Here is a 72,089-nt window from a genome sequence, read left to right as displayed (position 1 = left end):
TCCCACCATCTTGACTTTCCAAGTAATTTTCATGGTCAATGGACTTTGTCTGTCCTCTCAATATTCTGGAAATCTAAGGTCAAGCAAAAGTGAAGCATATGTATTTCAGTGCATTTCTACAGATTTTAATGTGACCTTTCGTTTTGCTTTTGGGTTTTTTCTACCCAAAAGAGCTACAGAGCTGAGTTTGTTTTTCCTTTCTATAATAACTAGAAATTGTGCTTATTTTCACATATTGTAAGTTAAACCCCAGAAATTACTTTTCAAAGGCTCCTTAGGAAATTCCTTGCCTAACTGGATATATATATCCTTATATATGCAATAACCATACGCGAATCCATTTACTGTTGTTTTCTCAGAGTGACAAATGTTGAATATATTCCTCTAGATATAAAGCTGAAAGACTGATTTGATATTAAACAAATTAATGCATATGAGAATCAAGGGAGGAAGGAATGAGGACCAGCAGAAAAGGAGGAAGTAGAGGGTAAATTTCTTTGGTCATTATCAACCCATTTAAAATATGTAAATTCAGAGAATTACCTCTAGCATATTAAAAGTTGATTAATTCTCTACTTTAACCATCACTATTTAACCATCACTATTCCCTCCTCATCTCTGAGCAGAAGCAAAAAGTAATATGCGATCCTTACTGTTTTTCTATTTTGTTTTGTTTTGAATGAGGTGTCTGAGGCTTGAGGAACTGAAAGGAAGGAGTTATCATCAACTGAAAGAGTAGAAACTTCCAGTGGAGCAAGCTGGAGTGAAAGTTTAGAACTCAGTTTTGGGCACGTTAAAATGTTCATTAGTCATTTAAGTAAAGATTTCAGGTAGTCTGTGGATTTCGGAGTCTGAGCAAAGTCTAGAAAAGAGATGTTTGTACTTAGAGGACAGAAATGCACTCAGCACAGAGTCCTGTGGCACTCCTACATTGAGTCAGAGCCGTAAAACAAACCCGAAAAAGAGGCTGAGAAAGAGCTGCCTCACAGCATAACCCCAGGGAAGACCATTTGTATGTTTGTCTAATTAAACTGCACATCTTGGAATTGTGCAATTGGTGGCCCATCTGAGAAAGCATGACCAGTGAGGTAGAATAAACAAGAGAGTATGATATTCCAGAAGCCAACTGGAAGAAGCTTCAAAAAGTAGAAAATTATCAAGCATGTAAAGAAGTATCATGAAGGCGGAGATTAGACCATCGAAGTTTGCTTTGTAGAGGGCATTGATGCCTTTGATAGGAGCAGTTTCCATTGATCAGTTGGGGGCGGGGGGGCAAAAGCCTGGTTAGAATATAGTAAAGAGAAACCAAAAGGAGAGGAATTGGAGATGGGAATTATAGATCATTTTTAAAGTAGATTTTTTTTTTTCCAAAAGAGAACAGAGAAATAGGGCAGTAGCTGGTGAATTGGGCCAAAAAAGAATGATTTCAATTATAGGATGGAAGAAATAACAGAAATAATCTATTGTTATTCCAGCAGGAGATATTATTATTATATTATTTTCTTATATATTATGTGTAATATTATTGTGATATTACTTCCAGTGAGGAAAGATTGGTGACATTAGAGGTGGGAGGGTGAACTGCTACAGTGATGTCTTTAGTAAGAAAATACAGTACACGGGGCCCCTGGGTGGCTCAGTCGGTTAAGCGTCCCACTTCTGCTCAGGTCATGATCTCGCTGTTCGTGAGTTGGAGCCCTGCATCGGGCTCTGCATTGACAGTGCAGAGCCTGCTTAGGATTCTCTCTCTCCCTCTCTCTCTCTGCCCCTCCCTGACTCATGCTTTCTCTCTCTCAAAATAAATAAACTTAAAAAAAAAATACAGTGCACAAATGACGTGGTAGCATTCAAAACAAGCACCAGCTCAAGAAGACAGTAATAGAGTACTGGAACAGATGCAGGTTGTTAGATGAACATGGTAATGGGAGTCTGAATACTTTGTGAGGTGTCACAGATCGGGTCCTCTGGTTGGCAAAACTGAGATGAAGTTTGGAATAGTGAATATGTGTTAGGGATCAAGACTGACGGAAATGAGAGGGAGGAAACAGGATTGCGTGGAAGAAAATTTCAAAGTGCAATGCGTGCCAAATAAGGCTTTAACCAACCCCAGAGAGAGCTCTGAGTTTGTCCCTCGGTGCCTTCATGCCACCCCCATTCACTTGCCCCTGAGCAGACATAGGAAGTGCGCACACATTCTCTGGAAGCGTGCCCTCTTGGGCCCTTGCTAGGTGAAGTGGCCCCTGAAGTAGCTGCTTGCTGTTTGAAGGATAGCTGCTGACAGCTCTCCCAGCAGCTGGGCTGACGGCTCTCCCCTTGAAGGGGGTTGTGGGAAATACATCTCTATGTCCGTTGCACAGAATCCTTTCTCAGAACAAAGAGGAAAGGAAACCGATACTTGGGAGTGAGGCAGGACAGTGAAATTAGGGGTGAGGGCCATGGAGGGCTTGAAGATAGAGCAGAGGTGCGACACAGTCACCCAGGTGAGTGACCAGTGAATGGACTAGGGAAATAGAGTGCATTTCCAGGCAGCTTTCAGAGTCTATTTTAGGCTTAGGTGTTACGAATTTTAAGTGATACCAGACATCCTGGCGGTTTAGTTTTCTCTAATTGCATTCAACTGTGAATGTAGAAGAGTGAGGGAGGCGAGAGAGGAAAAAATTGAGAAATCAAACAGTTAATAGGGGGCCAGATCATTCAGGAACTTGCTGGTAATTTCAGGACCTTGTCTTACTCTGAGTAAGAGGAAAAGCCATTTCAGGGTTATTTTAATCCTTTTCATTTTGAAAAATAATACATGTAGGAAATTGTATAGAATGTAAACGGACAGCCCGTGAAATTACCACAAGGTGATCACCCATATAACCCTATCCAGGTCAGGAAACTGAGCACGGTCAGCAGTGTCAAAGGCCCACTCCGCCCTCTCCCAATTATTATTCCTTTCTTCACTGTTAGTAGTATTTACTCTCTTAATATTTATGGTAATTACCTTCTTGCTTTTTTAAAAAATAGTTGTGCTATTAAACCTTATAGCTCTAAAAACTAAAGATTAGGTTAGCTAGTTTTTACTTTTCTTTTTTCATCTTTTCTTAAACGTAATCATATAATGTATGCTTTTTGTGCCTGGCATTTTTGCTCTACATTATGTTTCTGAGATTCATTCATGTTGTTGCATTTGAAAGTTCAGCCAATCACAGGATCAGACTTGGGTTTGGTTTTTAGAAATTGTAAGCCTGCAGCTACAGAAGATAGTTTGATGGAGGGAGTTGTTTTTGTTTTTGTTTCTAAGCTGGTGCTAGAAATATTCAAAATAAATTCCTAAAATTGACACAATACAGCAATAGATATCATCAGTTTTTAGTTGATATTAATAGTCAGATGTTAATAACCTGAAAAGTGTACACAAATTTTAAAAACAATCTATAATTTCTTACTGATTACATCAATTTTTAGCACAACTGATTTACAACTAATTTAAAAAGCAAGCCACATTTCCAACTAATTACTTTAATAAACGAATGTTATGAAGTATTAACCTACAAGTTGTACATGAATGAGATTCCTGGAAATATTGTAGCTTAATTATGTAACTGCTATAATATTGTTATGGAAACTTGAGAGAAATAAGTAAAATTATAAGTGGATGAACAGATAACTATATCATTGAACTAACCTTGAATTATTTTTGTTTCAAGTCTGTGTTTGTGTGTGTGTGTCTGACCTTTTTTTTTTTAATGTTCATTTATTTTGAGAGACAGAGAGAGCACAAGTGGGGGAAGGGCAGAGAGAGAGGGAGAGAGAGAATTCCAAGCAGGCTCCACAATGTCAGCATGGACTCTGACAGGGATCCTGGATCCCAGGAACCTTGAGATCATGACCTGAGCCGAAATCAAGAGTCGAAGGCTTACCCAACTGAGCCACCTAGGCACCCTGTCTTACCTTATATATGGGTATTAAATATATGCTGATAAATTTCTAGCAGAATTTCTCAGCACTAAGGTCTTTTTAAATATAAATTTAGTAGTTTTATTTTCTTCATTTTGTTGTAACCTTTCTTTTTCTGTCCCTCTAATTTTAACTTTCAAAAATCTTGTGGTTTATCATTGCCTTGTGAGGTAGCCTAGAATGGTGATTATAAGCTCAGATCCTAGAATCAGACACTTGTGTCCAATATGATTTCATTTCTACCTATAAGAAACTGGATTAAGTCTTTAATCTCTACCTCTTTTTCCTTCTTCACAAAATTATAATAGTATTTCTTATCTCACAAAATTGTGAAGATTAAAGTGTATAAACCATGCAAAATAGTATCCTTTTTCTCAGAGACTAACACCTTAGTCACTCAAACTATAACCTGAGTTATCACAGATGCCCTTCTCAAGCCCACTTCCTAACATTGCAAGTTCTCTCAATTCACATTCCTGACATTTCTATCATCCAAAATCAAATCCCCATTTCAACCAGTAATAAGTCTTCATCATCACTCTCCCACACTGCTTTCATCAATAATTTCCTCATCTGCCTCCTTCCATTTTGTCCCTGTAACTTGTTCTCCCAGATATTTCCAAGATATGAAAGAAAAAATGTCACTAACTTGGGTGAAACCATGGGGTGAGGGCTGTCTATTGAAGCCCCCAAAGTTCTCTGGCTTTTCCAGTTTCTGCAATTGGTTTCCTCCATTTCAGCTATTCCTTCTACATCCATCACACCCATCTGCCTGGTAGATTCTAGTTGAGCTGTTTTACAGTTCCATAGCTTTTCTCAAGCTATCCTTTATTTTTCCTTTCCACATCCCTACCTAAGGTAGAATTGACCTCTCTCACCTCTATGTTCCCACCATATTCTGTACAAACATATACTTGTATGATATCACTTAGTACCCTTGTTTGTGTGTTTCCTACAGTTGCACTCTAGGGATTGTATCCCCAGAATCAAATGGATGACTAATAACAAGCACAAAAGAAATGTTTATTTTTTAAATTTTTGTTGTTGTTGTTTATTCTTGAGAGAGAGAGAGAGAGAGAGAGCGAGCATGAGCAGGAGAGGGGCAGAGACAGAGGGAGACGCAGAATGCCAAGCAGGCTCCAGGCTCTGAGCTGTCAGCACAGAGCCCGACGCAGGGCTCAAACTCACAGACTGCGAGATCATGACCTGAGCCCAAGTCAGTCACTCAACCGACTGAGCCACCCAGGCGCCCCAAGAAATGTTTATTAAATAAATAAGTAGATGAACGTTCAGTGGTTTGTAACTCCAATTTTACTAGGGTGATTAACCCAAAAAACCATTAACCGCAAATTATATGTACTTCCCTATCAGTTGTTACAAGAGATTTATGGATTTGTGCTTCTGGTTTTTTTTTTTTTTTTCATATTTTCAAATAAATCTAGTACATGATCTCAAGTGGCTTTCTCCTCCTGAAGCCATTTTACAAAGTAGAGAGAACTTGGAGAGGAAAGCAGATATCTCCTAGAATACTAAGCCTTTTCTTCTTAATCTTTAGTTTTAAATTCTCTGGAAACCTTATTATGTATATGTATATCATTCATTATTCTTCACTATCTATGAGGTTAGCTCTCTGAAAGGTGTCTTTATGGATACAGCAGCATATATACAATTATATTGGATGATCAGTATAGAAATCAACCTAAAAAACCCTACAGTAAATTTATCATTCTGTTTTTTTAAATGATTATTTATTTATTTATTTTGAGAGAGCGAGAGCTCGTGAGTGGGGGGAAGGGAGGACAGAGAGAGACAGAGAGAGTCCCAAGCAGACTCTGTGCTGACAGTGGGGCTTGATCTCATGAACCGTGAGATCATGACCTGAGCTGAAATCAAGAGTTGGACGCTTGACAGACCGAGCTACCTGGGAGCCCTGAACACTTATCTTTCTTAATAAAGAATTTAAGAGTCATATTTCAGTATCATCTAAAGTCTGAATTTTAAGTGTATTTTATTATCCTGAGAAAAAGGATCATTAATTTTGCTGTCAAAATGCTGTAATTTCCGTATTTGTATTGATAGGGTATTATCAAAACCAGCTCCAAAAACAAGTGAATTCATTTTCTACTAATCACTCTGAGCTATTTTTAAATTTTTTTTTTTTTTTTTGAGAGAGAGAGAGAGAGAGAGAGAGAGAGAGAGAGACTGAGAGACAGACCATGAACAGGGGAGGGGCAGAGAGACAGGGAGACACAGAATCTGAAGCAGGCTCCAGGCCCTGAGCTGTCAGCACAGAGCACGACACGGGGCTCAAACCCACGAGCTGTGAGATCATGACCTGAGCTGAAGTCAGATGCTTAACCTACTGAGTCGTGCAGGCGCCCCCTCTCTGAGCCATTTTTGAGTCTCATCTGTCCTAAAAATCTTTGCCAAAATAGATTTTTGATATCCTGAGAAATATTTTCAAGTTATTAAATAAAAGGAATTATCACTAATGCTTGTAGCGTTCATCTGTAATCAACACATATAAACCACTGTATTCTAGAAACACAAAGGAGAGTCCTACAGGTTATGAAACTGCAGGAAGCATTTGTCAATGTTGCAATTAGCATCTCTTGAATACCTTTTGTGTGCTAAGAGTACAGACGTGATCAAATAGTGCTGGTCCTCGAGGAATTATACTCCAATCAGGGAGATTGATACAATTAGTCACAATAAAATGTCCTGATGTTATGAGATTGTAAGTAGCATACACTGTGAAAACTGAGTCTACTCTTACATTTCACATTGCAGTCACAAAAAGGAAACTTTCTAAATGAGCATTTTGAAAGGGATAATGCTTCTTGACCACACTGGGAACAGCCTTTAAGTGCCCACCGAGTGGGCAGAGAACTATATGTAAAAGTATCTGGATATATTATGACTAAAAATTTATGCAAACTAAAAAAGTGTATCAACCAGCATGACTGAATTCATTGTCGTGAGCAATCTATATTTTCCATTTCTGTAACAAAAATAAATTATACAGTTATAATAGATAATTATATACAATCTTCCACATCTGCTGTCCTTAGGAGATGGAGAGATGCCTTAGCTGTTTGTGCCTGAAAGAAGGGCCTCATCCTGGCCTAGTCACCGTATCTCATTGCAGGATTTTTTCTGGATTATTTTGTGTTCCATCCAGGTCCTTCCCTTTCCTGTTGTTCTTGTGTTTGGGCATTTCCAGTATTTATAGAATGCTCTTAGACTTCGTTAATTTGGTCAAAGTTCACCCTTTGTCACAATATGCCTGAGCTCTGTAAATGGAGATGGACAACTAAATTTGTTAAACAGAATATAGTGCCCCTTTCTATTAGTGTATGAGTGATCTCCTATCTATAGTTGAAATTATAAAGAAATTCCCCATGGGGCAGAAACATACATGCTAGACATTTTCTAGATGTCTAAGACCATTAAATATTTCCTCTACTCCTGGCTGTAATCATTTGGAAGTTTTTCCTGTACAGCCATTTGAAACCCAATATTGTTTAAGACAATTGTCTAAGTTGAAGTCCACAGATATATTCTTGCAGGTATAAAGATTCTATAAGAATCTGAAAAGAGATTTTCATAGAATGAAATTTAGTAACTCAGTTTCCAAAACTGTGATCCATGAATGTGTTCTCAGGGTACATAACACTTTTTTTTTAAATTTTTAAGTTTATTTCTTTATTTTGAGAGAGGGAGGGAGAGAGAGAGAGAGAGAGAGAGAGAGAATGAATGAGTGGGGTAGGGGCAGAGAGGGAGAGAGAATTCCAAGCAGGCTCCATGTTGACATAGCACAGAGCCTGACATGGGGCTCGAACTCACAAACTGTTGAGATCATGACCTGAGCCAAAATCAAGAGTCAGATGCTTAACTGCTGAGTCACCTAGGCGCCCCCATATTTTTTTTTATTAAAGGATTTGTGCATTATCAAATGTGAGAAACACTTAAATTATTGTACCTGCTACAAAAGGAGAAAACCTTTGAAAGATTCTCTCCATCCCTTCTTTCTACTTTAAAAAACAAGATGAAAGGCAAGGACTTTCTCTCCGAGAAAAATGTCCATCTCACAGGTTTTTAGTGGATCCTAGAACACTGGGGAACAAATCTCAAGTCAAGAACCACAAAGTCTACACTAAAGAACAGTTTTTTCCTAACTTAATATACAATATTTTAATAGTTCTTTTGTGCCCCATGATCTTCTGATAGTCTTCTTAGCAAGACTAGAAATATCTCTGAGAAATGTGCACTACCATGAATTTCTGCCAGCTGTCATTTATGACAGTATTTCCAAAAATGTGTTCTGGAAAGTAATGGTACAGAGATATGTTCTACGAAGAAAAATAAATATGAGAAATAATACACCTTATAGTCCACATATTACATTGAACCATTTGAAATTTCTCTTGTGTAGGGAATTTCATATGGTTCTAACTAACGGTATTTGAATGTGTTAATAAAGTTAATGCCTAGTACTCCCTTCTGTCCTTAAATATTTGTCTGTTCATAATCTTGCTAAACAGAATTCTTTCGAGCTCATGTTGTTGCCAATAAATATACTACCAATTACACTTGGTCAAAAACCAAACCGACACTAAAGAAAATTAATTACTTGCTTTCAATGAACCAGCTACTCCCACAGCTTGCATAACCCAGCTTGACAGTCCCAAATCCTATTTAAGATGAAACACTGCATGACGCCTAGTCAGACAGACATTTGCAAGAGCAGTGAGATGCAGGAAAGAGCAAATGCTTTCCAGCACTCCTGTATGTCATGGAAGCACACGATCAACAGTTTAAAAAGCTGCAATAACAGGTTCTGCAGTATAGTGACTATTGATACTGAGAACATTTGAGAAGTTCATCCCTATCATCTAAACATCACAGACCACCATCATCTGTTTATCACCTTATAGTAGGGATTATATGCTAATAGATTCTATTCTTTTGTATTTGTTACATTTTGTTACTATTTGGGTCATATCTCTCATTAGAAACAATGTTTATAGACCATATATCCTCAATATACATAAAAAGCTTTTACCACATAAGGTCAGTTTCTTCTTCTTTTTTTAATGTTTATTTTTGAGAGAGAGAAAGAGACCATGCGCACGCACAAGCAGGGGAGGGCAAGAGAGACGGGGACAGAGGATCTGAAGAAGGCTCTGTGCTGACAGCAGAGAGCCCAATGTGGGGCTCAAACTCATGAACTACAAGATCATGACCTGAGCCAAAGTGAGCCACCCAAGCACCCCAAGGTCAGTGTGTTCTGTTTGAGGGATGGTGTAATGCAACTAACTACAAAATAAACTAATGGACTATTTACTCCCATTTTAGCGAACCTGTAAGTAGAAACAAAAGGAACTAAACTAAAATATGCATAATGATCAGGCTTTTATGTACTAGCCTTCAAATATATGTATATATACACACAGAAGTATATATTAAAAAGTGTATATATATATGTATATATACATATATATATAATGTGCATAAGAATTTTTTATATTTTTCTTCATTGGCTATTTTCAGTATTTTACCATTTGATACACAAATTTGTCCCTTGTTTCCAGGACACTAAGTGAATGTACATGTCTAATCCATCAATGATAACAATTTAGGTAAAGAATGCACACAGAGTCAAAAATGAGATGCAGTTTCATTGTTGCAAGTAGCTCAAAACAAGTACTTATGTCTGATAGAAGATATGAAGAAGATATTTCTCAACTTTAATTTCAGGTACACTATAGTAATTGTTTCCTTGGTTTTCCAGAACATAATTGCTACATAAATTTAGGATCAGATGAAGCCTCAGAGTGAGAAGCAGAAAAAAAGCTTTTGGAATTCTGGCAATTTATCTGCAGTAAGAGATACGTGTGTGTGTGTGTGTGTGTGTGTGTGTGTGTGTGTGTGTGTGTGTGTTAAACCTAAATGCGTTAAATCATAAATAATGTAGAATGTATTAAATCATAGTGTGGCTGCAACATTACCTGACAATGAGTTCTCATAAATAATTCTATTTTTATCTGGTTTGCATTCTATTAAAAATATCTTCTTTTTATAGCGATACCTGGGAGCTTATTGTCATTGGTATCAAATATGCAATGTCAAAACAAAGGTCTTGTGAATGTACTACAACGTGAACACGCAAATTAATTGATCTTACAAAAATAATCCAGTTTAAATTTGTAAATTTTCTTTTTTAAAAAGGAGCTAGTATTTAATAATATACTAATTTATTTTCCCTAGTACTTAATTGTAGGTACATGACTATTTATTTTCAAAAATTCTAAATACCCTGAACATAGGAAGACAGTACCCTAAGTGAAAAATTTTCTCAAGCCTACCTCAAGTACCCTAGTCAAACAGACTGGGAATGGGTGAGTAGACACGTAAGTAATTATTGCTCTTCCCCTGACTGAATGTCCTGACTTGTGTCATGCAGAAGGGAGAGAGGATCATCTTTTTCTGCAACAAAAATATTTTAATGACAAGACACTGTATAAAAGAACTAGTAGAAAGCATTTAAAGCACTTATAATTTTTGATGTAATTTTTATAAAACTGAATGCAAACACTAACATTATTGTTCAAATAGAACATATAAAAATGATGTATTATGTGTGACTGTCTCTTCCCAAATTATGATTGTTATCTTAAGAAACATTGTCCTTAAAAAGGACACACTAAGATTTTTAGCACTTAAAATGCCACTTCTATTTATTAGTTTAAAATTACAGTAGACTAGAACTCAGATTCTACTCATTTCTTATTCATCAAATGTTCTAGATTTTTTAATGTACTTACTGTTTACCAACTCTAAGCAAGTAAAAGAAAATGTAGCACAAAAAGTAGTGGGGGTGGAAAGCAGTGAAGAATAAATCAGAATGTGAGTGGGAAGAGGGAAAAAGAAGAGAAAGCCTTCTATATTCATTACCCCAAAACAAGGAGAGCTGGGCACACAGGCCCCCTGCCATTGCTTATTCCTTTCATCTCCCCTACAACCAACTGGTATTGATAATTAAATCTACTAGTCATGTAGCTACACAAAAGAGATGGCTACATTTTGGTATTTAACATTACAACTTAACTACATGGCTTTTAAGAATGTTTTTTGGTAGGTCCTAAAACTACACGTTTTATTCCAGGTCTTCATTAGACAGACAGTCTCAACCCAGTTCTTTCAACGCCTATTTCTATTACATAGACAGGTCATCCAGTTACCACCGTGAACTTCACTATCTTTTCTGTGACCAAAAAAAAAAAAAAAAAAAAGAGAAGAGACAGTTATTCATCTTAGTAAAACAAATAGATTAGCTTAGGCAATCATTTTAATTTTACTGTATTTATAACTGCAGACATGCAAAGGCATTATACACATTCAATCATGTGAATGCCCACCTCTTATAGGAAAAGGCTAATATAAAGAATTCTCTATTGAGGTGAGAAACTGTGAGTATAGCTCTTTATGTATTCACCTTTATACCAGCTAGTAGTTTAAAGTGTGGACTACAGAATTTTAAATTTTTTTTTCAACGTTTTTTATTTTATTTTTGGGACAGAGAGAGACAGAGCATGAACGGGGGAGGGGCAGAGAGAGAGGGAGACACAGAATCGGAAACAGGCTCCAGGCTCCGAGCCATCAGCCCAGAGCCTGACGCGGGGCTCAAACTCACAGACTGCGAGATCGTTACCTGGCTGAAGTCGGACGCTTAACCGACTGCGCCACCCAGGCGCTCCTGGACTACAGAATTTTAAAAGCACTGTAAGATCAAGGTGGAGATGATGAAAATGCTAGTATTTTTCTTCTACATAAAAGACACGATGGGTGGGGGGGCGCCTGGGTGGTTCAGTCAGTTGGGCAACCAACTTCACTCCTCAGGTCATGATCTCGAAGATCGTGAGTTCGAGCCCCACATCAGGCTCTGTGTTGACAGCTCAGAGCCTGGAGCCTGTTCAGATTCTGTGTCTCCCTCTCTCTCTCTGCCCCTTCCCCACTCACGTTCTCTCTCTCTCCTTCAAGAGTACATAAACATTAAAAAAGGAAAATTAAAAAAAAAATTAAAAAAGACATGATGATGGGTTTCTGCTCTTAAATTCCAAAGACAGATGTAATTGGCAAAAATAACAGCTCTGAGGTGGTACCTGGGCGGCTTAGTTGGCTAAGTATCCGATTCTTGATTTCGGCTGAGGTCATGATCTCATGGTCCATGAGTGTGAGCCTCATGTCTGGCCCTGAGCTAACAGTGCTAATCCCTGCTTGGGATTCTCTCTCAAAATAAAATAAAAACTAAAAAAAAACAAAAACAAAAACAAACAAACAAAAACTCAGAACTGAGTGAAATGCTACAAATATAACTTGTTATATGATTTTATAGAACTTAATTGACTTTATTTCTCTCTTCTTCCCTATCAACCCTCACATCTTCACCTCTCCTCCCAAAAGTGCTCCTTGAAGTTCCAAATGGTCAAGGAGTTGGGACTTTATATATTTATTCAGAAATCTATAAATACTAAGAATAAACTCTGAAATTAATCACCCAGTAGTAGCTGTTAAAATTAGTTTCCTGGGGGAATTCTGGGGAAGATGGCAGAGTCGTGGTATTGCCTCAACCCACATACGCAACTAGATTAACACTCACATCGGTGTAAATAAACCAGAAAATGACCCAAAAACTGGCAGAACAAACTCCACAACTAAATGTGGAGGAGGGTAGGAAGGGTAGAGATGCTGTTGGGAGAACTAAATGGACTCACAGGAGTGTCTGCAGGAATGAGGGATGCAGTGAGCATGGAGAGGGGACAGACTCCCACACAGGGGAGCCCCCTGTGAGAAGCCAAATTCCTGTAAAATTTGGTTTCCAAAACCAGAGGGGTTGAATTTCATGAGTGCTTACCACTAGTGGAACTTAAACTTGGGAGTTTTTAAAAAATCAATGGGTTCAGCTGCAGAACTGGTGGATGAGAGGAAACTGAGTCCCCTGCCTTAAAGACACAGCACAGCAAGCAGCTCGTAGAGATACAGCACGGAAGCAGTTTCAAAGGCACCTGGGGTACAAGGGAAGGAAAGTTACTTACTAATCTCAGAACACGCCTCAGAGGGGCAGTAATTGCTGGGCAACTCTTCCAGGAGCAAGGGAACTGGCAGGTGCCATTCCCTGCCCCTCCTTCCCTGTCCCAATCCCTACCCCAGCATGTCCTCTAGCATTAACAACCTGCCATCTAAGGGACTCGCTGCCTAAGTTTTCTAGCACAGCTGCCCTGCCCCCTTACACTGTGCTTCTGCCAATCCACCCCTCCAGACAGCCCACCTGAGTAAGGGTGCTGCAGGGCCCCTCCTGCAAAGGACTAGGGGTGGGCCAAGATTACTAAGACTACTGCCCTGCTGCCCTCACCCCACATGCTGTGCTTTGACGGAACTGCCAACTCCAATGCGCTCTTGGCCAGAGCCCATGGTGGTGCCACAGGCCTGATAGTATGCAAGCAGCCCCTACACTGGTCAGCACCACTTTGCAGGGGGGGGGGGAGGGGGGGCAGGAGCGGAACCCTGGAGGCAGAGGGGGAGATAACCACACATACCAGTCAGGAGGCCCCACAGAGGGCTGGAGGCAGACAACTCATCTGACTGCAGGCCCCACCCACCAGCAAAAGCTTCTCAAAGGAAAACAAAGGGAAAAGCCCCCTGTAATTTGGTGTTACTGCATTCTGGTAAACACCTGGTCTGACTCAATTCAAGCCAAGACAGCCCCAGACTGGCCCACTAACACCACAGGGACCTAACCCGACCCACAACAGCAAAGAAACCCATTTCAGACAATTGGACTGAAGGAAGGAGCAGCTCAGCCACAACAGCAAGGCATACACATCAGATATAGAAGACACCCCTTGAAGCACCAGGTTCTGGTGAACAAGAAACACTGTACGGCAGGGCACTGAAAGACCTCTTCTTCATAAGTGCAGGAGATACAGCTGTCTTTCCTAACTTCATACTTTTCTTCATACTTCATACTTTCCTAACTTCATACTTTTAAGTGGAGATACAGCTGTCTTTCCTAACACACAGAAACAGACACAGTGAGTAGGATAAATAAGGAGACAGAAGAATATGCCCCAAATGAAAGAACAGGACAAAATCAGAGCAAGAGACCTAAGCAAAACAGAGGTATAGACAATTCAAAATGATGACCATAAAGATACTGACTGAACTTTGGAGGATATCAGTGAGACCCTTAAAAATGAGACAAAAAAGAAACAGAGTGAACACAATAAATGAAATTAAAAACACACTAGAAATTAATATATGGTAGAGGAGATGAAGCAGAAGAACAAATTAGTGGCCTGAAGCACATGGTAATGTAAAGAAATCAAGTTGAGTAGATGAGAGGAAAAAAATATATTCAAAATGAGAACAGACTTAGGGAACTCAATGACACCATCAAATTTTAATAATATCCACATTATAGGAATTCCAAAAGAAGAGAAATTTGAAGACATAATATTATTTGAAGACATAACTGGAAACTTCCCAAATCTGGGGATGGAAACAGAAATCCAGATCCAAGAGGGACAGAGGGCCCCCCCAAAATAAACAACCAAAGAGGTCTATTCCAAGACACATGGCAAAAGTAGAGACAGGGAATTTTAAAAGCAGCAATAGATGGGGCACCTAGGTGGCTCAGTCAGTTAAGTGTCCGACTGTTAATCTCAGTTCAGGTCTTGATCTCAAGGCTGTTGAGGAGTTTAAGCGCCGTGTTGGGTTCCACACTTGGCACAGAGCCTTTGTTTTTTTATGAAATTTATGTTATTTTTGAGAGAGACAGAGACAGTGTAAGTGCAGGAGGGGCAAGGAGGGAGACAGTGGAGCTCAAACCCATGAAACCATGAGCTCATGACCCAAGCTGAAACCAAGAGTCAGACTCATAACAGACTGAGCCACCCACGAACCCCTGGAGCCTATTTTTAAACAAACAAAGAAACAAACAAACAAATATAGCAAAAGAAAAGAAAGCAGTTACATACAAGGGAAACCTGATAAAGCTTTACGCTGATTTTCAGCAGAAACTTTGCAGGCAGCAAAGGAGTGGCATAATACATGCAAAGTGCTGAAAGGGAAAAATCTGCAGCTAAGAATATTCTACTCAGCAAGGCTATCAATCAGAATAGAAGGAAAGATAGAGGTGCACCGGGTGGCTCAGTCAGTTGAGCATCTGTCCAACTTCGGCTCAAGTCACCATCTCCCAATTCACGAGTTACAGCCTCATGTCAGGCTGTTGTGCTGACAACTCAGAGCCCAGAGCCTGCTTCAGATTCTGTGTCTCCGCTCTCTCTCTCTGTGCCTGTCCCCTGTTCGAGCTCTCTCTCTCAAAAATAAATATTAAACATTTTTTTTTAAAAAAAGGAAAGAGAGCTTCCCAAACAAAAGTTCAAGGAATTCATGACCAGTAAACCAGCCCTACAAGAAACGTTAAAGCGAACTCTCTGAGTGGAAAGGAAAGACCATAAGCAAGGATAAGTAAAATAGGAAGCACAAAGGCAGTAAAAATAGGTAAATCTGTAAAAATCAGTCAAGGGACTCACAAATAAAAGGATGTACAGTCCGTATACCTAAAATATGGGGAGAAGAGAAGTAAAATATGGGTTCAAACTTAAGTGATCATCAATTTAATATAGACTGCTATATACAGAAGATGTTATATACAAACCAAACGGTAACCAAAAATCAAAAAACAGGAAAATATACATAATATAAAGACAAAGGAATGCAAGTGTATCATTAAAGAAAGCCAACTAATCTTGAAAGAAGAGAGCAAGAAAAGAACCAAAAAAAACCTACAAAAATAACCATAAAACAAGTAACAAATGGCAATCAAAACATACCTATCAATAATTACTTTGATTGTAAATGGACTACACACACCAATCAAAAGACACAGATTGATGGAATGGTTAAAAAAAAACAAGACCCATACATACGCTGCCTAAAAGAGCCGCATTTCGCATGTAAAGACACACGTAAACTGAGAATGAAGGGATGGAGCAGCATTAATCGTGCAAATAGAAGTAAAAAAGCAAGCCAGGGTAACATCCAAAAGAGGTATCAATTGTAAATATTTATGCACCCAAATACTTAAAGCAATTAGTAATAAAGTAATTGGTAGTAATAAAATAATAGTAGGGGACTTTAACACCTCACTTACATCAATGGATAGAGCATCCAAACAGAAAATCAATGTGACTCTGAATGACACATTGGGCCAGATGGACTTAACAGATATATTCAGAACATTCCATCCTTAATACACATTCTTTTCAAATACACATGGAAAATTCTCCAGAATAGATCACATGAGGCAACAAAACAATTGCAGGTAGGAACGCAAACTGGTGCAGTCACTGTAGGAAACAGTATGGAGGTTCCTCAAAAAATTAAAAATAGAACTACCCTATAATCCAGTAATTGCACTATTGGGTATTTGTTCAAAGAATACAAAAACATGAATTTGAAAGGACACCCGCACCCCCACATCTACAGCAGTATTACTTACAATAGCCAAATTATGGAAGCAGCCTAAGTGTCCATCCATAGATGAATGGATAAAGATGTGATATACATATTTCACATATACACAATGGACTATTAATCAGCCACAAAAAAGAATGAAATCTTGTCATTTGCCAAAACGTGGAGTTATAGAGAGTATAATGCTAAGTGAAATAATTCAGATAAAGACAAACACCATATGATTCACTCATATGTGGAATTTAAGAAAACAAAGTGGGGGGAAGGAAAGACAAACCAAGAAACGGACTCAAATACAGAGAATAAACTGATGGGTTGCCAGAGGGAAGGTGGGTGGGAGTATGGGGGAAATAGGGGATGGGGATTAAAGAGTACACTTAACTATGAGCACTGAGTAATGTACAGAATTGCTGAATCACTCTATTGCACACCTGAAACTAATCAAACACCGTACTGTTAACTATCTTGGAATTAAAATTAAAAACTTAATAAAATATTAAAGCAATAAATAGAACATTGGGAAAGCAGAAGACACACACACACACATGATTTCCTAGGTCTCATCTTAGATCTATTGAATTGGAATCTGGGGATAAAATCCAAGAATGTACACTTTTAATAAGCTATCCCAACCTTAGGTGATTATTACATGTGATTTCTAGACACCCTGAAGTTTCAAAATCCCTCATGTATGAAGAAGCAAGTTGGATATTAAGTATTTCAGTTAGCAACTTAATCGAAGGCAGATACCAAATGGTATCATTCAGTTCTATGTTTCTTCAGAAAATAAATACCTAAAGTCAGATACTAGTACTTTAGGTACAGAGGTTCAAAGAATGCTTTTTATGCCTTGGTGATTCTAACGACTTGTTGATTTACTGTAATGAATGGTAACATCTTACTCTTTCCGTTCTTAGAGAAATTTTTTTTTCAGTGCTTCCAGATATAATCTCAATTAATTCTAACAATGTCCTATGAACTAATCTATGACAGTTAACTCCTAAAGAGAAGCTACAAACACATTTCAAGAAAGAAAAATGAAGTACAACACATGATAAAGTCAATGTACGCCAAAGCCAGGGCTTCTCAGTTGGGCCCCCGGAACTCTGCAAAGAGTCTCCTCAGCCTTCAGGGATGTGAAGAGGGGCCTGGGTGCAACCACAGTCCATGGGGTTGTGATGAATGGTCTCCAAATTACCCCAATGTGCATACAAATACTATTTTCTAAGGGTTTCAAGAAATAAAAGGTCGGGAAACAACAATTTAGTAGAAACTGCTGATGTGAGAATCAGTAAAACTAGGCCCGCTGGGTAATCTTAATTAAAACTTGGAATCCTTAGGTTCCTCATTGTTTGTTAAATAAGGACTAGTTTAAACTACTTCTAAGGCCTCTTCTATTTCTAAAATTCTGTAATTTTCCTTGCATTTACATTTCATCATGTAAAAGAATACTCAGGAGTAATTTAATTAAAAGCTCTAAATTCAGTCAGTCATTCCATAAATACTTATGAAGCACTAATCTGCAGCAGGCATGTGAGAATCTGAGAAACAGATACAGAAGACATAGTGTCCTAATATGGGGTTACATATATTTTATTGTGAATAAGTAACATACTTTATCATGAATAGTCCTTCTGTTCCTTTAATTAAATAGTAAAATCTACTACATAATGCCTCAGTAATGGAAATCTGCATAGATAATGAAAAGTTTGCCTATGCATAATTAATGAATGTTAACTTTAATTATAGTCAGCACTTCTACCAATATTGAAGGCTTTATTTCTCTGTACCTTCACTTACTTGAAAAAAAAAAATTAGAGAACATTAAAAATTACTGGTAAATTGCATTTACAATCAAAATCAATTTGCAAAGCATACATTTGTAAAAATAGTTTATTTTAAAGACTCTCAATAGGATTTCAGCATCTTATTTTCAGATATATCAAGAAGACAATGTGTTCAATATACTTTAACCCATGATGAAAGTTGCTCCAGATCTATTAGACCTATATACACTATTTAATTGAGCAGAAATAGGGAAAGCATGGATTCAAAGTTTTAATTAAATATTACATAATTGGATATCCCCCTCCACAAAGGTGAAATTTTCATAATGATACAATTTCACAAAGGTTACAAATATATATCAAGTCACGACTGAAGGAATCATTTAGTATTTTACAGTGTTAAAAATCTAGCTCCATAATTGCTTTCTTTAAAAAAAAAAAAAATCCTTCCCATATAAAAAGTCTACATTTCTCCAGAAATGTATACATTCCCCTAGTAGTAGGATCCAAAGTGAGAAGAATTACTATCTCCAGAAGAAGGAGGTGGAGGCAGCGGGGGAGGGGGTGGGGGGATGGAGTATGGTAAGGGAATTAATGGATGAGGTGCCATGTTTGGTGTGGCCCAACCCAGGTTTACAGATGCAGGCGGTGGAGGTGGTGGGAGTGGTGGCAGAGGAGGAGGGAGTGAAAAATTATGCATGTCAAACACCGGCGGAGGAAAAGGATACTGTGGCATGATAGTATTATCTGGTCTCTGAGGTGGAAATCCTGAAGTCTCCTGAAACACCATCTGTTCTGAGTTATAAAACTGTGGCGATGGAGGCCTGCCATGGCAAGGTCGAGGATATCTACCCCGGGAAAATCCTCGTGTGAATTCTCTGTTGCGATATCCTTTTGAGTGCTCTGAAGCAGAGCTGTGAGCATTCCAATTCTGATGTACTTCTGAAAAGTTTTCACCTATGAGTGAGGAAGAACACATTAAAAACAAAATTAAAATGAATTTTAATACATCAAAAAACACAGTATAAAATTTCAGTAATGCCTTTTCTTTAACTTCCAGGATATCTTATGGTAGCTAAAAAAGCATAAGGCTTAAGGTTATAAACTTTAAATGAATCCACAAGGCCAGAGGATGAGGAAGGGCAATAGATGTTTCATAAGAAACCACGGAGGACACATGGAAGTGGCACACTTCCAAGGCTGAAAGAAAACTCAATGTAGGATTCTATACTAAATGAAAATATCCTGAGGAAAACGGAAACCAAAGACATTCTACAATAAAGAAAAACTAACTTCTCTCCAGCAGACCTACCCTGCCTGACAGAATGACTAAAGCAAGTTTTGTAAACAGAAACAATAAAAAACTTGAAACATGAGAAAGGAGGAAAGAACACAACAAAAATATGAGTAAATACAATAAAGTGTCCTTCTCTGAGTTTTCTAAATTATGTTTGAGGTTGAAGCAAATATTATGAGTTTTTGTGATTCTAATTGTATATATATGAAGTATTTAATGCAAATTATATTATAAACTAGAGAATAATAAAGGGACATAAAGAGGTAGGGTTTCTAAACTGCACACAAACTGGTAAAACAATGACATCAGTAGGTTGTGATAAGTAATGTATGTACAATTTAATACCTACAGCAACCACTGAAAAAGTTATACAAAGAGACACATTCAAAAACACTACAGACAAATCAAAATGGAATTAAAAAAAAAGTTACAGTACCCACGGGCAGGCAGAAAAAATAAAACAGAGAAATGAAATCCAGAGAGAAAAAATAGGAAAGGGCAGACTTGAGCCCCAACATATCAAAAATTACATTAAACACGAATGGACTACATACATCAATTAAAACAGATGGAAATGCTTGTTAGAGTGGATTAAAGAACATGAACACAAGTCTATAAGAAACTCACTTCAAAGGATATAGTTAGGTTGAAAGTAAAAGGATAAAGATACATCGAAAGAAAGGAGTAACTACACTAATATCAGAAAAAGTAGGTTTCAGAATAAAGAAAATCACCAGAGAAAGAGGGAGACAAGTGAATTCAACAACATATGTAAAGAATTATACACCACGACCACGTCTGGTTTACTCCAGGGATGCAAAGGCTGGTTCAATATTCTAAAACCAGTGTAATCTACCTCATTAACAGACTAATGACAAAAAATTGTATCATGTTATCAATGCAGAAAAAGTACTGTCAAAATTTAATACTCTTCAGTCATAATTTTTTTAAAGCTACAAAAAATAGGAACAAATGGAAACTTCTCCTTAACTTGATAAAAACAGATGTTGTTCTCGAAAACCCTATACCTAACATTATACTTAATGATGAAAGACGGTGTTTTCTCTTATGATCAAGAACAAGCCACATTTATTCAACAGTGCCAGAGAGCTACTAAGGGAGACCAAAAAACAAAAACAAAAACAAAAACAGTTTGAAAAACAAAAAAGGAATACTGTCCCTATTTGCAACTGATGTAATTGGCTAAGTAGAAAATCTCAAACAAAAAACTCCTAGAACTACTGAGTTTTGCAAGGTCACAAGACAGAAGCTAAACATACAAATGTTAATTTTATTTCTACATTCTAGCAACAAACACATAGACACTGGCATTAATGATGCAAAACCATTTACAATGAATTGAAAATGAAATACTTAAGTGTATACTAACAAAAAAAAGTACAGGATTTATATTCTAAACACCACAAAATTCTGCTAGAAAAAAACAAAGAAGATCTAAATTAATAAAGATATATACATGTTTGTGCAATGGATGACTCAATACATACAGTTAACATATTAATTATCTCCAAACCAATAAACAGGTTTAAAACAATTCCCATCAAAATCCCAGCAAGACTTTTTGTCAATATAGAGATTATTAAAAACGCATATGGAAAAGCAAAGCAACTAGAATAGCTAAAATAACTTGGAAAACTGTTAGAAGAAAAAAATAGAGAAAAATCTTTTGGAATATATGTCTGGACAAGAAATCCTCAGACTCCACAAAAGAAAATCAATTATATATTAGGGATTCATCGAAATTAAAAATTTTTGTTCTGCAAATGGCTCTCTTGAGAGGATAAAAATACAAGCTACAGGCTGGAACAAATTATGTACAAGCTCCCATAACTCAAGAGTAAAAAAAGCAGAAATACAGTTACAAAATGGGCAAAAGACATGAACAAATACATCACTGAAGAAGATTTACAGATAGCAAATAAGGACATGGAAAGATGTTCAAAATACTTACCCATTAGGAAAATGCAAGTTAAAAACACAATTAGATTATCACTACACACTTATGAGAATGGCTAAAATAAAAAATGGTGGCAAAACTAAATGCTGGTGAGAATGCAGACAAACTGAGTCACTCATACACTGGTGATGGGAATCCAACTATCATATAATCCAGCAATTGTACTCCTAGACATTTATCCCAGAGAAATGAAAAGTTGTGTTCACACAAATACCTGTACACAAATATATAAAACAACTTTATTCCTATAACCCAAAATTATTAACAACCCAGATGCCTTGCATGACTGTTAAACAACCTGTAGTATATTCATACCATGGAATACTACTTTGAAATGAAAAGAAACAAATTTGACAAATAAAACAATCTGGATGAATCTCTGGGAAAGCTAAGTGACAAAAACCAATCCCTAAAGGTAACATATTGTATGGCTCCGTTTATATAACCATTCTTGACATGACAAAATATATTACAGAAATGCAGAAAAGATAAGTGATTGCCAAGAGTTAAGAAGGTGGGAGGGAGGGAAGTGGGAGTGACTATAAAAAAGGCAACATGAGGGGTGGTGGAAATATTCTGAATCTTGATTGTACCAATGTCAATATCCTGGAGGTTGTGATATTGTACTGTATAGTTTTACAAGATGTTACCATGTCAGGAAACTGGGTAACAGGCATGCCAGAAATCTCTATTATTTCTTCCCACTGCATGTAAACCTATAAAAAGTTTAGTTTTAAAAAAGGGAAAAGGAAACAGGAAAGGTATAATGAAAGGAAATGCATGTTAAAAAATAAAATACCTTGATTTAGATATTAAGTACTATATCATTTAATTCTAAACATGAAAGCAGAGGTTACTTAAGAAAAAAATGCCTATACGCACAACTGACTCACAAGCTTTTATCTATCCCTAGAAGCCATTTTTACGTCCTTACGCTTAAAAAACTAAGGTTGAATACTCCTCATGGCTCTCTTCCATCACATTTCACGCCATGTAATGCCTCCAATGTTAGATGGATGCCAGGAGGTAAAAAGAGAATTCAGAGGTTTCTTTCAGTTTTATTAGTAATGAACTTAACATAAACGTAAATGAAGATTAAAAAATCACTGTATATTGCATTTACTCACTTGATTCATTAGACTCAGACTTGAATTTTTTCCGGCCTTGAATCTGAGATTTTTTCCTCTGTTTGGCTTCTTTTTCCTTTTCATCATCACTGAAATCTAAGGCCTTGCAGAGGAAAATATATAGATTATGTCACATGGATTTTACCAATTCATTGGTACATACTTGGAAGTGAGAAAAAGCCTATTATTTAACACTGACCCCAAATAAGAAAAGAATGTTACTCTTTTTGATAATATTTTCTAGCAATATCTGAATTAACTCTTAATTAACACAGGCCAGAGTACTCAAGGCTTTTTATCTTTTAATTTCTAGAAAGTTTCAGATAGGTAACTTCTTTTCTCCCAGATTGGTAACTTTAAAATGCCAATCTTTAACAACTTTCAGATACAGATATTCCTTAGCTAGAAGACTGACCTCAAGTTTAAGAGTCAATATTCATCATAATGCCAGGTACCAAACAATGCTAAAGGGAAGGAATAGTTAGGAATAAGCAAATTACATAAATTATCAGATCTAATATAAAAAATATTCAAAAACTTATATATACCCATTATATGCCAGGTACTGTTCTAAACACTTTACAGGTATCAATAATCTTAGTTAATAATTATCTTTTAATAATATAATGTCAGGTATATTAAGGGTTGTAAATAAATAATAAGGCACAATATGGGCAGAAAAATCACTGCGGATGCTATTTAGATTGGACTGCAGGGAAAGGCTTATTAGATAAGCAGATACATGATGATCCGACTTCCAAGAGGAAATCATTTTAAATTACAAATGGGAAGAGTCAGTCTTACTTACAAGAGTAAGTAAGAATTGAGATTCACTGTTCTAGCCCAAATACCAAAGCTTAAAAGCTATATATATTATGACTTCTTAGAATAATTTTATTATTCTATTAATATCAAAAAACAGATATGTTTTACTTACACAGGTTCACTGTGTATGCATGTATATACATTAAGAGAAATAAAATGTATATGAAAGTTTTTTATGAGACTTTCAGTATAGCCTTGCTGAAATATATTCTAGATCAAATTTTCCAAGAACCAAGAGTCCATATACCTCAGAATCTATAATCAAAATCGAAAATATCAACGTTAGTACCTTCAAATACATGACATTTTATTGCTGATCTCAAAGTGCTAAGATTTTTAAGCTCCTGTTAAATCTGCTATCTGCCAAACACTAGGAAACTATTGAGATCAGATGGAAAACACTGTTTTCCCTGAAGCTGTTCAAATGAGATTAAAAAGCCAATGAACAAGTGCTATGACTCAGTGCTATGGGAGTATAGGACTGAAGAAAGGAAAAAAAAAAGGGCAAGGGAGATGTTTGTTATGAAACTCAAGATAAATCTCTAATGAATTAGCAGTGAAAATAAAGGAAAGAGAAATTTCAAGGAGAATATGTGAGAATATGTGCAAAGGCATGGTATATTTGAGACATGAAATTGGTTCTGTAAGGCAAAGTGAAAGCTGCTTATATAGAGAAATCAGATGATGAAACTGGAGAATAAAGAACCTTATGAGCCAGTCATTGGGCATGTCCTAAGAGCAGGAGGCCGGTATTAAAGGATTTTAATTGGCATTGGTTTATTTTAGAGAGTGCTTTAGGTAATAATTTTGCTATCATCTCCTAAGGTCAGAAAAAAATTCACTGTTTCTTGTATACACATTAATTGAAATTTATACTCATATACCTTACTTCAACTACAAACTACATATTCACGTATCAGAAATGAATATGGAAATGAAGTACATTCCTTATACATAATCTATGATTAATGTCAGGCAATAATTCTATACTACAAAATTTCATCATAATAAACTTTAAATCTCAAGAAGTTTTCTCTTATTACAGAAATAAGGGACGGTCAACTACTTCAAACAACAACAACACAAAAAAACCCCAAAAAATCCCATGAAGTACGCTGGGTTTTCATTTTAAAATTAACCTGATCATGCCAATTTTATAAACAGTTAACATTACCATAATTAGTAAGTTCAAAGCTTAGGTCTAAAACAACAGGGATGTATTAGAATATTTGCATTTCACAAGAAATATGTTTAAGACCTTTGTGAATTTTCTAATACTTTTTTTTTTTTAACGTTTATTTATTTTTGACACAGAGAGAGACAGAGCATGAACGGGGGAGGGGCAGAGAGAGAGGGAGACACAGAATCTGAAGCAGGCTCCAGGCTCTGAGCTATCAGTCCAGAGCCCGACACGGGGCTCGAACTCACGGACCGCGAGATCGTGACCTGAGTTGAAGTCGGACGCTTAACCGACTGAGCCACCCAGGCACCCCTTAAATACTTTAAAAACATACAATTTCAGTATGAAGATACCCTAAAAATAACTAAGAACACTAAGTGAACCTCAGAGCCTTAACAGAAATCACATGTATACCTAACATAAATTAGAAAACATAATCCCATGGTAATGTGGAATTAAATTAGGATCACTCACTGGTTAAATAACTCTCTAAGGCAGTATTACCTGATTCATGCCTCAGCAAAATTAGAAACTAGCATGATTCTTCACCACTGCTTAAAAACATCTAAAATGAACAAAGTTAAATCTACAAATACCAAGAATTTATAATACTGAGAAACTTCATCAGAATTAGTACATTTAAAAATTCTCATTTATAATATTCTTTCTTTACTTTGTATAAATTCATGCTATTTTCAAGAAGATATATACTCATTGCTGCAATTTTCGTATTTTAATAACTTAAAAAAAAGAAAATTTGCCTAACGATCTCCATGGAAAGTTAAATAATCATTACTCCTGACTATTCCACATCTCTAGAAAAACTGTCAAGCTACTTTGAGACATAAAACTAATTTGGCTGACATGAATTCAAGAAAGAAAATCAAGAGTTCTCTTTTTTAGGGAGGTAATTCTAAAAAAATGAAGAGGGAGGCAGATTCTAAGCAATTTTTTTTAAGTTTATTTATTTTGAGAGAGAGACGGAGAGAGAGAGACTGACCATGAGTAGGGGAGGGACAGAGAGGGGGAAAGAATCCCAAGCAGGCTCCTCACTGGACAGGGTTCAAACCCATGAACCGTGAGATCATGACCTGAGCCAAAACCAAGAGTCGGATGCTTAACCGACTTAGCCACCCAGGTGCCCTGATTCTAATCATTTTGTACCTCCAAAAGTAAGGCAGCTTATTAAAATGCACCATTAATAAATGTCTTCATGCCCCCATGGTTAATTTACTAAATTAAAGAATAAAATTGTTTTCAATGATGACAATTCTTCCTTTACCAGCTCTCCACAAAACTGATTAAAAACATAGTAAATTAGGAGGAAACTGATAAACTGATAAATATTAAAATATGGCTGAAAATATTTTTTTCCCAGAAATTTTTTAAAAAAATATTTTCCCCCCAATTGTTTTTTAATATTTTTTTTCCTAAAATGATCGATCAAAAACTCTCATTGAGGGGTATAAAACAGTCACCTGGGAGATGGAAACATTACATAGGTAGGCCCAAGGACGGCAGTGTGACTGCCAAGCAGCATTAAAGGACCTCGTTAAGGTCAGGTATTACACTTTATAAAATCAAGTCCTATATAATCCCTAAAATATTGTGTAAAGAGACTTATAGTTACTTCTGGTGGTGGTTCCTGATCATTCTTCCATGACGCATCTGATCCCCTATCCCTAGAAAGAGAAAATAAAAAGTCAAAAGAAAACAAGAAGTACTTAAGATTCTGCTAAGTGTTTATTAGTTAATAGTATAGAAAATAATGAAGTAGAAGACATGAGCTCAAACCTTAATTCTGCAATATATGTGAAAATAAGAGCAAAAAATAAAAGGACCAAGTGTATATTCTTCCCTTGTTTCAGAAGATGCGGAAAGCTAATAAGGAAAACACAAGAACTGGACACACATAAATATTAGAACCAGGGAACCAGAATAAGAAGCCAAGGCTGTGCGTGGTGTGCAGAGGAAAGTGGTTTTGCAGTTCATAAGCATCTCCAGAGGCAATGACTTTGATGATACCTGAGCTCAGTTCATAAAGTTCACTTCAACAAATGCTTATTCTACACCAACTATAGGTCAGACACAGTTCCAGTGTCAAGGATACAAAAATGACCAGGAGGCATTCTCTTATTTAAGATTTTACAGGTATAATGGTAGAGATAACAACATGATATCTTCCTGTATTTACCTGAGGGCTATCAATAATACTTCATGAGTAACCAAACCTTACTCCAACAGTGTTTCTCAAAAGAGAAGGCAGAAACAAGCTCTCATTTGGTAAGGAGAATTTTGAAGAGTCTGAAGGACAGTATAATCACAAGCATGAACTATTTTTAGTAGACAGTTTTATACTCTACAACCAACAGAAGTACATATATTATTAAGTAGGACTAGGATTTCTGAAAGCTCATCTTTATCTTTTTAATCTTTTTGATTTCTTAAGTTTGACAATATCTTGTTACTCAATTACATTAAAGTATTACAAAACTTTAGGAGATGTCCTCACTGCTTTAAATTAAATCTCAGAAATAAATGAGGTTCTCAGTTATTAATTCATTAAAATCATTAATATATTAATCTACAATCCATAAAAATAAATGTACAGATGTCAACGGGCTAGCAGAATATGAAAATCATGAAGTCTGCTCTTTTGGTTCAAAACTTTGACCCTGTATATGAGGGCACTATCAATGATTTTTGTATTTACAAAAAAGCTATTACTCAATAATTATTAGCTTACACCTATGCAGTTAACACAGCTCCAGTCCCCTTGTAACATATATGCCATCTCATGGCCTGGGGTGCCCTTAGCAAGAAGCTTAAAGACATAAACGGAGAAAGTTCCCCATTAGTATATTTACCACAGAAAATCAAAATCTACTGAAGAAGAGATCAAGCAACATTTCAAAAAGCACTTTTAACAAGAAAGTAAGCTCATGGGAAGCCAAAATTAAAATAGCCTTACTAGAGGTAGATAAACTAGAGAGGAGCTGAACTTCTCTACCTCAAAGGCAAGTACTCAACAGAGTTCCCATGCAGACATCAAAATACAGTCTAAAACAGAATAATCTTTGTCAGGTGGGGCTTCTGCAGGGTGGGCCTAATTTCCCAATTCTTTAGTTTATTTTTTCTTTCCAGGACAAAATTCTTATTCTTGCAAATCAAGAACAAAAACTTCTTCTACTATTTAAAATCTACTCAGTAAATGTCTTCAGGAAATCTTTTTAAGTGTATCTGTTTTAAGCTAAAATATTTTATTTGTTAAAAGTTAAAATTATGGCTGAAGCACCTGGGTGGCTCAGTCGGTCAAGCGTCCGACTTTGGCTCAGGTCATGATCTCACAGCTCACAGGTTGGAGCCCTGTGTCAGGTTCTGTGCTGACAGTCTGAAGCCTAGAGCCTGCTTCGGATTCTGTGTGTGTGTGTCTCTCTCTGCTCCTCCCACCGCTCATGCTGTCTTTCTCTCAAAAATAAATTTAAAAAAAAAAAGCATTAAAAGAAATTTTTTAAAGTTAAAATGATGCCATAACTACAGCAACATCCTAATATTTAAAGCAGAATGAAATACTATTTTAAGACATGATTTTATTTTTAATGTTTTAATTTTTTATTTTACTTTAGAGAGAGAGCATGAGTGGGGGAGACAGAGGAAGTGAGGGAGACAGAATCTCAAGCAGACTCCACACTCAGCTCGCAAAGTGACACAGGAGGCTGGATCACACCACTTTGGGATCACAACCCAAGATCCCAAAATCCAAGAGTCAGAATGCTCAACCTATTGAGCCACCCAAGCGCCCCTTAAGGAATGATTTTAAAACATGACTTTACTGTCTATTTAATTCACCTTTCTTTTTAGCAGTTATTTAGAAAAATCAACCTCACCAACTTAGGCAAAATGTTTCCCTCAGATAATTGTGTAGATTCCTAAACACGAGCTTAATGAATTATCAGAACAAAATTTTCATCTCTAAAATGATAAATGAATTCAGAGACTTCATTTACTATGTAAATACTTAAGAGATTTTTCGCCATGCCATCAGGACTAGCTAGTACTTTTGCTGTAGCTCCAGGGCTACTCACTGACTAAAATTCCTGTATGTTCTGCAAAAACCGCACTCCTAATGCTTCAACTATACTTCAAGTTTCCCATCAAAAGAGAGCTAGACCTAAAAGGGACTTGTGTGTCAAACTGAATGCAAAGTATTTTTGGATTTAGGATCCCCTCTCCTCCCCCAATCTTTTGAAGTGTTTCTTCCACTCCTAATTTTATAATATTTTTAAATGGTTTATATTCATTTCATTGTTCCAAAGCATTCAACTTTTTTTTCCCCAAAAAAGCTATTCTACTTGAACTATATGCCACTGATTTAATATAAAAATTAAATTATATAATTATAATAACAAGGTCAACTAAAAACAGCTCTACAGCTAACACCTGGCAACACAATTAACACATGGAAATGCAAAATTAATGAGTACCATAAACATGCAGAAATATTACTTCCATATGCCATAGGCATCATTTAGCATCTTATAAAAGGGAGAGCAGTAGTTTGTTGGTTAAATCAACCGTTTATCAACTTGATACATAACTTTTCAGGGACATATTTTAGTTGTCTCTTCTAGACACAATTTATAAGCAACTTGAAATGTACTCATTTTGTTTTTTTTCTTGAGAATTACAAAGTTTTATTAGTTAAGCCTATAATGTAATCCAAACTAAATAATTTTATTTAAAATGGAAAAGAATTCTTTTTGGGTGGTAATACTAATACTGAAATAGCATGTATGTTAGAAAAGTATATAATGGAAAAAATATGAATTAGAATTCAGAAACTTTATATGGTCCAAATGTATTCCTACTAGCTGACTATGCCTTTTTCAGTTAAAGATATAAATCATCTCTACCTGCAAAGTCTGATAACAAATTGTACCTTTCAAAGATGTTATTAGGAAAATAAATGAACTGTTTGGAAGACAGATATTTAACAATAATGAATGACCTTCACTGAAAATTATTCCTAAAATATAAACACCAGATAGGCAGACAACTAACATGTCAATAACATACTTACTGTTTAAGTTTTTCTGTGAATATGTATTGGGTGAAGTCTTTCATTGATGGAGCAAAATACATAGTATCCTTTATTTTAATATCTTTACTCTCAATGTGCTCTGAAGAATTAAAACGTAACACATAAAATGGATGTGCAACAGGTCCAAATATCTCAAATATCTATAAAATAGAAAAAACATAAATACCTCCTTTAATATGTAAAAAAGTAATTCAAACAGTAATATTTTTTAAAAACTGGTAATTGTTATAATAAGGTAATTCTCATGTCAGAACAATAAAACTGTATTTCTATTTAAGTCATTTTTGCATAATCAGTCTTCATATTTTGATTATAAATGCATCAATTCAATCCAGATTTCCTTTTTATGAATTTAAAACAAGTGTAACAAGTTTGTACCTTATTAAACTCAAATCATTTTGGTGGTATACCAATTAGATATAAATTATCATTTTTTTATTATTCCTCATTTAAGTTGTAAAGTATGAAGAAAAGAATTACAATGGATAACTTCTGAGAAATAAAATGCTGTGTCACTTGGACTCTTATAACACAAAACTTAAAAGCTAGCTTCTGCTTTAATGGGTATTCAATCATTTCTGCTGTTCCCATATGGTAGTTAACATTTTCATAAAATTAAACCACAACTGTTTCTAATTTAAAACTTAGAAAAGTAGATTTGAACTTGAAGTTGCTTATTTTTCAAAAACCAAAGAAGCTATACAGCCTTTAACTTTTATGTGAAGCAAGGACTTTCAGTACAGACATATTGTATTTCCGAAAATGTTTTAAGAATGATAAAACAAAGCCTCTTGTTTTCAAGCTCTTCTCAAAAGAAATACCTAAATTTTTAAAAATAATGTTTCTGGTAATAAATGTATGTATGTTATAGAAACTGGACATGACCAATATCAGTGTAGACTTCTATAGTCTTTTTTTCTATTAATAAATTTTTCCTTTTGAGACCACACTGTAGTTTTGTATACTACTCCCTTTTAAAACCAAAGGTTGCATTAAGTTTTTCCATGTTCTTCGTAAGTATATCTTGGTAGCTATAGCACACTCCTTTATAGATCTGGCACAATATATTTAACTTGTCTCCCAGGACATTTAGGAAGCTTTCAATTTGCTCAATATGATGAATAATGCCATGATGAGTATCTTTTTATGTAAATTTACATAGTTCAGGTTTCCTGAAAATTCATTGGTAAGGGGCAGAATTATTGGAGCCAAGAGTATGATTACTATTAAAACTCTGGATGTAAATTACAACTTTTGGGGCACCCCTGGGTGGCTGAGTCAGTTAAGCGTCTGACTCTAGATTTTGAGTCATGATCTCAGGAACCTTGAGATCAAGCTCCGAATCAGCGCTAACCGTGCAGAGCCTGCGTGGGATTCTCTTTCTCCTCTCTCTCTCTACCCCTTCCCCACCGTGCTCTTGCACTCTCTCAAAATAAATAAATAAACTTAAAAAAAATTACCAAATAACTTTCCAAATAGCTTTGATCATTTTAAACCAACTGCACTGAAAGTATGTTTTAGTACCTTCTCAGTTCTTGATTTTTGATAGTAAATATTCTCATTTTATTCTCTTCAGTATACCATTCAAGGTTTTATTAAATTTTCAGTTAGGCATAAAACAGGCAGGGTACCAATATTCTGAAGACATGATTACCCTAAAAACAACTAGTAGTATTCAATACAAGTGGCAACATATTCTGAAATAACACTAATAGCATAAAAAATTTATCTTTTTTTAATTTTAAAAGAAAATAGCAAATTTGCTTTGAAAGGATCTAGATACAAAGAGCAGACCTCTTCCAACCAGAACCACAAAGGACAGAAGGGATATCCTAGAGCATGACTCTTACTGGTTTACATTACATAAAGTAACAGATTGTCTTGTCACTTTTTTAAAAGCCTTAACAATTATTGGGGCAGCTGGGTGGCTCAGTCAGTCGAGCATCTGACTTCAGCTCAGGTCTTGATCTCACGGTTCATGAGTCCAAGCCCCACATCGGGGTCTCTGCTGTCAGCCTGCAGAGCCTGCTTCAGATCCTCTGTTCCCCTCTCTCTGCCCCTCTCCCGTTTGTGCTCTCCCCAAAATAAGTAAATATTTAAAAGAAAAAAAATTTAAGTCTTAATTCTTTTTTAACTTTGATAAATATAGACAAATCTCATTCTTCAAAGTTTGGACAGGGATAAAATAAGTTTTTGAAAAATTTCCTATAAAAGTATAATAATCATTGTTTGCAACCTGGTACATAAAACTGTTTCCCAAGGAATGGTTCCCTGGATAAATAATTCCATATCCTGAGAAATGATTTCACTAGAGCAATGCCTTAATAGCCTCAGGTTTATATACAGACTAGTTTGAACTAACATTCAAAATTCTTGGATAAAAATCAAAGCATGCTTAGTTCACTATTGTTAAGATCTTAAGTGTTGATCAGCTGTATCTATGAGAAAATCATTATAAAGTTTTAAGTAAAATAACACCACATACATACAACAGGTGACAGGAAGCTCCATTAGTGAATCCATATATGGCTTACACCAAAACTGAGAAGTATTTATGCTACTAACTTGAATAGCCACAGGAACACTTAACTGAGTTCACATAAGCAATTTAGCTAACCCAGAGTTATAGAAAAAAAAAAAAAAAGGGGGGGATTTGACAATATTTTAAACTACTATCAGCTTCAAAGTATAGATTTTAGACTGGCTAATACTTGAAAGCTAAACTGTGAAGAACGACTTCAGACAAAGTAGGGCTCAGGCCAGCCCCACTTCACCTCACAGTTTTACCCCTACTCAGTCTTCAGACCTGCCCTTGAGGATTCTGCAAGAAATCCTGACTACAGATGCAAGGAAAGAATGGCTGAGACAACAGTGTGAGAAACAAAACTTAGGATAATGATGTCTAAGATATTTACTTTAAGGAAGGCAAAAAGCTTTCTTTATACTCTAAATAGTACATATTCCATAGAAATACTCACAAAAATCTAATCCAACTAATGTTTTATACTTGCCCTGTCATTTGAGAGGTAGTCTTCAGTGTCCTTCCACTTGGCTCTAGAATATACTTACCATCTCTTACTTAAAAGCAGTATCTTTCTGCTAAAAGACCTCAAAGGATTCCTGTCACACACAGAGGTCACAAACACACACCACTACACCACATTACACAGATCTAGCATAGGGTCTGTTAGGAAAACAACTGACAAGAAGAGAAGTACATTCATTCCCCCAAATTCTCATTCTACAGCACAGTCCATGCTTAGATGTTCTACATGCAGCCTGGCAAAAGTTCTAGTGGCTGGGGGCCAGCATGAGACAGCTGGCTAAAGATGCATCGAGAACACTCCACAGCCATAAAGAATTCTCCTATCAATTACTATTGTGACTTCCTATTAATAAAAATGAAAAAATAAGAGTATTCTAGTTCACTGGTTAGAATAAATGATTATTTCAATCACCCTGTGTATTATTACTTCACAAGTTGCTGGGGGAGGAAAAAAAAAACACTGTATCAAACTATACTTCCAGAAAATCAACACATACTACCAACCAGACTGTAACAAAGTATTCTTTAAATAAAGAATCTTTAAAAAGATCTTTAAAAAAAAAAAGATCAGTAAAAATTTCTGCTCAATATTTGACAGGGAAAACATTTCATTGTTTCATTAGAAAGTAAAGTACATAATAATTAAAAAACAAAACCTGTTCTAACAAATACTGAAGACTAAATGCAAAACAAACAAGTAATTCATGTTATATAGGGATAATATATTGCATAGGTTGGTCAATTTTTAAATTCCCTGATATTAAAGAGCTAAACATTAAAAATAAAATTTTATTCATTTATCAAAAGGAACTATTCATCATCAGGATTAAAGGGCAAAAGGTAGAAACACAAATCCAAGGTCACCTTCCTTACATCAGTAGGGAAGGGGGAGGAGGTTTAAGGGAAATGCATCAGACAGACCAAATGGGTTGGAAACTCAATTTTATTCCTTTTTAACTTTGTGATCTTTAAGTAAGTGGGGATAATTTCACTTGCTTACAGAATTTCAATGAATTTTAAAAGATATACAGGGGTGCTGGGGTGGCTCAGTGGGCTGAACAACCGACTCTGACTCAGGTCATTAACTCACAGTTCGTGAGTTTGAGCTCTGCGCCAGGCTCTGCACTGACAGTGTGGAGCCTGCTTGGGATTCTTTGTCTCTCCTCTCTCTCTCTGTCCCTCCCCTACTCATGCTTTCTCTCTCTCAAAATAAATAAACTTAAAAGAAATAAAAATAAAAATAAAAAAATATACAAAATATCACTGTGGCTCATTATTGTTGAAGGGCAGAGGAAAAAGAAAAGATATACAAAGGTTTGACATTGAAGGTAAAACTAATTTAGTGTCCAAATAAGATCTAAAACAGATTCAATTTCATTTTCTGATCAATGGTTTGATATTCCCAACTCTCCTCTCCCCTGCCATTATATTGGGGAATCATTTCAAAGTGCTTCCATTTATGATCAAATATTTTTTAAAGGCTTGTCACTTCTTGAATTTACAAAGCTCTCTATGTAAAATTTAGAAATAGATTTAATTTTTCCCTCTAGACTTATGTCACATAACTAAAGTTAGAGGCGTAAATGTTACATTTTTATCTGATACCTTTCAAATTCAAATGACAAAAGAAATGAATATTAACATTAGTCATGATTATAGAATTAAAAATTCAAATGTAATGAGAGATATTAAGAAATGTGAATTTAGAGGCTTTTAACTGGCTTAGTGTTGGGTATTGTGAAATTAAAATTGTCTAAGCTAGCTATTTAGAGAAAAAGGTAACTGTCACAAAAATCATAAATAAAAGGAATCATGGAAATGATCATTTTCAACTCCTAGGCAGAAAATGAAGAAATATGTTTCTGTTCCCTCTTCTCCTCTCCCTTCTTCTACATCTTTCTTGAGGACAGCGAGAAATGCTTTGCTTTTGCACTGGGGCAGAATACTGGTTTCTCCTAAAGAAGTATATACGCCCAAGGGCACGGAGAGCGGCTCATGACACAGTCATCTACTCATTTCCCATCCCTTTTCTCTCTCAACCTTCTCTGCAGTACAGCCCCCTAGCATATCTCTAACACCTCACAAAGGCACCAGCAGAACCCATACTTGAAAGAAAAGGACTGAGCTTAGGTATTTGAAAGACAAAAAAGTACAGCACCATCCTTTAAGCATTAAATCATCTTTCTTCCCCTCACTGACTTTCTCCAGCATTGCCAAAATAGATTAGCTCTAGACTCCAATTAATTCTACCACTGATTGCTTTGCAATCCTAAGTCACTCATTTCTCTTTGGTAAATTAGCCTGTCAACCTAATATATATATATATATATATATATATATATATATATATATGATTTTATATATTGTAAACTTAAATATACTTGCATTAAATATAAATATAAGTAGGTAGTATAAGGTGGTAGGATCCTGATAAAAACCTGAGCTCTTTCCAACTTGTGTTAGAATGGGATAGTAGGGAAGTGGCAGAAAAAAGGGAAAATTACATGAATGATCCAATAATATAATTAAAAAGATATGCTTTTTTTCTGATTAGATATAAATTAATTGTCCTAGAACAAAAAAAGAAGCCAACTGTTGGTTACCTGGGAAAAACTAAACCCCAAAAACCTACTTCTTATCTGTCTTCAACACAATACACAAAGAACTGTACTCTGTATGGTGCAGAAATGCTGAGGTGAATAAAGCTACCCCTACAGCCAAAAAAGGAACACTTGGTTGGTATTTATATTCTTGACTTTACATCCTTTGCTGACTGCTCAAAATTGCACAGATTTGGTAAAATGTGAAGTCTTCCATATTAAAGATGGACATGCAGAGTTGTTCCATTCGAAGGATGTTAGAAGGGACTCAACTTTATGTTAAGTACTAAAGTACACATACTCATAATTTCCCAGAATGTGCTTACAATGACACTTTACAGCTATTGCTGAAATCTTTTTCTACTTTTTCTTTTTTCCATCCTCAGATTCTACCAGAGGAAACCAAAGTCTAAAGTTTTGAGAGCCACCACTCGAAGGGACTCACAAACCAAAAAAAGGTTAACTACTACACTGTAGAAAGTTCCCTGCACTCAACTTTGAGTACTTGGAGATATTCAATATGTAGAACCACTGCCTCACAAAGTACCTGACAAACGGAGAAAAATGTATTTTATATTTAATGATGCAAGCAGCAAAGAGTGATAAGCAGTATTAAACCAATATATCAACAGATAAGAAGCACTGACGAAAATCAAGAAAAAACTAAAACTTCAGAGCTCTAGATTGCTCACCTACTAAAATTAATAAATTCTTTCTTTTTAGGACAGATAGGGAAAGTCAGAAAAAACAATCAACAAAGAAACAGCATAATTTTTAAGATCTGATTTTTTTTTTTTTTTTTAACAAACCTTTCCTGCTGCCTGTCGATCACTTTTAAAAATTACAGTCTCTTCATTAACCGGAGGTAGGTTAGTCATGGATTCAATTATTACTGAAAAATGAAACAGAGCAGATATTTCAAGATTTAATTAGACAATAATGTAAAATTTAAGTAATAATTTTATTTAGCCTTTAATTCCAACATAATTTAAAATGAAATTTAAGATGAGATAATGTATCTGGTAACTATTTCTCTTAAATCAACAAGCTATTTATTATCAAGTGATACAGGGAAATAGAGTCTACATATTTTTATTTATTACAGAAAGCTACAGTTCTAGGGCACCTGTGTGGGGCACCTGGGTGGCTCAGTCCATTAAGCATTCAACTCTTGCTATCTATTGGCTCAGGTTGTAACATCGTGGTCATGAGATTAAGCCCTGAGTCAGCATGGAACCTGCTTGAGATTCTCTCTACCCATCTCTCTCTCTCTGCCCCTCTTCCACTCACACACGTGCATGCTCTCTCTCTCTCTCAAAATAAATAAACTTAAAACACACACCAAAAAAAAAAAAACCCAAAAAGCTACAATTCTAAGAAAAAAAAACACTAAAGTATAAAATCTCACAGAAAAGTTGTATCGCCCATTAAAAAGTCAATAAATTTAAGTCATGTACATTTTCTCAAGCAACTTTTATCCAAAAAAGTATAATCGCATTTACTCACAAAACTCTTATTTTAGGAAAAATCAGTCTTCTTTCTCATTGTAGAAATTCTTTTCTACAAAGAACTGAATACTTACTGTTTTATGAAAACGCTAAAGACTTCATAAAAGCATCTTCCTCAGAACAGATGAAGAATGATAGGACTCAACAGCAATTTTTATCACTCTCTCAAAAAGCAATAGCATTATCCCACTAGTCTATCATAATCAATTCCTGTATATGACACAAATGTTAAACAACCAGTCTACCATACATAGCAAAGAGAAAAAACAAGCAGTAGGCTCTTAGAAAATTAGAGTAACAAGCAAGAATACTTTGCCACATTACAGATGTCACGTCTACTTGAGAAACGAAATATAGTAATTCATATTATTAAAATTCACTTCAAAAACTTCAATTGTATCAGTTACTACCTCTTTTAAAAATATTTTTTAATGTTTATTATTTTGAGAGAGAGAGAGAGAGAGAGAGAGAGAGAGAGAGAGTGAGCATGAGCGGGGGAGGGGCAGAGAGAGTGGGGGAGACACAGTATCTGAAGCAGGCTCTAGGCTCTGAGCTGTCAGGACAGAGCCCCATGCAGGGCCTGAACCCACGGACTATGAGATCATGAGCTGAGCAGTAGTTAGGGACACCTAACCAATTGAGCTACCCAGGCGTCCCCATCAGTTACTGCTTCTAAGTTCTGAACATACGTATAAGTCACAGATTATATATAGATCAACATTTTTTGAGTTAGATCTGTTTCTGGAATAAAGATGATGAGTAAGGATTGATAATGATAGTGAGCACTAAGAGAATTCATTTTCAATCATCTCTCTTCCCTAATCCCCTTCCCAAGAATCAAATTACATGAAAATAAAAGATCACCTAATCTAATACCTTCATTTCATAAAAGGATGAGAAAACAGGACTCAAGAGATTAACATTATCATAATGTTAATATCTTATAATCATAATCTGGCTAATTCCAGACCAAGTTATCACCAGAACCTAAAATCTTCCTGCAACATCACAACTACTGACCCTGTTTCCACAGCCTACAGAACTATTCTTTTTTTATTATGATTCTAGGTGGCAGTTGCAGGTAGTTGGGTACAGATCAACTTAAAGTTTATACCATACACTGATAAAGATTTTCAAAGGCTTTCAACAGTCAAATAGGTACTAGCACAAGATCCTTAATTTTATGACATCTCTCTACTTCTACCAAGGTGAATAATATCTAATTAGCCTCCTGTATTTTCCAAATTAAAACAGAGAGAGAGAGAGGAACAAACCAGCAGAACTTGTAGAAGAACTGCAGAGTACAAAGCCAAATCCTCTCTTTTTCTCTTTGGGTTCTCATTTGAACTCATGTTATTTTTTGCTTAATGTACTAATACTTCATTTTCTCTTTTATAATCTGGTCCAAATAATGTTAGATATTTTAGGCTCTCAAAAGAGAGGAGTATGTGATAATTTTGACACAATCTTTTTTCCCCAGCAGCTTGAGAATTCTGTTAGTCTATTAGGGCGTGCTAGTCAAAACAGTATCTTTAAAGAGCATTATTCTGTGCTTATCAAATAGTTCACATTTTTTCTTGATAAACATTATGACCTAAATTTTTTCTATAAACATCAAGCCTAATAGATGCTCAACTCATACCATGTAAGCAAATAATTATTTATTTGACTTATTTATGTACATTCTTAAATGCCAAAAGTAACTCAAAAACCAGTAAATGTAAGGATTTTAGAATCAGGTAAATAAAGAGTTTTAATAATCATGATTTTTATAAAAAGGATGTTTCACTTTAATCAAAATTTTGATTAATAAATTGTAAAAGTACAAAATTATAAATGTATGAAGTTTTAAAAATATTGGTGTGGACACTGTTAGGAAAAGGTCAAAAGTCCAATTTCTATCACTGACTCATTATACAACTGATCATAAGGGCAAGTAAATTGGGTTTTCCTGTATCCCTTAAGTCCTGTAAACTAAGGAGGCTGGTGGACAATCTAGGTCTACCACCCATTTTAAGTATCTTTGACTTTGTCAACTCTGAGTTCTATTTTCAGGTGTATCTCACTATAAGACTTAATGGTAGCTACATTAACTTCAAGGCCTTTCATGTTCCTACCTCACATCCTAGAGCTAAAAGAAATCTGTAATATATAGTTCTCTTAACCAACAGCTTTAAATTTCATGCCATTAAATCACAGAGCTAATTTACATGTTTCTAAAATAAAAATCAAAGGCAGTAGGCAGAAAAATGTTCACTCCCCACCCAAAAGATACCCACATCCTAATCCCTGAACCTGTAAATATGTTTACATTAAAAAAAAAAAAAAATCGCAGATGTGATTAAGGTTAAGAGCCTTGAGATGGGGAGATTATCCTGGATTATACGTGTAGGCCCAACCTAAGGAGTCCCTAAAAGCAGATAATCTTCTAAGGCTGTAGTCAGGGAGAGATATGATGAAGGGAGAAGGGTCACAGATAAGGCATATTATTGCCTTTGAAGATGAAGGGTGCCATGGGCCAAAGAATGCAGGCAGCCTCTAGAAGCTAAAAAAGACAAGAAAATGGATCCTCCCTAGAGCCCTGACAGAAACTCAGCCTTGACGAATCCTTTAATTTTAGCATAGTGAGACACATATCAAACTTCTGGCCTAGAGAACTGTAGAATAATAAATTTGTGTTGTGTAAAGTTATTAAATTTGTAGTAATTTAATAGTAGTAAAAAATGAAGATACCAAATCAAATTCTGGAGAAATGTCAGTAAAAGTAGACTTTAAATTTTTAAAAAGACAATGTATTTATTAGTAACCTATACAAGTAAAAACTGAATTTATCTATTCAAACTTAGTGACTATAAAATGAAGTATTATTACATATTTCACAGAAAATTCACTAGTCATAAATTCTTTGATGAATACATACCTGGATACAAAAAATTTGATTAATAAAATCATTTACATACCTAATTGCTCAATAATACTTGAAACCATCCCAAGAGGCTTTAATTCAATATCTTCAGGCAGGATAATAGTGAGTTCTTCAACAGAAGGTAGTTCCTATAATATAAAAAAGCACTGATCTTCCTCCAGCTTCACCAACTTAAAAAAAAAAATGGGACATCATTTCTATTTAAAGTTTTATAAACATGTCTGACGATGTAACGTTAGGCACTCAAAACATCACTTTGATGTTATCCTTGTTAGTGTCTGGCAGTATTTCTCCCACCTCCAATATCTCCCCACATGAGTAATACAATAACATCTATAGCTTAATCCAGCTAGACAAAGAACACAGACAAAAGTACCTAGATTTGCCGACCAATCACACTTGAATGAGACAAAGAAAAGAAAAAAAAAAAAGCTATCACTGTTAAGGAATGCATGATTTAAAAAATAGACAATTCACACAGTGAGTCCCAGAAAAATCATTCTATTGGTCACTACGACTTCTCCAACAGAAGTGTTCTCTCACTTAGCCGTCTTAATTTGGTTAATCAATTTGATTGGGACTAAGCAGTTGAAGACAAGCAGCAATCTTTTCTGGGGCTTTGTGAAAGACAGTAAATGTCTGGCCTCTTCAGGAAAAAGTACAGAATTTCTAGGATACAGAATGTAGGCTCCAACCTGCAAAAGCGGTGACTGTGTTCCTGGAATCTTCTTTCTCTATGTTAAAAACTAAATTTCTTTACAATTCCTCTTTTTTGACCCTATCTCAGTTGCTATAGAAACTAGACGTTGAAGTAGAGATGAAGTTGAAGAGAAATTTAAGAGTAAAACTGACCTTAGGTTTTAAAGTAAACAGAGCTTTCTATTTTTGACCTTTTCCAAAAGATCATAATTAACTTTTACAAGGAAGTTTTTTCCTTAAGAAGGCTTGAAAGTGTAAAGATCCTATGGATGGCATATCAGGAGTTAGTATGGGAGGAAAAAGATAACTTCTGAAGAAATGCCGGAAAAGATGGGAAAACCTAAACAATACAATATACTGCAGATGGATGTATCTTGGGTAATCATTTTCCTCTTCAGGGATCAAACAAGGTTTTTAACAAATCATATAACCAGAGTTGAAGTGTATAACTTGCTTTTATTTTCTGATCAAGAATTATTTACGAAAAACTACACTAAAAGTCTCAACCAACTCAATGCTTAAGACTTAATCTCTGCAAGGTTAGTCTAGATGGTGATAGAGGAAATGACTGTCTTATGTTAGAATTTTTCTGAGTTCTTTTAGGGAGAGGACAGCCACTGTTCATTTTTGCATATTAAACATGGAAAGTCTTTTCTTGTCAAGACCATGGTTTGAAAGTGGTCCATGTGTACATTAGAATAGAGAAGGGAGTACAGTTAGTAGAAATGATACAGAACACGTGACAAGGAACAGACCTGTTTAAGAAGTTCTTAGGTAAAGAAATCCCACACCCAGTTAAATACAAGAATGGAGAATTATAACACTGGGAGACTGCAGACAGGAAGGCTTTACTGATATTTAAGAGGACAAATCACACTGATTTCTGCTTCTAGGAGTGGCACCTCTTAAAAATAGCAAATGGAATTTTCTAATGCAAAAGTGTAAATTTATTTTTTTTAAGTTTACTTACTTATTTTGGGGGGGGGGGGGCAGAAAGAAGGAGAGAGAATCCCAAGCAGGCTCCACGTTGTCAGCGCAGAGCCCAACACAGGGCTCGAACTCACAAACCGTGAGATCATGACCTGAGCCAAAATCAAGAGTCAGACACTTAACTGACTAGGTCACCCAGGCACCACACTAATACAGAAGTATAGTGATGAAATCTGAAATCTGCCCCACTGACTAACCAAATTATAGTTAAATCTAATACAAAAATTTTCATCACTTTTGGATTGTGATAAAGCCCACTGCTTAAATAAACTCAGGATCATGGAGGCAGAACAAAGAATAAGAAGACTCCAAAAGAGAAAGCGCTGTTAGAGCTTTTGGGAAAACTTCTGAACTGAGGTAGACCACATGCCATTAACACTTAGGACACAAAAATCAATGTTACTCTCAAATAAATAAATGCTATTTGGCCACAAAATGAAAAGCTCCTTGTTTTTCATTTTCTATGAAGAGAAATAAAAATCTATGAAATATACAGTCATTATATTTTGGTATCGATCTATATTCTGATACTGTTTTGATTTCCTTTAACTTTAAAATATATGTTCCCTTTTTTAAAAAAAGGAAAAAAACAGTACAGAAGGATTCAAAGCAAAAACCAAAAATTCCCCAATCTTATTACCTTCAACCTCCCAATTCCTCTCCAAAGATGGCTGTTAATAGTCTTTTAAATACACTTACTATGCAGATATAAACTCTACATTTCTAACTTTTAAATATTTTACTTAAAATATCCAATTATGCAAGCTATCCTTTTTACCTATCATTTTGTACATCTTTCTACAACAAACACCTAATTTTTTAAACATTCTTACAGTATATCACTGTATAGATGGACTATAATTTAACACAGTCACCTGATATATTTGCCACTTTTTAATTTTTATCATACCTATGATACAATGAACTTTCACATATATCTTTGCATAACTCCTGTTATAAACTCCTGTAAGTAGAACTGCTAGATCCAAAGGTATAAACACTTTTCATTTTTTACTGATACTGTTAAATTTCTTTCCAAAAAGGTTTTGTCAGAGGCAGCTGGGTGGCTCAGTCAGTTAAGCGTCCAACTTTGGCTCAAGTCACGATCTCACAGTTCGCGGGTTCGAGCCCTGCAATGGGCTCCAGCTCTGGGCTGAGAGCTCAGAGCCTGGAGCCTGCTTCAGATTCTGTGTCTCCCTGTCTCTCTGCCCCTCCCCCCATTTGCACTACGTTTCTGTCTCTTGGGGAAAAAAAAGTCAAAAAGGTTCATCAATTAACAATTCCACAAATGATGAGATTTTTCCCAGATTCTTGTAATCACTGAGAAGCAACCCTGAAACCTTGGCCAGTCTGAGAGGTCTACAATATAAAATACATCTTGCTTTAATTTGAATTTCTTCATTAATCAGGAAGACTGTGCATCTTTACGTGTTTCCTGGCTCTCTGACTGTTTACGAATTGTGTATCTTATACATTTTTCTTTAAAATTTATCTTTTTATAAATTTATAAGAACTATGTATTAAAGAACATTTGCCCTTTATCAAATATGAAGAAAATATCCACTTGCTTACCTCCCAGAATGCATTTAAGTTGCTTAACGAACTTCAGCATTTTAATTTTTATGTAAATATATCAAGCTTTTCTTTCTTTGGCTTTTGACACTTGTGTCACTAAAAAGAAAGACCTTCCCTATACCAAAATCGCTTTTTAAATTCACTGATATTTTCATTGCTTCTAATCTCATTTTTAATATTTCAATTTGGTCCATTTATAATTTTACTTTTGTATAAAAGCAAAGCAAAGATTGGCTTTATCTTTATCCATATTACTGGCCAATTATTCCCATGTGTTATAGAACAATCCATCCTTTCCTCTACTGATTTGAAGAATAAATTTTAACATGTACTAAATGTACTTATATATTTGGGTTTTTTACTGAAATCTCCACTCAGTTCCACTGATTTATTTCAGTGTCAGTCCTAAACTATTTTAACAACTGTGCCTTTCATTACATGTTTTAATATTTGGGAATAAGGCAAGTTCTTCTATTCACTTCATCCATATTTTTCCCCTTGGAAATTTTCCTAACTATTCTCAGGTTTATTTCACTACACAAACTTTAAAACCATTTTGTCATATATGCGTCTTGTTAGTAGTGATTAAAATCACGTTTAGAGTTGTCTTTTTATAAGTCATAAATAGTCCTTAGGTTTATTTAAAGCCATCTTCTACCTTATTTGATATTATAAATTCCTAGTTATTTAGTATCTTTGCTATTATAAATGTATCTTTATAGAGTATTATTTGAACACAAAAAAGCATCATGCTGAAATTTATGTCCAATTACTTTCTTGTGTATTCACTATATTACCATATTAAATCCCTCTCCTTTTCAACATCATTATATCATGTTTTTAACTTTTCAAATAATATTGGTTGCTATTTCCAGAATATCAAGTGTCAAGCAACTGTAATGATAGAGGGCATGATGAATGAGTTTTTATTAGGAATGTTTTAATGTTAAGCATAATGATGTGTCTTAACTGAAATTTCTTTTTAAAAAGGTTAAGAAAGTGAACATCTATTCCTATTTGTGTTTCTATTTGTGTGTGGATTTTTTTTTTTTTAGATCAGACTGTTGAACTTTATCTAATGCCTTTTCATCATCATTTGAGATCATTGTAACATAATTTACTATAAGTTCAGCAGGTCAGCTTCAACATCTGATGAAATCCTGATGTTCTCTAAGGATGTTTATGAGACACATCTAGCAATGAGGATGACAGGGGAATATATACAAAGCCAGAATATTTGTAGTGGGGCAGGAACTCACAACTGTGGTCAAAAGCAGAGTCTGAGAGACTTCCTTAATTCCTGTTATCCTGTTTCCGAGCTATGTATTAACAGGACAAAACTGCCTACAAATGAGGAGGATCTCTAGTCCCATACAGAACCAAACTCAGGGAAAAAAACCCCAGAAATACTGTTATCTACGATCACCACCATTCCTCTAGTTCTAGTTCAGTTATCCCAGTATCTTGTAACATAGGAATGTTTTCTAAGCATTCCTAAAAAAGGTCAATGAAGGCATTAAATTGCCTTTTAATAGTAAAAGACCTATTTAAGTGATATATGAAATCTCTCTCACAAATACTCTGCAGAACACAAGAAGTATATAACAAACTAAATATTGTGCATAAAATTTATAAGAAATAAGTGAAATCAGCCTAGTACAATTCCAGGTTAAAAGCTTTATGTGTTTTGGCGTTTACCTTTGAAAGTCCAGTGAAGTAAAGCAGTATATTTGCTTTGAAAATGACAACATCTTGGGGACTGGATCAGAGAAGAAGAGATATTATATTTGTCCTTTTTAAACACATATGCTTTCCATAAAGATTTTTGTCAGGTTCAAAAAGACAGAACTTCAGAAGTTTCAAGAGGAAAGTTCCTTGGATTGCTATGTCAGACTGGGCAGTAGGAGATCTTGTCTTGATGTTTGGATGTCAAATTTACTTTCTCTTCCCTAACTATGAAATCTGAAGTACCACCACACCAAGCCTAGTTACTCTTTATTAAATCACCCTGCTAATTTTCTTTTTTGTAAAACACTTTACTGTCTAACATCCCATGTGTTTATTACTTGCTTGAAGTCCACTCCCTTAACTAGACAATAAATACAACAACAAGCAGGACTTGGTCAGCCTTGCTGATTGCTGTGGCACCCCGAACAGTGGCTAGCACATAGTAGGTGCTTACTACATATTTCTTAAATGAAATGACTTACCTCATCAGTCTAAGTTAAACAAAACTCTCAGAAGAGGTCACAGTCTTTTTCAATCGGCAAAATCAAATAATGAAAATGTAATTCCCAGGAATCAAAAGAGAATCCTCAAGGAATGAAAGTAAGAAACACAGGCTTCTAAGGGAGCTTCGTTGCCCAGGACTGATGCATAGATACCTCAGGTTTGCAGCAGCAAACATCATTACAATTATTAGATTAACACCTGGCTGCCCGATAACACAGTTGCTGTTCAACAGCTGTTCCTGGTAAGGTAACGAATAAATCTGCTCAGTCACATAATCTCCTTTAAAGAAATAAAAATCAATAATTTTGTTTTCCATGAGTGGGGAAAGGATACACTTGTCACAAAAAAAGAGGAAAAACACAGACACACTCCAATAAGGGGGAAAAAATAGCCAGAACACACACTGAAGGACACTACTGCTCTTGACAGTACACATAGGATATAAAGAATTAAAAGTAAAAGTCATACTGATAAACTAAAAAGCTGAGGGCAGAGGTGATGAGGGAAATCTGAGATAGAAAGACCTTCTCCATCACATAAGCAAAAATCAAGTGTACTGAAAATAAAAGACAAAAAGGCTATATACTGCAGGTAAGGAAGATTAAAGTATGAGCCTGGATTAACCTACAACCCTCATGGAAAGATGGATAAGTAGGTAAAAAGGCTTCTTTTATTCTGCTTATAGAACACCAGACACTAACTACATTTGGCTATTTAAATTTAACTAAAACTGAGTAAAATTTAAAATGCAGTCTTTAGTTGGACTAGCCACATTTCAAATGCTCAACAGCTACAGTATTAACACAGCACAGATATAGAACATTTCTACCATTGCAGACAGGTCTACTGAACAGCACTGCTTTATGTTCTCAGACATCCAAAAAGCCCTCCACTACAAAACATACACCCAGGTAATAATAGTACCCATCTGTTTTCGGCCATCAATACAGATATAATTTTAAGGCCACATTACAACAGCATACACCATATTACTATTAAGCCTTAATGATAATCTGAATACTCTACCTGGGAAATGAAGATTTGTGATCAATCTCTATTTTTATGACTTTTACTTCCCAAAATTAAAAAGAAACTAAAACCTGTCTTGGATGTACAGTATCTGCAACCAGAGATAAATATCTATCCTACTGTTTAAATACAGTGAGTGTTAGGTTTACTGACTCAAAATCAAAGAAGAGTAAAAATAGTTCTGGACATACTTATTCAAAACCTGTATTTGTAATAACAAAGAATAGGCAAGAAAAGGAAGAAAAGTACTTCATTCACATCATCAGCAGAAGAAAAGGCCACATGGAAATAAAAATCCCTAGTCACATACCAGCATTTGGCAAATGAACGACGGGAATTCAACATACTAAGAAATTCAATCACTTATTTCCTACACAATCTACAGTTCCAAGTCAAAGTCTTTATTAAAAGACAATATGATGGTCCAAGCAAATACAATTTAAGAAAGCTTATTATATTAGGATACAATCATCTATCACCAAGACAAAATATGCTACATTATTCAGAAACCAAATAACCAAAGTTCAAATGATCAAATTCTAATATTGCTACATATGCATTTCTACACAAACACTAAAAATACAGCAGACTGGAATCACATCTGTTACTAGTTCTGAATCTGCTTCCCCCTACTTAAATACTACCCTCAGGCAAATCACTTTCTGGGAACCAGTTTTCCTATTCTAAAGATTTTTTTTTTAAGTTTTATTTATTGTATTTATTTATTTGAGAGATAGAGAGAGAGAAAGAGAAGAGAGAGACAGACAGGGGCTGAGAGGAAGAGAGAACCCTAAGGCAGGCTCCACGCTGTCAGTATGGAGCTTGACATGGTGGCTCAAATTCATGAACTGCGAGATCATGACCTGAGCCAAAATCAAGAGTCAAACTCTTAACCAACTGAGCCACCCAGGCGTCCTGGTTTTCTTATTCTAAATAGTGAGAAAAGTGAGCAAAAGTTCTGAATATTTCACGTAAATGGCTAATAATGCAATTTAAAAAATGTTTAACTGCATGTAATCAAAAAGACAGCACAGTAAGATAGAAATTATATACCAGCCTCAAACACAATTACTGTAATTCTGGATAATAGATACCCATAACCATGGCATTAAAGAAATGCATGGCCCTAACTACACTTCTGAAATATCCGTGAAAGAACAATTATTGTTCGTGTTACAAGCTTATTATATTCTGATTCTTGAACATCTGTATGGCCTACAAGGTTGTTCAATTAAGCACAATATTCAAATGAGTACCATAGAACATTAAAAATCCATCCTATTAAACTGTAGATACACTAGTCAAAAAATGGGTGTCAAAGACTTCCATCGCAAAATTGGAAGGAGCTAATGGGTCAAATATGGCCTCTGAGAAGATGACATTTGTGCATTACAATGATCTTGAATTCTCTATTTCTTTAAGACTTATGGGGCAAGAAAAAAAATCAGTAAAAGAAAAAAAAGAGAGAGAGATCAGTAATTTATGATTTTCTGAGGCAAAATTATCTAATGAACCCTGATTTGGATTTTCATTCACGAATCTACAAAAAGGGCAGTGGAGGGTAATAGAAAAGGAATCAAACATTCCAAATGGCAACTAATCCTTTCTGGTGCAGACTGGGGAGAATTTTTAAAAGTGAGGAAAGTGGAATAAAATTATCTGGCCACTTTCCTCAGATTACTCAAGAATACAGGACATGCATGTGGCAGCCAATTACCTGATGCTATTAGGTGAGCCTTCACTTTTCAGATATGGTTGGAAAGTAGGATCCAATCCCTGGAGTACTGAGAGCCATGAATGGAATTTTTTTTTCCCTATAGCTGGTAAAACATATTGGAAAAAAGAATGGATTAGGTCTGTACACTGTGTGGTAACTATGACCACATATAACATTTAGTAGTAGTCTAATTCATCAACTTTACAAAAAGTACTTTTACAATGTTCCATGGGACTCAGCTTTTTCTTTAGCTATCTCTCACCAGTACACATTAATTGCCATCATGAATTACTCTATTGTATATGACACTAAATTTAAGATTGAGACTAGCCCATTAAATATTTTCACCTAAAAAATGAGTCAACACTTCTTTGCAGTGTCTTTATAGTTTTCTTTTTAAATAAATACAATGTTCTTATCCTGTTTTTCTCTAAAATTACTGTCAGAAACAAAGTTCCTAATATCTCCAAAAGTTCACTCACATAAACATTAAAGTAAGATCTCGATACGAAAAAATCTTTAGCAATAAATATAACTCTAAGCATTCTTTTGTTAACTGAGTCCGTATTTCATCAAATAAGACACTGACTTTATATATCACAAAGATAAAGCACTGTCCAAAAAATTTTTAAATGTCATCAATTATTAGTCCCAAATTTTAAAATGTTAACAAATGAAAAAAGTGCCCATTTTAGAACTGACGACATTAGCTGTATGGATGATGAATGAATGAATGAATGAATGAATGAATGAATGAATGAAGAAACACTCTCTGAGCCCCTACTAGTAACCAACACTGGGAATACAACTGCCAAGCAACACCCTGGATCTATTCAGTGGGAAAGTTCATATTCTCTTCACCTGTCACCTTTCCATACCTATCTTACCTTGTAATTTAAGATCAAGTCAGGATGACTTCCTTGACCCCTGCAGTGCAAGTTATCTGCTCTTACACAAAATCTCACAGCTTTTTAAGGCTAGTAGCATTCATCAGGCATCCAATCATTAACTTTCTGGTGTCACTCTCTAACTAGATTCCCCTTTAACAGACATTTGTCTTTATCCTCTAAAGCAATCAGAACTTACTTATTAAAATCTACTGAGGAATTGGAGAATGTAACAAATGGAATGTTTCTGTGTAATAATAACCACATGGTATATTCACAGAACATATATGGTTACTCTAATAGATAAATAGATACACTATTTATTTGAAGTTTAAGGGATCATTTCTACTTGCTATAAGCTTTACTAAAATAATTTTGTATAACGAAGCATGAAATTTTAATTTTTTTAAAAAATCTGAGCACTATTTTTAAAGAGTACCACATATTAATTTAAAAATAGCTCCTTTTAAGTACATAAGCCATTTCTTAAATATCAAACATTCCAAAAAGAATGTTAGAAGTGTCATCAGTATTCTATGATACAATGCAGTAATTTCAAATGTACCTAGAGTCATAAAAAGCTAAAGTTGAAAGAAGCCTTCATTTAAGGCAAAACTTATAAAGCAAGGTAGGCCTCGAAAACAACATATTCTGTCTATGATTTTTAAGTGAAGACCAAGGTGCAATACAGTTTCATAGATGGTGTGAGATCAACAGGCATGAAATAATCGGCTGTAAGTAACTTCTGACCACTTGAGGCGGTCCAGATAGTTTCCATACCCTTATGTTAGGATGTTTTAGGATATGCATCTGCACTGCCAAAATCAGAAAGAAAATATAGTGTACTCAACCTAACCACAAAATGCATTTGTTTTACAATATAACATAGGCAGTCTCTAAATTATGAAGGTACCAAGAATTGCCTAAAGCATTAAAGTTTTTTCTTGGTCATATTATATTATGTGTATAAATACATACTATTATGCCTACTACAGCATTATCTATTTTTTATCCCCATAAGCACTGTAACCATAACTTTTGAATGTTAAGTAAAACCCTTCAGGTTTTCAGAAGAGAAAATAATAGGCATTAATGTATAAAATTAATTTCTGATTAAGATTTTGAAATGTCACAATCCCTTAAACGTTTTTACGACTCTAAATTTTTAATTACATCTGATTTATTTGAATAAACAGTTCAGGGCATAAACTGCTGACAAAGTTTTTCAAAAAGGACCTAATTTTCCAATTCACTGAAACACTGAATAAACTCAATGTGGTCTAATGTAGTTTCAAAGCTGTAATATCTATGCTGCTTTACATTTACTGTGGAGGTTAAATATACACCTTCTCAGCATTAAAGAGGAGTATATGATAAAAGAATAAGTCCACTTGGCTAAATTTAACAGCGTATATTACATAATTGTGACATTATAAATAGAGCCATCTAAGATTACCCTCCTTTTCAATGCCTCTATGGTATGGCTAACCATTCCCTCTTTTTTTCCTCTTCTCTTCACCCCTCCTTTTTTTAAATCAAGTTATAACCATATCTTGTCATCCAAAGGGATTACTGCAACACTCTAAGGTTAATTCTAAAAGAACAATCTTGAGGTTGCTTCACTATCTCCCATATACTTACAATTAAAGACCTGCAATAGTTAGTAGTTAGATCACCAGGACCTAACTTTTCAACAATAGAAAAGATTTAAAAAGCTAGATCCAGGGAGGCAACATTCCTGCTTGACAGACTAACTGAAGGTAAAAATGATGTTCAGCATGCCTCAATGGCAGTAGAAACAGCCTAGAATATGAGACATGTTATAAAGAGGTAAGACAGGGAAGACTGGGATAAATTGGGCATGTCTATGTTCTAGAGATCTCTAACATCCAGCAGAAACTCTCTAATGGATAGAACTGCTTGGTCGATTTTAACTTATGTGTACCTTTTAGCAAAGACAACATGAATAATAGGTCTCATTAATTTTCTTCAGCATTTCATTATGAAATTAAATTAAATAGACTACATAGATGAAACAGTTCTATGCACAATCCCTGCTAAAAGGATATATCAGTATGATCTGAAAAAGATGGTACATTTGATACTGGCTAGAGCTAGTTGTCAAGAGGGGATAGTTCCCAGAAAAGTAGACTTTCATTTTCAAAAAAATAAATAAATAAACTTATTTATTTTTACTTATTTTGTTTTTACTTAAACAAAATCACACACACACAAAAACAAATCTAATAAGCTAAATAATAGGACTGTCCCAAAGTCAGCAAAGAAATATAGCACTAACTGTCTGGTTTGTCAAGGGGAAGATGACAGAAGATACTAGATAGAGAGCCAGGGTCACAATCTATGTGGGAGCTAGAATTAAAAAGATGAATCTACAGGTAAACAGAAGAAGTCAGTAAGTAAAGAAAGAATAAAATGACACTCAGAGAACTAGGAGAATATCCAAGAGGCCTATAAAAGAAACAGCACGGCCATCCTCAATAGCTGCCTAGTTCCCAATGGCTTTCCTCCCCAAGTAAGTTTACAATACATCTCCCTTCTCGAGGTAATTGGAGAGCCTCTGCTACTCACAACCACAAGAGTCCAACATAAGTCACGTGTGATAACCTCTTCCAAGTATTTCCCTTTTATTCTCTAATACGATAACTGTTATTACTGACTAAATAGCATCCTTTTCCGAAATGGATAAAAGCCTCCCTTTCCTATGACAGAGAACCCATTCCTTGTGGTTTGCATGGCTTGGTGTTAACCACACAACCCTCACCCTCCTCGAAATACACACACATTCACACTCCCTTTCTGTAAACTGGCTCGTACATGTTCCCACCTTCACACATGCCCATGTACTTTCTCTAAAGCACTTACTCTCCTACATACTTTCCCACATAAACAGGAGTGACTGTGACTAATGCTCAAGCAATCTGAAGACACATTCCATTAGCCTCAATGATGTGTTCAGGGCTGTGTACCAGGCCCCAGGTAAACCAGTATTAAGCCCTTCACAAGACTCGCATATAGGAATATCAATGGCCAAACTGCCAGGTCTATGGAGAAAAACCTACTGATCAACAGAGAAAAAGGCAGAGTCCTAAAGACACGCTGTATGTGTAACCATACCATCCTTGCTCATCAGGGCCAAGTCATTCTTCTCCCTTGAACTTGAGAGCTGAAGTCCTGAAGGAGTCCTAATATATACTTTCACAGCCCTAAGTCAAAGATTTATGGCAGACCAAGGAACTCATTCCTCCACTCAACTCTAGTAGCAGTAGTCTAAAGGACTAGGAATTTCCAATAAATTGACTTCCTAATCATGTAAATATAAAATAAAGTGAAAAGCTACTCAAGAATCCAAAGTTGAAAAGTAAAGACTATAATTGCTTCTTCCATCCTTCCCAAAGATCCCTCAGAACTGGCACAAAAGGGAACAGACTGGCCCACTGTTCAAGTTTCAAAAGCTAACATACCTTGCCAGCAAACATGTAATTTTCTGATACTAACCAAACATACTTTCACAATTCAATAGCACTTCCAAAATTATATTTGTCTCTGATTTATTTACTCTCTGTCTCTCTCCACCAAGCACTATGAGAGCAGAAACTGGAGGGTTTTGTTTATAGCACTTAGTATATGACAGGTGTGCTAGAATAGTTTAAGAATGAATGAATGTAAAATGCCAGTTCCCTTACTCATTCTTATTCTCAATCATATATTACTCTTGACTGACAACTCATTATCTATTAAGCACCCTACCTGATACTATGGAAGCTACAAAGATGAGATATGAACTCAGCCTTCCAGAAGGTAGTTCCTGGCCTCTGTGTAAACATGGACCCTTTTGGTTTTCTGATGAAAATATGAGCACAATATACCAAGAAAAATACTTAAACATATAGACTAAAATTTTGCATTAAATTTCAAGAGATTCACAAGGTAAAATTCCAGGTCTAGTAAGATAAATTAAAAAAATGATATTACAGGGGCACCTGGGTGGCTCAGTTGGTCAAGTGTCCAACTTCAGCTCAGGTCATGATCTTGCAGTCTGCGAGTTTGAGTACCACATTGGGCTCTGTGCTGACAGCTCAGAGCCTGGAGCCTGCTTCAGGGTGAGCCTGCCTCTCCCCGACTCATGTTCTGTCTCTGTCTCTCAAAAATGAGTAAATTAAAAAAAAATTTTTTTAATGATATATATACAGGAGTACTGCAGTCCTTTATTTGTTGATCTGAGAAAACTTAGAAAGGTGACCAAAATACAAGAGAAAGACCAAAGAAGTCTCCCAATATTTTCAGAAAATAAATAGTCATAAGTTGGGAGAGCCTGTGCATAAAAAGGCCAGGAAGGGATATCAATGTCTGTAGTTTGATGAAGCTGCATAAAAATCCAAGCGGTTTTCAATACATAAAGCATAAAATAGGATATTTCTCACTACAAGTAGAGAAAAAGAAATAATATTGGTAGGTCATAAAAAGGTGCCCAATTACCTCCAGGCTTTTAAAATGTTTTCAAAATTAAAAGTTAAAAAATTAAATGCTTTCAAACCTTGCACTAAAATGTTTCATTGATTTAAGTTATTACATAATAACTGTAATTAGTGATCATTAAATTTTTAAAAAACATTAACAATAAGTAAAGTACATAAGGGTATAGAGAGAATAAACATGGGGCAATATAGCCTATATTCTGAAATTCTGAGGAGATATTTCTATTGGATCATGAGGTTTCAACCAAACTATCACCATCCTTCTAGGAACGGTTTACAGTTTAAGAGGAAATAACCACACGAGACTACTTTACAAACCAAACCTATCAGGTGCCAATAAATACCATCCTGTAATGAACAAGTTTTCTCCATCTGCAACAATAAAATGTTCCCAAACCTCAAGTAAATAGGGGTCCTAAGAAACTCTACCCATCTAATTGCACTTTCTACTCCTCTAAATGCAATCAATTAAAAAGATTTCAAGGGTACCTTGGTGGCTCAGTCAGTTAAGTGTCCAACTCTTGATTTCAACTCAGGTTATGATCTCATGGTTTGTGAGAATGAGCCCCACATTGGGCTCTGCACTGAGTGTGGAGCCTGTCTGGGATTCTCTCTCCTGCTCTCTCTGCCCCTCCCCCCACCTGTGTTTGCTCACTTGGGCATGCACACTCTTGCTCTCTCAAAAGTAAATAAACATTTAAAAATAAATAAATTAATAAAAAGATTTCAATTATGGGGCACCTGGGAGGCTCAGTTGGTTAAATGCCTGACTTCAGCTCAGACTGAAGATCAGGTCATGATCGCATGGTTCAGGAGTTTGAGCCCACATCCGGCTAGCTTAAAGTTGACATTGCAGAGCTTGCCTGGGATTTTCCGTCTCCCTCTCTCTGCCTCTCCCCTCACTCTCTCTCTCGGAATAAATAAATAAACTTTAAAAAAAAAAAAAAGATTTCAATTACTATTGGACAAAATTTTCTGACGTGTGGACAAACACACACACACACACACACACACACACACATCACCAAGGTTGTAAATCCACATATGAAATCTTTTCTAAGAAAATTTAAAAAAAGTAGCAAACTAAAGTTAATGCCCAGCATGAACAATTTTCAAACTTTAGAGTTAGAAGCAACCTTAGAAACCTTAGCAACCAGATCAATCCTTGCTTTTATGTTAAAAAAAAAACAAAAACAAAACAAAAAACAAGGCATAGCAAAAGTCTGCCCAATAACAGGCTGAGAAGTCTTCAAATTTATGGAGGCAGATACAGGCCAAATGAGACCAGAATTAGTACCGTAACATCTTTTATAACATGCAAATTAAGTTTAAGAACAAAAAGAAGTACTTACGTTAAGGAGTAATTCATCTTTTGTTTTAAGAGGGAAATTCTTATTTTCCTTCTCAACTTGTAAATCATCTTCTCCATCTGACAGCAGTGGAGGAAGTGACAGACGAGAGGACGATGATGAGGAAGATGATGAGGACGAGGAGGAGCTTGAACTATCTGAATCTGTGTCACTGTAGGGAGAAAAAGTTGAAAACTTAGTAAAGCAGTAGTAAAACAGTACTAAATTACAAGTGTTCAACTAGGAAATATCTACTTTACTATGTATTTACTGTTGCTGATATAATTCAAAAGCTAGCATCTCGAAATTGACTATGATTTTTGGAAAGTAGACTTTAATCCATTGGTAACATTTGCAAAACCTCTGCTATAACCCAAAACGTTTTTATTAAAATAGTCTCACACATCACACATTTGTCTTAATGTAATTATGCATGTGACAAATCACTCACAAAAGAAATCTCTGAACAAGAGACCTTTCTTACTACTCAATGACCAGAAGATCACTTAATTGCCAATAAAATGTTCACAGTTTCATGCAACTTGGGAAACTCCTGAAAATTACCAATCATGCTGACCACTCTACTCTCTAAAAACTCCCTTAGCCCTTGATTTCCACAGCAATGACCAGTAACCCTCTTCTTAAATTGCTGATTATGTCCCTCAGCACATTTTATGTTTTTAAAAGTCCATCCTCATTTCTTCTTCTTTGTCCTCTTCCCATGGATAACCTCATCCATTCCAATGATTTCAATCATCACTCCTGTATAGATAACTCCTAAATCATCAGCTTTGATACTGAAAATTCTAGGCTCCACCCCTTATCTCTGGCTGTACACTGGCCACTTCTGTATGAATAACCTACACTCACCTCATACTAGCAACAAGTTTAAAAAAAAAAAATTCTCCCTATTAAACCTGCTTCTCTCCTTGAGCTACTATTTTATTTCATTGCTTAGTCTTCAATCCAGTCACCATAGGTAGAAAAGTTGGAATCATTTTGAGCTAATGCAATCTCACTGTGATAAAATACTATCTTCAGATGGCAAACTTCACTCCTACTCCACTTCTCACTCCCATTTCCACTGTCACTATGACCATATTTGGGGGAGGTCCTCATTTCTCACCTATCTTTCTGTAATAACTGTATAACTGGCGTTAACACTAGTAGTCTCTTTCCACTACAGTCAACCCTTCCTTCTACTGCTGTTAACCCTCACCCTTTCATGACCTTCCCTCCTAATCAGTTCACACTTGCTTAAAATAAAAAAGAAAAAAACCATCCATGATTGGACATTAGATCTTGGGGAATTATTAATTTTGTTATGTGTGGTAATTGTGATTATGTAAGAAAATGTCCCCTTAGAGAATGCATGCTGAAACATTCAGGGAGAAAGTGTCATAATACCTATAAATGACTTTTAAATGGCTCATTAATGGGGCACTTGGGTGACTCAGTTAAGCATCTCTTGATTTCAGCTCAGGTCGTGATCTCATGGTTGGTGAAATGGAGCCCTGTGTTAGGCTCTGCCCTGACAGTGCAGAGCCTGCTCGGGATGCTCTCCTCCTCTCTCTCTCTCAAAATAAATAAGGATTTAAAAAAATAAAATGGCTCTGAAACTAACTTCTGAAATGTTAATAAGTATTAAATCAAGATGACAGCTGTGTGTTTGTACCATTCTTTCCATTTCTTTATTAAGAAAACACTAAACAGAGAAAACCTTTAAAACTTTCTCCATAAATCTATGCTGGGTACAAGACACAGGCCATGCTCCTAGTGTATTTCAGAGCCCTCTGCAATCAGGTTCCTGATAACCTTTACAATCCCATCTCCTGCCACTTCTCTAGCCCAGAAGCATATAAAACTTCCCAAATTCCCTTATTTTCACACCTCATGCCATTATTTGTGCTTTTTGACTGGAATGCCCCAGGGCAGAAAAATTCCATTCTTCTTTATAGGCTCAACTCAAATATTACCTCCTCTGAAGCCACCCCCTACCCACCAAAGGTACACTTATTTCTTTGTCTAGCACAGCGTTTTCTTTTCAAACTGCCTAGTACAGCCAGTCCATACTATTCCATAATTCACTGAAAAACAATGGACTATTAAGTGCTTGAAATTAAGACATTAGTCCTGGCAAGTATGGTCTTTCCTTCTGTTACCAGTGAACTCCTTCCCACTATTACTATTATCAGGAATCTTCCCCTCTATCCCTGATCATTCCCATCAGCATATCAAAACTCTACACTACCTCTGTTGAATTCCTCCAGCTATGGCCTCATTTCTCCCCTTAAAGTTTCTTGACACGGTTGTTGTTACCGCATGCTGTCTCTGCTCCTTTACTTCCCATTCAGTCTTTACCCCAAAATGGCTTCCATCACCACCACTCCTTGACAAGATCACCAACATTCCCCATGTTGTCAAGTCCAACGGACGTGTTTCTGTCATCTTAATTAACTTCTCAGCAACATCTGACATGGTTCCCACTGGCTTCCTCAAAAAAACTTCCATATTTTGGCATCCACTATGTTAAGGGGGTATTCCACCCTCATGTGGCTTCTTCTGTCTTCACTGCTTTCTGACCTTCACTTGGGGCACCTGGGTGGCTCAGTCAGTAAAGCGTCCAACTTCAGCTCAGGTCATGATCCCAGTGAGTTCAAGCCCCGTGTTGGGCTCTGTGCTAAAACTCAGAGCCTGCAGCCTGCTTCAGATTCTGTGTCTCCGTCTCTCTCTGCCCCTCCCCCACTTGTTCTCTCTCTCTCTCTCTCTCTCTCTCTCTCTCTCAAAAATAAACATTAAATAAAAAATGTCGTTCACTTAAGAGACTAAACAGACATAACATCCAAATGCATTGTTTGAGAATCTTGTTTGAATTCTAATTCAAACAAACCAACTATTAAAAGACAACTAGCAAAATATGAATATAGACTGACTATTAGGTGATATTAAGGAATTAGGGTTAATTTTACTACATCTGATAATGACATGGTGGTTGCTTAACAAGTACTTTATCAGTCAGAAATGTAAAGAACATATAGGTAAGGTGACATGCTGTTTTAGATTTCCTTTAAAACTCTCAGGTTAAAAAAAAAGATAAAACAAGATTAGCGAAATAATGGAAACTGTTTAAGTGTGGTGTCGAGTACATGGGCATTCATTACATTACTCTCTACTTTCAACAAATTTGAAATGTCTGTAATAAAAAGTTAAACTAAATCCTATTTGTAATCTGATGTTCAACTTTACATCTCCAGTCAAGAATTGTCCCCCGAACTCTAAACTTATTATCCCATGCTTCCCTGACATCTACAATTAGCTGTCAAAGAAATCTCAAATTAACTGTTCAAATTAAACACTCTTATTTGTCTCCAGCCCCCATCCCAGATAGGTTACTCCCCACTTCACTAAACAGCACCACCAATGTCTCTTTGTCTAGCTCACTGCCCCATCTATTAGGGCAACTTCAAAATATTTAACCCAGACAACAATGGTCACATCATGGACTCATGCAACATCTTTCCAACTACTTCCACACCAACCATTGTTCCACTCATGCTTCTCTGCTCTCACTCTTTATTTGAGAGAGAGAAAGCGAGAGAGCGAGTGCAGGAAGGGCAGAGAGAGAGAATCCCAAGCAGGCTCAAAACTATCAGCACATAACCCGATGTGGGGCTTGAACCCACAAACCCTGAGATGATGACCTGAGCTGAAACCAAGAGTGGGAGACTTAACTGATTGAGCCACTCAGGCACCCCTCTTCTTTCACTCTTGAATCCAGTTCAATTCCTTCTCTACAGAGCAAAACTTACTAGAATATACACCTGAGAATGCCATTTCTCTGCTTAAAATTCAAAAGCTTCTCTAACACTTTGAATGAAAACTTTAACATGGCTACAGGGTCCTACAGGGTTGGCCTCTCCTATTACTTTCTCAATGTCTCACTTGTCCCTTCACTGTAATTCTCACCACCTCTAATTTATGTATTGATGTGTTAGTTTTAGTTTTGGTCCCTCTCTCTATTTTATTCACCTATTCAGTATCCCACATGACACTCAAATACGTGTAGATAACGTTCAGTGTGGTCTAGTAACATCCTACAACCTTAAGTCCTCTCTCACCACGTGTCATATTTATAAAAAAAAAAAAAAAACCTGTTTATAAAATCTATCCAGATCATATAATAATGCTAAATAACAACGTTTCCCTAATTTCACGAACACGTGCTCCCTGCAAGAATTCTACGAATTAACAAAATTGTCAGGAGCCAAACGGGAAATGTCTGAAATCCTGTAACTGGTCCTTCCTTAACTCATCTGGCTCAAAAAAACACACTCTAAACCTGTTTGTTTGTTTGTTTGTTTGTTTGTTTGAAGATCCGACAAAACTCAAAATCATAAACGTAAAGGGACACACGCCAAACTGGTTATCGAATCCATCATCCTCAGGTTTTTTTTTTACGATCTATACATAGGACCCTTCAGACTACCACATTTAAGAAAGAGGGATCTGATTATTAATCTCGGATTCACCACGCGATTTGCAGGAGAGAGGAATGGGCGGTCCGAGCTACTTGTCAACATGTGCTCAGTAAGCTTAGCTACCGCTCCTCCCGGGCCCACGCGAGAACCCTCTCAGTCCCTGGCCTCGCGCCTCCCCCCACCCTCCGGAGATCCGGGACCCCTAGGCACCGGACCTGTCCGAGTCTGAATCCGAGTCCGAGGTCTCTAGAGAGTCTGGGGTCCGCGCCTGCTCTGCGGAGCCTGAGCCGGTGACGCAGTTCCCTCCCTGTGGAGGTTCTGGCCTTGATTGCGGCGCGAGTTCTGGCGGCTGTTCCTCTGCAGGCTGAGCCTCCGCGGCCTGGCCGGTGTCCGGGGACCGCTCATTCGACTGTGGTGGCGGCCGAGGGTCTGGGACAGGTACACAGCTCGGAGACAGCACCGCCTGACCCTGGCTATCTCCCAAACTGGTGCCATTAAATTTCAGAGTTTCCAACTGAGCGGCAGCGGCCTCCACCACTTCCATGGCGTCGCGCCGGAGACCCAGTCGGATTCACCTTCAGGGCCCTCAGAGAGGCTCGCGGGTCCCTCGGGAAAAGGACAGAACAACAGGATTCCCGTCTGTAACCGCGCCAGGCCCGACTTCCCGCGTTTCTGGCTAACTGCACGCCTAGCTGCCTGGAGACACGCCCCCGCCGTTTACTCAGCGGCACTTCCGGGGGAGCGTACGACGTGACCGGACGCGATTGCGCTCACCGGGGGCGGGGCGGACCCGCGGGGCCCTAAACCCTCCGTTTCATTGCGTCCCCGGGCACCGTGGGGTGAGGGGGCTGGACGTTCCAATTATTGCATCTGGGACAATTCAACTTCAAGCTGAGATGCGAAGGAGGGCTTGTAGGGCAAGGGAGTTACCTGATTGCACGAGTCACTGTAAGTAAGAAACTTGAGCCAGCAGTCTGGAACAGACACTTCTAGTAAACTTCATTAAAGTTAAATCGATAGATAGATAGCAAGCGCGTTAACAATCATCTGAAAAAAATTACTCCAACTATTCCTTGTTTTTCTTCAAAGCACTCTCAAAAAGAGCAGTAATAGTTGACGGAATGTTGCTGCTTGTTGATGTTATGGTGAGATCTATATTGTAGTTGATGCCACTTAATAGAAAGGGTAGGATGGGACTAAAATGAACAAACTTAGCATGGAAAACTGTTTAGATCATAAGGAAGGTAAGCAAAAATTTCTTAGGATTGAGGCAGAGATCGGAATTCGATGGTATCTTTTTCAAAAAAATTTTTTTAATGTTTATTTGAGAGTGTGAGTGGGGGAGGGGCAGAGGGAATCTCTAGCAGGCTCTGCTCAGAGCCCGATATGGGGCTCCAAGCCACAAACAGTGAGATCATGACCTGAGCCAAAATCAAGAGTCGCACACTTAACTGACTGAGCCACCCAGGCTTCTCTATAGTTATCTTTTTAGAACTTCAGTTTAATGTATCAGCTCTTCAGGAATAATAAATAATAATCATTGTTACCATTTAGTAAGCATGCATATGTGCCAAGGACTGTGCTAAAGATTGGTCAGTTTTTTACTGAGAATATATCCTGTGCACGCCACATTAGCAGACCTTCACAGAAACATAAGAGTAATACATGGTATCTGATCTTAAGGAGCTTACAATGTAATTGAAGTAAAAAGGTCAATGCCCAGAAGATAACTAGAAAAACATTTGAAATGTGAAATACAGGATGCAAATTCAGCAGTCATAAGAAGTTCAGTAAGACTGGTAGGCTGTATCATGGATAACCTCCAAAGACAAGCAGGAATTTAAGCTTGAGATACCACTCATGAATGCAATAACTAAAGTTTAGTTCTCCCAGCTAAATAGACCTGTGTTCAAATCTCAGCCCTACCATTTCCTTATTGGTGTAATAGTAACCTGGAGGCTCCTGGATGGCTCAGTTGATTTTGGCTCAGGTTATGATCTCACAGTTTGTGAGTTTGAGCTCCACATCACTGTCAGCATGGGCCTGCTTGGGATTCTCTCTCTCTCTTGCTCTCTTTCTGCCCCTTAACACTTGTGCTCTCTCCTCTCTCATTCAAAATAAATAAATAAACTTAAAAAAAAAAAAAAAAGTAACCTTAAGCAGGTAGCCTGACTTATCAAAATCTCATTTTCCTTACCTATAAAATGGAGATAAAAATACTATCTCATATAGTTCATGTGAGCACTAATTAAGGATTTATACAAGAAAATGCCACATATCAAACACACATTAGTGTGAAAAATGGTTGATAAATAGAACAATGAACAAACTTAGGAGTAAAATGACACTTCAGCGACAATGATCTTGCAGAGATATGTGGTGTCAATGTGAAAAGAGAAGAAATTTAAGTCAGAATGTCCTAGCCAGATAAAAGTCTGTTGGATGGTTCCAGGTTAAATAATGAAAGCCTGAACCAGTGCTAGAGTCAATGAAGTAAAGAAAATTCCCAATATCAGAAGAATCAAAGTATTCTAAAATTTCTAATTTTTTTCAGTGTTTATTTGTTTTTCAGAGAGAGAGGGAGACAGAGCATGAGCAGGGGAGGGGCAGAGAGAGACAGAGACACAGAATCTGAAGCAGACTCCAGGCTCTGAGCTGTCAGCACAGAGCCCAAAACAAGGTCGAACCCACGAGCTGAGAGATCATGACCTGAGCTGAAGTTGGACCCTAAACAGACTGAGCCACCCAGGTGCCCCAGTACTCTAACATTTCTAACTGAGGAAACTAGAAAGAAGTTGATATTAACCAATACATATGGAGAAGTTGGAATGAAATAATGAGTTTGTAGTTGAACTTGAGGAAAAAAAAAATTGGACAGTTAATTGAAAATGCCAGTAGCATTTGCAAGTATGAGACCAGAATTCAATAGAAAGGTTACAACCAGGAGTAGAGGTTTATGAACAAATAAAATACCCATTTGTTCATTCAGTAATCATTTACTTAGCACTGCCATATATTATGCACTGCACTATGAACTGGGCATACAAGAAGGTGGATAAATCAATACAGTCCCTGCTCTTAAGGAGCTAACAGTTTAGTAGAAAAGACATGTTGGAAATAAGTGATAAATAACGTTAGTGAAGAAATGTATTATAGAAGCATGTACTATAGTAGTGGAATGTACAGATGGAAATGCTGAAGAGAGAAATTACATGTAATTTTCTGTTAAAAACTCTAAATATTTGCAGTCACTCTTAGAATAAAATCCATACTCCCTGCTCTGCTTGATCTGGCTGCTGCTTATCTCTCTCATTTCAATTCTTCTTTTGCTTTTTTCTCCCTTGTGCCCGTCATCTCACTGGTCTTAATCTCCCTTCCGCACACCAAGCTCACTCTTGGTATATGGCAGTTCCACTCTGCTCTTATCTTTTCTTATTAATATGGCTCATGTCTTGGGGCGCCTGGTTGGCCCAGTCAGTTGAGCGTCCGACTTCGGCTCAGGTCACGATCTCACAGTTTGTGGGTTCGAGCCCCGCCATCGGGCTCTGTGCTGACAGCGTAGAGCCTGGAGCCTGCTTCTGATTCTGTGTCTCCCTCTTTCTCTGACCCTCCCCTGTTCATATGCTCTGTCTCTCTCTGTCTCAAAAATAAATAAACGTCAAAAAAAAAGTTAAAAAAATAAAAAAATATGGTTCATGTCTTCATTTTACTCATTTCTCTCACATATTACACCCTAGATAAGGCTTTCCAGACCACCCAATCTAAGAATACCACCCTTGAACCACTCTAGTTGGTTGTTCTTTTTTTTTATTTTTCTAGTAGTACATATTTTCACATGAAACGATCACATTTATTTACTTATTGTCTCTTTTCCTACAAAACTAATTCTGTGAACCCAAGATCTTTATCTGACTCAACAGCTGTCTCTCAGTGCCCAGAAGCATAACGAATCATAAAAAGATTTTTTGAATGGAAGAATGAAAAAGAAAACAATGAAGTTTTGTATAGCAATCACGTTAAAAGAAAAATGACTTACAGATAAAAGTACAGATGATGCCTAAGTCATTCATTCAATTTAGATGAATGTAATGATATCTAAGAAAGGCTACTGGTTTCTCATAAAAATCTTTTTGTTTTCCAGTTGGGATGGTCTCCATGTTTCAGGATAAGAATAACTAGACCTCTGCATAGATTTAAACTATGTTACTATTTTGCAATTGGTACTTTTTATAAGTACTTGAATGTTTCAAAATGTCTTGAATTTACCTACTTCCAGAGCCTGCCTCTCTAACAGCTTTACTTCCAACAGCTGCTAAACTTAGCCTGAAATCTTTAGCCTGAGGCTAACAGCTAAAAAAAACTCCTAGAAAGAATAAGCAGTTTATGGGATCACTATTAAAATTAAGAAAATTCTGGGGCGCCTGGGTGGCTCAGTCAGTTAAGCCTCTCACTCTTGACTTCAGGTCACGATCTCGCTTTGGTATGTTCAAGCCCTGCATCGGACTCTGGGCTGATGGTGCAGAGCCTGCCTGGGATTCTGTCTTCCTCTCTCTCTGCCCTCCCCCCCTTGCTCTCTATCTTTCTCTCAAAATAAATAAAAATTGGGGCATCTGGGTGGCTCGGATGGGCATTGGACTCTTGATTTCAGCTCAGGTCATGATCTCACAGTTGGTGGGATCGAGCCCCGCATTGGGCTCTGAGCTGGTAGTGTGGAGCCTGCTTGAGATTCTCTCTCTCTCTCTCTCTCTCTCTCTCTCTCTGCCCCTTCCCTGCTCATACTCTCTCCTAAGAATAAAATATAAATAAGTAAATACATACATACATACATAAAATAACAAAAAAATAAAACTAAATTAAGAAAATTTGTCTTGAATTAATTTATGAATTAAGAGTCACATTATATTATAAAGCAAACATGTAAAACACCTAAACATATTCTTTGAAGTGCAAAAGAAAAGTTTATGAGAAGAAATTCATTTGAAAAGCAAATAAAACTTTGCAAGTTCCCCATCTCTATTATAAAGATTGTGAAATTTTACAGAACGAAAAAAACAAACTGCCAACCAACTCTTCGTGCCATTTTTCACTGATTTGCAGGGTCTTGCTTCTCAAGATGTAGATGAGCAGCCTCGGCATCACACGGAAACTTACTAAGACTGCCTGTTAAGACTGCCAAAGCTCAGGCTCTATCTTCTGAGTCAGAATCTGTTTTTTAAGAAGATTCCTCATGTTGATTTGCATGTACAATAAAGTTGAGGAAACTCTGCTCTGGTGGCTATGTGAGGGTGGGAAACATGCCTGGACAAACACAGTGCTTAAAAGTGAAACAAATGAAAGCCGTTTGCAAGAAGAGTTGAAGAGCTAGACCACTGAGTCTAAACTAAATAGACTTAACAGTTTGTTGTCTGTTGATGCCTCTACCTGGATGCCCCCAAAGCACTTCAAACTCTAATATCCAAAACTGACCTCAGCATCCTTTTTCACTCTATTTCTCCTCCTTTATTTCCTATTCTGGTAATGCCACCGGTACCTACCCAGTCGCTATATACTAAGTCTGAGCCTCATCAATTTGCTGTGTGACTTAATTCAAGTCATGTCATTTTCTCTGTCTGATCTTTCGTCACTCATTCATTCAATAAATATTCATCAGACACCAATTTGTGTCACATGCTGTGCTAGGTATTGGGAATAAAGTGGTAAATACAACAGAAATGGCCCTAGAGCTCATGGAACTCACAGTATAAATTTCAGTTTTAAATGATGAATGGTCACAAGAACAGACCTTGATAGACCTCAGAGTGCATCAGGAGCCAATAATGCAGAGATTGGCATTCCAGATGGATTACAAGTGTTGGGTTTTAAGTAAGATTTCATTTGAAGAAAAGATTTAGAAAAGAAAAAAAAAAGAACAACTTGAAACTTAAGACCTTTTTGGGTTCCGGAAGATGGCGGCGTAGGAGGACGCGGGGCTCACAGCGCGTCCTGCCAATCACTTAGATTCCACCTACACCTGCCTAAAGAACCCAGAAAACCGCCAGAGGATTAGCAGAAGGGAGTCTCCGGAGTCAAGCGCAGACCAGAGGCCCACGGAAGAGGGTAGGAAGGGCGGCGAGGCGGTGCGCGCTCCACGGACTGGCGGGAGGGAGCCGGGGCGGAGGGGCGGCTCGCCGGCCAAGCAGAGCCCCCGAGTCGGGCTGGCAAAAGCGGAGGGGCCGGACAGACTGTGTTCCGACAGCAAGCGCGACTTAGCGTCTGGGAGGTCATAAGTTAACAGCTCTGCGCGGAAAGCGGGAAGGCTGGAGGACAAAGGGAGGGAGAGCTGCTGAGCCCCCGGACGGCAGAGCTCAGCTTGGCGGGGAACAAAGGCGCCAGCGCCATCTCCCCCGCCCATCCCCCAGCCAAAATCCCAAAGGGAACCAGTTCCTGCCAGGGAACTTGCTCGCTCCGCGCAAACACCCAACTCTGTGCTTCTGCGGAGCCAAACCTCCGGCAGCGGATCTGACTCCCTCCCGCTGCCACAGGGCCCCTCCTGAAGTGGATCACCTAAGGAGAAGCGAGCTAAGCCTGCCCCTCCACCCCCCGTGCACCTTGCCTACCCACCCCAGCTAATACGCCAGATCCCCAGCAACACAAGCCTGGCAGTGTGCGAGTAGCCCAGACGGGACACGCCACCCCACAGTGAATCCCGCCCCTAGGAGAGGGGAAGAGAAGGCACACACCAGTCTGACTGTGGCCCCAGCGGTGGGCTGGGGGCAGACATCGGGTCGGACTGCGGCCCCGCCCACTAACTCCAGTTATACACCACAGCACAGGGGAAGTGCACTGCAGGTCCTCACCACGCCAGGGACTCTCCAAAATGACCAAACGGAAGAATTCCCCTCAGAAGAATCTCCAGGAAATAACAACAGCTAATGAACTGATCAAAAAGGATTTAAATAATATAACAGAAAGTGAATTTAGAATAATAGTCATAAAATTAATCGCTGGGCTTGAAAACAGTATACAGGACAGCAGAGAATCTCTTGCCACAAAGATCGAGGGACTAAGGAACAGTCACGAGGAGTTGAAAAACGCTTTAAACGAATTGCAAAACAAAATGGAATCCACGATGGCTCGGCTTGAAGAGGCAGAGGAGAGAATAGGTGAACTAGAAGATAAAGTTATGGAGAAAGAGGAAGCTGAAAGAAAGAGAGATAAAAAAATCCAGGAGTATGAGGGGAAAATTAGAGAACTAAGTGATACACTAAAAAAAAATAATATACGCATAATTGGTATCCCAGAGGAGGAAGAGAGAGGGAAGGGTGCTGAAGGGGTACTTGAACAAATTATAGCTGAGAACTTCCCTGAACTGGGGAAGGAAAAAGGCATTGAAATCCAAGAGGCACAGAGAACTCCCTTCAGACGTAACTTGAATCGATCTTCTGCACGACATATCATAGTGAAACTGGCAAAATACAAGGATAAAGAGAAAATTCTGAAAGCAGCAAGGGATAAACGTGCCCTCACATATAAAGGGAGACCTATAAGACTCGTGACTGATCTCTCCTTTGAAACTTGGCAGGCCAGAAAGGCTTGGCACGATATCTACAGTGTGCTAAACAGAAAAAATATGCAGCCGAGAATCCTTTATCCAGCAAGTCTGTCATTTAGAATAGAAGGAGAGATAAAGGTCTTCCCAAACAAACAAAAACTGAAGGAATTTGTCACCACGAAACCAGCCCTACAAGAGATCCTAAGGGGGATCCTGTGAGACAAAGTACCAGAGACATCACTACAAGCATAAAACATACAGACATCACAATGACTCTAAACCCATATCTTTCTATAATAACACTGAATGTAAATGGATTAAATGCGCCAACTAAAAGACATAGGGTATCAGAATGGATAAAAAAACAAGACCCATCTATTTGCTGTCTACAAGAGACTCATTTTAGACCTGAGGACACCTTTAGATTGAGAGTGAGGGGATGGAGAACTATTTATCATGCTCCTGGAAGCCAAAAGAAAGCTGGAGTAGCCATACTTATATCAGACAAACTAGACTTTAAATTAAAGGCTGTAACAAGAGATGAAGAAGGGCATTATATAATAATCACAGGGTCTATCCACCAGGAAGAGCTAACTATTATAAATGTCTATGCGCCAAATACCCGAGCCCCCAGATATATAAAACAATTACTCATAAACATAAGCAACCTTATTGATAAGAATGTGGTCATTGCAGGGGACTTTAACACCCCACTTACAGAAATGGATAGATCATCTAGACACACGGTCAATAAAGAAACAAGGGCCCTGAATGATACATTGGATCAGATGGACTTGACAGATATATTTAGAACTCTGCATCCCAAAGCAACAGAATATACTTTCTTCTCGAGTGCACATGGAACATTCTCCAAGATAGATCATATACTGGGCCACAAAACAGCCCTTCATAAGTTTACAAGAATTGAAATTATACCATGCATACTTTCAGACCACAATGCTATGAAGCTTGAAATCAACCACAGGAAAAAGTCTGGAAAACCTCCAAAAGCATGGAGGTTAAAGAACACCCTACTAACGAATGAGTGGGTCAACCAGGCAATTAGAGAAGAAATTAAAACATATATGGAAACAAACGAAAATGAAAATACAACAATCCAAACGCTTTGGGATGCAGCGAAGGCAGTCCTGAGAGGAAAATACATTGCAATCCAGGCCTATCTCAAGAAACAAGAAAAATCCCAAATACAAAACCTAACAGCACACCTAAAGGAAATAGAAGCAGAACAGCAAAGGCAGCCTAAACCCAGCAGAAGAAGAGAAATAATAAAGACCAGAGCAGAAATAAACAATATAGAATCTAAAAAAACTGTAGAGCAGATCAACGAAACCAAGAGTTGGTTTTTTGAAAAAATAAACAAAATTGACAAACCTCTAGCCAGGCTTCTCAAAAAGAAAAGGGAGATGACCCAAATAGATAAAATCATGAATGAAAATGGAATGATTACAACCAATCCCTCAGAGATACAAACAATTATCAGGGAATACTATGAAAAATTATATGCCAGCAAATTGGACAACCTGGAAGAAATGGACAAATTTCTAAACACCCACACTCTTCCAAAACTCAATCAGGAGGAAATAGAAAGCTTGAACAGACCCATAACCAGCGAAGAAATTGAATGGGTTATCAAAAATCTCCCAACAAATAAGAATCCAGGACCAGATGGCTTCCCAGGGGAGTTCTACCAGACATTTAAAGCAGAGATAATACCTATCCTTCTCAAGCTATTCCAAGAAATAGAAAGGGAAGGAAAACTTCCAGACTCATTCTATGAAGCCAGTATTACTTTGATTCCTAAACCAGACAGAGACCCAGTAAAAAAAGAGAACTACAGGCCAATATCCCTGATGAATATGGATGCAAAAATTCTTAATAAGATACTAGCAAATCGAATTCAACAGCATATAAAAAGAATTATTCACCATGATCAAGTGGGATTCATTCCTGGGATGCAGGGCTGGTTCAACATTTGCAAATCGATCAACGTGATACATCACATTAACAAAAAAAAAGAGAAGAACCATATGATCCTGTCAATCGATGCAGAAAAGGCCTTTGACAAAATCCAGCACCCTTTCTTAATAAAAACCCTTGAGAAAGTCGGGATAGAAGGAACATACTTAAAGATCATAAAAGCCATTTATGAAAAGCCCACAGCTAACATCATCCTCAATGGGGAAAAACTGAGAGCTTTTTCCCTGAGATCAGGAACACGACAGGGATGCCCACTGTCACCGCTGCTGTTTAATATAGTGCTGGAAGTTCTAGCATCAGCAATCAGACAACAAAAGGAAATCAAAGGCATCAAAATTGGCAAAGATGAAGTCAAGCTTTCGCTTTTTGCAGATGACATGATATTATACATGGAAAATCCGATAGACTCCACCAAAAGTCTGCTAGAACTGATACATGAATTCAGCAAAGTTGCAGGATACAAAATCAACGTGCAGAAATCAGTTGCATTCTTATACACTAACAATGAAGCAACAGAAAGACAAATGAAGAAACTGATCCCATTCACAATTGCAACAAGAAGCATAAAATACCTAGGAATAAATCTAACCAAAGATGTAAAAGATCTGTATGCTGAAAACTATAGAAAGCTTATGCAGGTAATTGAAGAAGATATAAAGAAATGGAAAGACATTCCCTGCTCATGGATTGGAAGAATAAATATTGTCAAAATGTCAATACTACCCAAAGCTATCTACACATTCAATGCAATCCCAATCAAAATTGCACCAGCATTCTTCTCGAAACTAGAACAAGCAATCCTAAAATTCATATGGAACCACAAAAGGCCCCGAATAGCCAAAGTAATTTTGAAGAAGAAGACCAAAGCAGGAGGCATCACAATCCCAGACTTTAGCCTCTACTACAAAGCTGTCATCATCAAGACAGCATGGTATTGGCATAAAAACAGACACATAGACCAATGGAATAGAATAGAAACCCCAGAACTAGACCCACAAACGTATGGCCAACTCATCTTTGACAAAGCAGGAAAGAACATCCAATGGAAAAAAGACAGTCTCTTTAACAAATGGTGCTGGGAGAACTGGACAGCAACATGCAGAAGGTTGAAACTAGACCACTTTCTCACACCATTCACAAAAATAAACTCAAAATGGATAAAGGACCTGAATGTGAGACAGGAAACCATCAAAGCCTTAGAGGAGAAAGCAGGAAAAGACCTCTCTGACCTCAGCCGTAGCAATCTCTTACTCGGCACATCCCCAAAGGCAAGGGAATTAAAAGCAAAAGTGAATTACTGGGACCTTATGAAGATAAAAAGCTTCTGCACAGCAAAGGAAACAACCAACAAAACTAAAAGGCAACCAACGGAATGGGAAAAGATATTTGCAAATGACACATCGGACAAAGGGCTAGTATCCAAAATCTATAAAGAGCTCATCAAACTCCACACCAGAAAAACAAATAACCCAGTGAAGAAATGGGCAGAAAACATGAATAGACACTTCTCTAAAGAAGACATCCGGATGGCCAACAGGCACATGAAAAGATGTTCAACGTCGCTCCTTATCAGGGAAATACAAATCAAAACCACACTCAGATACCACCTCACGCCAGTCAGAGTGGCCAAAATGAAGAAATCAGGAGACTATAGATGCTGGAGAGGATGTGGAGAAACAGGAACCCTCTTGCACTGTTGGTGGGAATGCAAATTGGTGCAGCCGCTCTGGAAAACAGTATGGAGGTTCCTCAGAAAATTAAAAATAGACCTACCCTATGACCCAGCAATAGCACTGCTAGGAATTTATCCAAGGGATACAGGAGTACTGATGCATAGGGGCACCTGTACCCCAATGTTTATAGCGGCACTCTCAACAATAGCCAAATTATGGAAAGAGCCTAAATGTCCATCAACTGATGAATGGATAAAGAAATTGTGGTTTATATACACAATGGAATACTACGTGGCAATGAGAAAAAATGAAATATGGCCTTTTGTAGCAACATGGATGGAACTGGAGAGTGTGATGCTAAGTGAAATAAGCCATACAGAGAAAGACAGATACCATATGGTTTCACGCTTATGTGGATCCTGAGAAACATAACAGAAACCCATGGGGGAGGGGAAGGAAAAAAAAAAAAAAAAAAGAGGTTAGAGTGGGAGAGAGCCAAAGCATTAGAGACTGTTAAAAACTGAGAACAAACTGAGGGTTGATGGGGGGTGGGAGGGAGGGCAGGGTGGGAGGGAGGGCAGGGTGGGTGATGGGTATTGAGGAGGGCACCTTTTGGGATGAGCACTGGGTGTTGTATGGAAACCAATTTGACAGTAAATTTCATATATTAAAAAAATAAATAAATAAAAAAAATAAAAAATAAAAAAATAAAAAAAAAAAAATAAAAAAAAAGAAACTTAAGACCTTTTATAGAATTGTGATTTCATATAGTCTGCTTTTAGTTCTCAGATTTTTTGAATTCAGGAATTTTTATAGAATATAACAGTGATTGATCTGTTTATTTCAATGTTTAAAAAGACATAAATAGGGGTGCCTGGGTGGCTCAGTTGGTTAAGCGTCCAACTTCAGCTCACTTCATGATCTCACAACTCATGAATTCGAGCCCCATGTCAGGTTCTGTGCTGACAGCTCAGGGCCTGGAGTCTGCTTCAGATTCTTTATCTTGGTCTCTCTCTGCCCTTCCCCCATTCTCTCTCTCTCTCTCTCTCTCTCTCTCTCTCTCTGAAAAAAAATATTTAAAAAAATTTAGATTAAAAAATAGACATGAATAGACACATGTATGGTTAGGAGCATGTTAAATGGAAATAAGATTTTGTAACATTTGTCACATAACGATTATAAGCTGTTTATCACTCCCTCCACCTACCTGTGGCATCTATGGTACCATTCTTCTACCTTCCCCCTTTCTGCTTTATTTTCATTTTCTTGGTTTTACTTTTGGCTTTTCCTCCATTCTCTCTTAACTGTTGATGTAGTAGTTAGTCTCACCTGTCTCTAACCCATGCTCTACACTCTTGCCAGAATGAGATGTCTGAAATGCAAATATGATCATATAATTTTTCTGACTTAAAATCTTTCCGTAATTCACCATTTCCTTAAGATAAAAGAAAACTCCTAAATATGACATGAAAACAAAATTGCAAAGCAACCACCCAATAGGTGATGGGAATGAAGACAGTGTTGTCAGAGACTATTTTAAGCAAAGCAAGGAGACAGGGAAAGTTGGGCTGGTTTTCC

General features: G+C 36.9%; 1 protein-coding gene across 1 annotated transcript; it reads right to left on the bottom strand.

Annotated features, from left to right (window-relative positions):
* Window positions 1–18,357: 18,357 nt before the first annotated feature.
* NAF1 (nuclear assembly factor 1 ribonucleoprotein) lies at window positions 18,358–59,856 on the bottom strand. Its single transcript, XM_007084223.3, has 8 exons — window positions 59,525–59,856; window positions 54,835–55,003; window positions 39,892–39,985; window positions 36,233–36,315; window positions 29,757–29,917; window positions 26,307–26,358; window positions 22,672–22,774; window positions 18,358–19,226 (listed from the first exon to the last, which is right to left on the bottom strand). Exons 1-8 carry the CDS (start codon window positions 59,851–59,853, stop codon window positions 18,763–18,765), a joined length of 1,455 nt encoding a protein of 484 aa, XP_007084285.1. The 5' UTR covers window positions 59,854–59,856; the 3' UTR covers window positions 18,358–18,762.
* Between the last annotated feature and the right edge of the window lie 12,233 nt (window positions 59,857–72,089).

The sequence above is a fragment of the Panthera tigris genome, chromosome B1 (genome assembly GCF_018350195.1).
Source record: "Panthera tigris isolate Pti1 chromosome B1, P.tigris_Pti1_mat1.1, whole genome shotgun sequence".
NCBI classification, from domain to species: Eukaryota; Metazoa; Chordata; class Mammalia; order Carnivora; family Felidae; genus Panthera; species Panthera tigris.
This window is presented reverse-complemented; position numbering and strand designations above follow the sequence as displayed.

Coding starts and splice junctions, on each gene's coding strand:
- NAF1 (XM_007084223.3), bottom strand. CDS start 59,853: ATGGAAGTGGTGGAGGCCGCTGCCGCTCAGTTGGAAACTCTGAAATTT. Junction 29,918..36,232: donor ATCGACAGGCAGCAGGAAAG/GTTTGTTAAAAA, acceptor TCTATTTTATAG/ATATTTGAGATATTTGGACC. Junction 22,775..26,306: donor ATCAGGAACCACCACCAGAA/GTAACTATAAGT, acceptor TTCCTCTGCAAG/GCCTTAGATTTCAGTGATGA.